Source organism: Schistocerca piceifrons, chromosome 3 (genome assembly GCF_021461385.2).
Source record: "Schistocerca piceifrons isolate TAMUIC-IGC-003096 chromosome 3, iqSchPice1.1, whole genome shotgun sequence".
Lineage (NCBI taxonomy): Eukaryota > Metazoa > Arthropoda > Insecta > Orthoptera > Acrididae > Schistocerca > Schistocerca piceifrons.
The window spans coordinates 648,139,748-648,211,836 of NC_060140.1; the positions used below are offsets into that span (position 1 = coordinate 648,139,748).

General features: G+C 42.2%; 1 protein-coding gene across 1 annotated transcript; it reads left to right on the forward strand.

Annotated features, from left to right (window-relative positions):
* Window positions 1-30,103: 30,103 nt before the first annotated feature.
* LOC124789519 (trypsin delta-like) lies at window positions 30,104-40,226 on the forward strand. The gene is made up of 2 exons (XM_047256908.1): window positions 30,104-30,456; window positions 39,784-40,226. The coding sequence occupies exons 1-2, from the start codon at window positions 30,127-30,129 to the stop codon at window positions 40,144-40,146; spliced, it is 693 nt and encodes a 230-aa protein (XP_047112864.1). The 5' UTR covers window positions 30,104-30,126; the 3' UTR covers window positions 40,147-40,226.
* The last annotated feature ends 31,863 nt before the right edge of the window (window positions 40,227-72,089 follow it).

The following is a 72,089-nucleotide window of genomic DNA, read 5'->3' on the forward strand; positions in this document are numbered from 1 at the left end:
AGGATAGATCCCTAGTTGGTCTTGGCTAAATGACTATATTTCAGAGTCCTTAGGTGAAACCTTACGCTTCGCCCTTTTCTCTGAGAGCACTGTAGTTCATTCATGATCACTTTAGTCTCAAACGACTTCAGTATTCCTCCGTGAATGAGTGATTAGCACGCCTGAATTCCAAGTGCAGCCCCAGTTTCGATTCCCAGTACTGCCGGGTACTGTTCGCTAGAGGATGGACTGGACTAGTTGGCACTCAGAATTCGTGTGGCCAACTGAGGAGCAGCTAGAGAGGAGGAATAGCGGATTCGTAGTTAGAAGAAATCGTCGACATCTTTGCTGACCACTTACTGTGCCATACCACAGCCACGTGATACCATTGGCAGAAGATCAGTGTGATTGTTAGACCACTATATATGTATCAGGAGATCTAGAGTAATGCTTACGAGTCGTGAAACTAAACATTGTCCCGAACACTGTCGAGTCGAAGGGGAGAAAAACATACAATTTACTGCCGAGAATGGCAATGGCAACTCATTTTACTACAATATTGTAAGTAACGTAAGACTCTTGCAGAGCATTGTTCAAAAAAGTTTTTTTTTGCACATGGATCACAATGTGATCTTGATATACCGCGGTAATTCTCATTAACGTCAGTAGTACTACAAACTTTATCAGAAAAGCTACCACGAACTTAATGTTGTTTACTATCGGTAATATTGTTTATTGTGTTACATTTAGGTGCCGGCCGCGGTAGTCGAGCGGTTCTAGGCGCTTCAGTCTGGAACGGCGCGACTGCTACGGTCGCAGGTTCGAATCCTGCCTCGGGCATGGATGTGTGTGATATCTTTAGGTTAGTTAGGTTTAAGTACTTCTGATGACCTCAGATGTTAAGTTCCATAGTGCTCAGAGCCATTTGAACCATTTGAATACACTTTTGTTGGTAGGTTTTATAATAGTACAAAAATCCACTAAAATTCAGCTCACATTACAAAATCGCCGAGTTACAAATTTACGCGTAACTGATATTTCTAAATTTGAAGTGAGCAATTTGCTGTCGGTGATCATACAGCTTTTGAGCTAGCCTAACGTAAATCGTGACTTGATCGATTTGGTTTACACTTCTGTGCAATCGTTTAGCTTCAAATAGTCAGTGTTATTTACTATACTAATGTACTTATGGGTATATAATATCATTAATTCAATCAGCATTTGCATTTATACACTCCCGGAAATGGAAAAAAGAACACATTGACACCGGTGTGTCAGACCCACCATACTTGCTCCGGACACTGCGAGAGGGCTGTACAAGCAATGATCACACACACGGCACAGCGGACACACCAGGAACCGCGGTGTTGGCCGTCGAATGGCGCTAGCTGCGCAGCATTTGTGCACCGCCGCCGTCAGTGTCTGCCAGTTTGCCGTGGCATACGCAGCTCCATCGCAGTCTTTAACACTGGTAGCATGCCGCGACAGCGTGGACATGAACCGTATGTGCAGTTGACGGACTTTGAGCGAGGGCGTATAGTGGGCATGCGGGAGGCCGGGTGGACGTACCGCCGAATTGCTCAACACGTGGGGCTTGAGGTCTCCACAGTACATCGATGTTGTCGCCAGTGGTCGGCGGAAGGTGCACGTGCCCGTCGACCTGGGACCGGACCGCAGCGACGCACGGATGCACGCCAAGACCGTAGGATCCTACGCAGTGCCGTAGGGGACCGCACCGCCACTTCCCAGCAAATTAGGGACACTGTTACTCCTGGGGTATCGGCGAGGACCATTCGCAACCGTCTCCATGAAGCTGGGCTACGGTCCCGCACACCGTTAGGCCGTCTTCCGCTCACGCCCCAACATCGTGCAGCCCGCCTCCAGTGGTGTCGCGACAGGCGTGAATGGAGGGACGAATGGAGACGTGTCGTCTTCAGCGATGAGAGTCGCTTCTGCCTTGGTGCCAATGATGGTCGTATGCGTGTTTGGCGCCGTGCAGGTGAGCGCCACAATCAGGACTGCATACGACCGAGGCACACAGGGCCAACACCCGGCATCATGGTGTGGGGAGCGATCTCCTACACTGGCCGTACACCACTGGTGATCGTCGAGGGGACACTGAATAGTGCACGGTACATCCAAACCGTCATCGAACCCATTGTTCTACCATTCCTAGACCGGCAAGGGAACTTGCTGTTCCAACAGGACAATGCACGTCCGCATGTATCCCGTGCCACCCAACGTGCTCTAGAAGGTGTAAGTCAACTACCCTGGCCAGCATGATCTCCAGATCTGTCCCCCATTGAGCATGTTTGGGACTGGATGAAGCGTCGTCTCACGCGGTCTGCACGTCCAGCACGAACGCTGGTCCAACTGAGGCGCCAGGTGGAAATGGCATGGCAAGCTGTTCCACAGGACTACATCCAGCATCTCTACGATCGTCTCCATGGGAGAATAGCAGCCTGCATTGCTGCGAAAGGTGGATATACACTGTACTAGTGCCGACGTTGTGCATGCTCTGTTGCCTGTGTCTATGTGCCTGTGGTTCTGTCAGTGTGATCATGTGACGTATCTGACCCCAGGAATGTGTCAATAAAGTTTCCCCTTCCTGGGACAATGAATTCACGGTGTTCTTATTTCAATTTCCAGGAGTGTATTATGTAAGGAAAGGCAGCTATAACATAGGGTGTACATCAGCACCTGGGAGGCACGTTGTGAGCTAACACCACCAGAGAATGCTGTCTCGTAATGCACTGAGGTCTGCAGGGAGCCTGTACTCTGGGAACCGTGGGGCACAGGTAGTTCAAAGATAAGATCTGTAAGATGGAGTGAAACGATACAATTTGTGTCTTTTGTGCTTGAGAGTATGGCACCCACGCCAATCAGGCTGATGGCAAGCTGACTGATCTGTTGTTGACTGTGCTAAGAAACAGCAAGAGCAGCTAACTTTGCGTAATACACACATCAAAAAAAGGTATGCATCACCCCGGTTCCCAGAACTCCTGATGACAGACGTTGACTGAGGATACTGTATCACTGACATAGTCCCTTTGACTGTTCAGAGATGTCACTAAACCCGCCCAAAGATGTAAACAACCATGCATGAGTAGCGCCTATTAGACGGAGGGGATCCGACAGCAGATCAGTTCCAGTCATTCCACCAGGAAGAATGTACACGGCTCGTGTTGTCTGTAGGTCAACGATGACTAGAAGGTCGATACCGCTGTTCGATCGCATCCACATTGTTACTTTGTGCCAGGAAGGGCCTTCAACAACGGAAATGTCCAGGCGTCTCGGAGTGAACCAAAGTGACGTTGTTCTGACGTGGAGGAGATACACAGAGGCAGGAATTGTCGATGACATGCTTCGCTCAGGCCACCCAAGAGCTACTATTACAGTGTATGACCGCTACCTACAGATTTTGGCTCGGAGGAACCCTGATAGCAACGCCACCATGTCGAATAATGATTTTCGTGCAGCCACAGGACGTTGTGTTACGACTCAAACTGTGTGCAATAGGCTGCATGATGCGCAACTTCACTCCCGACGTCCATGGCGAGGTCCACCTCTGGAACAACGACAACATGCAGTGCGATACACATGGGCTCAACAACATGCCGAATGGACCGCTCAGGATTGGCATCACTTTCTCTTCACCGATGAGTGTCGGATATGCCTTCAACCAGGCAATCGTCGGAGTCGTGTTTGGAGGCAACCTGGTCAGGCTGAACGCCTTAGACACACTGTCCAGCGAGTGCAGCAAAGTGGAGGTTCTCTGCTGTTTTGGGGTGGCATTATGTGAGGCCGACGTAGCCGCTGGTGGTCATGGAACGCACCGTAATGGCTGTACGATACGTGAATGCCATCTTCCGACCGATAGTGCAACCTTATCGGCAGCGTATTCGCGAAGCATTCGTCTTCATAGAGGACAGTTCGCACCCCCATCATGCACATCTTGTGAATGACTTCCTTCATTCGACTAGAGTGGCAGGATGTTCTCCAGACATGAACCCTATTTCTAAAGGTCTCGCTGTGTGGTGGAACAAAATGCAATGTGTGGTTTTCATGAGCAATAAAAAGGACAGAAATTATGTTTATGTTGATATCTATTCCAATTTTCTGTACAGGAACTCTCGGAACCGAGGTAACGCTAAAATTTTTTATGTGTTTATAAATTAATTCCGACTGGGATAATATGAATAAATTACAATATGAATAAATTCTTTTACAGAACAGAACGTAATTGTACGTATGTCAGGGAAACATTATTGGGTGATATGGGAAATAGGGCAGGTAGTGGGAGCCAGAAGATGTCTGTTTCTGAGCTTCAGCACTCGGAACACCCATTATAGGCTAATTATATAAAAAAAAGAGTATGGAAGGGAAACTGCTGCCTTATTAAAACAGATCTAACTGGCCAGCACTCGAGAAAAACAACTGTCTTTGGATCTTGTTAGTCAAGAGAAAGCAGGATTCGGTTACGATTGTGGACGGGGCCACAATCAGTTACTATTGGTTGCCCTTTACAGTTACACACAATTTATTATAAACCAGTAATTCCAGACTGAACAAGAAATAAGATACCACACGTTATTAATGAAGGAACAAACAACTGTGTAAATAATAGCGTTTTCAGTGAGTTAAAATTTATCAAATCACCATTAAGTACAGATACAGCAGATAATGTTTTAAAAGTAACCCACTGTGATCTGGGCAGAAGGCCTTACGAGCCAGGAATGGCAATAAATTAAGAATTGTTTAAAACTCGCTGCAGCTTACAAATTAGAGGTATTGAAATATTAAAGGCAAGTCACCACAAACAGAGCAGAAGGCTTTAGACCCCAGGAATGGCAGTAAATAAGGTTGTAAAGGCTTACTGCGTAAATACAAATACAAATACAAATACCAATACAAATACACATACCAAGAATTTTAAGGCAAGTGGCCACAATCGCGGCTGAAGGCCTTAAACGCCCAGAATGGCAATAAATTAAGAATTGTTTAAGAACTTGGTGCAATTTACAACTTATAGTTACTGAAATACTAACGGTAAGTCGTCACAAACACAGCAGAAGGCATCAGACGCCAGGAATGGCAGTAAATAAGGTTTTAAGGCTTACTGCTAAGATATAAGTACCAAATTACAATTTTAAGGCAAATGACCACAATCACAGCTAAAGGCCTTACACGCCAGGAACGGCAATAATATAAAAAAATTGGAAACCTGCTGTAAAACAGCAAATACAATAGCAAAGGTTAATTAAAAAAATAAGCAACTGATCACCAAACAGGTGAAATAAGATGATGGCAAGCTTTGTAACACAACATTTAACAGCCACTGAACACTACAGTGCTAGGTTTATTCCAGAACGCGACCAGAACTATTAACTAGACGTATATAAACTTTAATCTAGGCATTACAAGGTACTGTAATAAATAATACAACAATAAAACACAAGGACCAGTACATAAGTCCCTTAAAGGGTACTGAGGCAGATTATAACCGCAGAAGGCGTGGACTGAAGGAGCGTTACACTGAACTACTGGCCATCGGACCTCCTTTTAGAACACAAATGTCTTACAAGAACCAAGGGGCCACAGACAGTGCTCCAGGAATCGACCTCTGAGAAGGTCTGGCAACAAACACTTTCACGAGTGATGAGGTAGGCAGCCAAAAGTTGCATTCAATTCACAAGACAGTAACTCAGAATAGGGTCAGTCTAGCGAATGACTAACGATAATCTTGCTGAAGCTACCTGACGTTCGATACACCACATGCAACGATGGAACAATACGCCAAAGCCGGAACCGGCGGTCTGAACTACGTCCCCAGAATACTGTGTTTTAGAGTGCCCGGAACGAGAAAGGAATCACCACCACCAGAGTAGAAGAATCACCAACCGCCCTACAATCAAGAAAGCTGTCAAAAGTACACGCCTTACCGGACAGCAGCGGCAATGCGAAGAAACATTCACTGCCGATACATACACTAACCCCAAGGGAAGGTAACTGGGGCGTTAGCGTCCACCAGGCAAGTAAAATTACCGCTGGTTGAACTTAACAAGTTGAACGCAGTAAATAGTAATAAGAAGTCGAGGAAAGCTATTCAGATCCGCCTTCCCCAAGCTCTCCACTCGCTGCTCTTCGCCTCGGCGACACTACGAGCAGCAACACGAACCAAAATCACTGGAGTATCGCGAGATATCACAATGGTGGAGGTTTCTTTACTTGGATTGAAATGCACTCATCTTAATGCTTGCTGGATCCGGTTTACGACGAGGTCGTGCTCTCTCGTGACCACAGCCCTTCCATCCGGCAGTCCATGCGTGCCGCCAGCAGTCCCGGCGTGTTCTCCCACTGCTCGGACCTGGCTCCTCAGTCCCCGACCGAACTGGCCCACTCAAACGAGCCGGAAAAACGACGACATCGCCCCAAAGATAGGGCAACAGTTACTACGTATTGATCACCGCCGCTGCTGTCACTAGCGGACATGCAACACTTGCGAAACCGAGTGGCGCCAGTCAACACGGGAAAAAGAGAAACACCCGCAACCATGCCAACGAAACGATACGGTCTGGCCTCCAACAGAGGGCGGAAACCTATGAACAGTGTAAGATGTCAGGCAAATCCAACACCTTTCATGAAAATGATAAGCAAATCCGGTAGTATGTCACATAGCTCCGAATAAATCGTGACATTAAATTAACCAAAGTAATACGAGTAACGAGTGAGCAAATAGAATACCACAGACTAACACAAGAATGCCTAAATGCATGTCATACCTTCCCACCGTGAGACAGACGCAGTTCCGAGGGGAGAAACGAGAACAGAAGCCGAGAGCAGAACCGTGTTAAGCTGGAAGGCCCTACGATAGGGGACGGACACCCACGTCGCCAGCTAACCGCTAGGACCACACCCCAGCCGCAAGTTTTAGCGTGAGACTTTTTCGCGTCTCTGTTACGTCAGGACCACCCCCTAGCCCATGTTAAAAGATAGAGCCCTCCAGAAGAACAGTATAGATCTTACGATAGCACTAAAAGGACCACACCAGCTGCAAGTTTTAGCGTGAGACTTTTTCGCGACTCTGTTACGCTGCAAACTTTAAAAACATTGCCCCCACCACGAAAAGTATAACGTTTCTCATTGGATAGACAGAATTTTTGTAGGCGGAGCTTAAGGTTAACATTGAGACCCTGATTGGTCAGATGAAAACACAGCCAAATAGTTTTTTAAACCAACTTCGGTAAATTGTAGTAAGGAGAAGTTAGGAGAGAGTTGCTTCCGAGACGGCGAGGTAAGCGGAGCAGTGCTGCCCGCTGCCACCTGACGAACACCGACAAGGTAATGAACGCATGCGATGCCGCATAACAGCGAATAAAGCTTCACTCAGAACTGCAGAAGTCTCATCTGTCACACCCCCTTTTTGCGTAATATTAGTGTCGATCGTCAATTAAAGCTCATGGTGTTCACATTTGCCACGAGAAGTAAAAATCTGAAACGCGATGATTTTTCTGTTATATAGTTATTGAGAAGCCACATCAGCCACTGTAATTTACGACAAGTTAGATAAGTAATTAAAGATAATTGAGGGTCACTGTAGACCATTTTGATAGTTTTGTCTTTTGTGAAACTTAATTTAAACCTAGATTATAGATGTGATATGGCATAGGTCATCCTTCGATCCATTGTAGAACTTGGAAACCCATTCAGGGAATTTTCGTTCACATTTTTGTTGAACGCAGTTGGTTTTTAACATCCTGTATTAAAACATTTCCTTTTATCAATATTGCAATTTATAAACAATGTTTTGTGAGTAGAATAAAATTTCCAATGGTAAACTTAACTGCTTTTTCGACGTTATTTTACCAGCTAACTAAAAATAGGAAAGCCTTGAACCCATTCCACTAAATTTAATTAGTATTAAGATTCTTTTACAGTGAGTACAGTGGAGCTGACGCTGAAATCATTAAGTATTTGGTTATATCATCGCTAGTCTCACTGAACTCTTCTGAATTCTACATGTCATGTGTGGTCTTTCGTCTCCTTACCAGCAACAGGTCCCAGATTCAAACTAGTCAATTCCCCAAAAAACACGCTCAGAGCGTCGTAGCGCGAAAGTGGTAGGGAGACACGATATAGAACAAACAGACACCATGCAGAATGTTAGAAAATGGCGACCCTGCCAGGATGGTAAAATACCATGATTGAAGGTCGACCACATGCCTAACTAGGTCAAAAAAATATCCTGTTGAAAAATTTTCGTAAAAAAAAAAACTTTTTTTGAACGTTATAAATAGTCGAAAACAGTAGCTGCAGCGATAGATAGTAAGAAAGTATTCAATAAAAGTGAGACATTCTGGCAGAGACAATAGCATAAATAAGTTATGAATTTTAATATTGTTAGAATTAAGTTTTCTCTACAATGCAAGTGCACAGGTGGCGGATACATCGTTGTCAAGTTGGTTCTGACCCAACAAGTAAGTGAATTGATTGTCAAGTCGTGTGTGCAAAAAGTTTATGAAACGCGTGAGATCGTATGAGCGCATGTTGACTCGAAGTAGGGCCACCAATCTGGCAGAGTTATTACAATTAATGACGGAAACCATGACAAGGCAAAATAAAGAAATTGCGAACCAAATTAAAATTCAGAATGCAGAAACGACGAACCAAATCGCAGAAATCACGAGACAAATGCGTGAGATTAAAGAATAAAACAAAAAAATTCAGTTACACTTAAGTCTTATTGAAGACGAGGCAAAAGAATCTCGAGAAGTGATAGGAAGCTTAATAACAGGTCACAATCAATTGAGAACAGACATTGACAAGGATCAAGCGGACGTACAAACATTGCGTAATGATACTCAGGACGAGATCAAAACATTGCGTAACAACACCCAGGGAGAAACCAAGAAACTAGAAAAACAGATAAACGAAATTACTAGACAAGCAGCAGGTACAGCGCGTGAAGTTGTTGAAAACAGTGTGTTACACAAACGTATCACAAAAGCAGCGCTGAAAAGATATGATAACCGCATAGTCAAAATAGAAGCGCAAACGAAGCGACAATTTCAGAAATTGCGAACAGGGTTGTTGCAAACCATTGAAGAGCGTATTGAACAGGATCGAACAAGCACTGAGTCTCCAACCACATCCGTATCTGTAACAGCACCGGAAAAACAAGCAATTAAAGAAGATATTACGCATTTGCGATTCCAATCACAGGCAGAAAGTAACATACGTGAAATCAGACAGCCTGCACAGCAACAAACACGTTTCGAAATTTTTGATGAACAAACGGCACCACAAACACATGCAGAACCACAAATGTATGTTTCAAGACAGTCTGTATCGTGCAATGAAGCGGCAAGTTTAGCCAGACAAGATTCCGAAACAATACGTGACAATGGAAAGCCAGGTCGCGAGGAGTACAGTGCAATGCATTCAGCTACACGTTCACAACCGATGGAAGAAAATTATTACGTACCACTCCTACGATACTAAGCAAGGGTAGGCGAAAGTTACAGTGGACAATATCCAACGGATCTACCACAACCGGAAAGAACGACGGGAGAAATGATCAGAAACAAAAGTGGCGAAGAATCGCGAATTTCATATGGAACTATGACGAAGTACGACAACGATCATTTCCTCACAGTCGGGAAATTTCAACACTTTCGAGAAGGAAACTCATTACATCCACGAACTTTTATTGATCAATTCCGAGTAGGATTACCAGAACACTGGACTCTAGCACACAAATTAGACTTTATATGTGCACACATGTCAGGAACAGTCGCAGAAACCACGCAGAATGTTGCGGCGACATGCCGATCGTACGAAGATTTCAGAGAGAAGTTTCTCTCACCATATTGGTCCAGCGAAGCACAGAACAGAGTGAAGTACGAATTATTACAGAACCCATATTCTGAAAATTCAGGAGAGAAGAGTCCCGTGAAATTTTTCGAAGTAATGATAAAGAAAAATCAATGCTTAGATGTACCATACAGTAACGGATAGTTGATTAAATTACGCTCGATGAAGCTACCATTGAAATACCAGCAATCATTAGTAGGTCGCGGACGCAATGACGTCGAAGCATTTAAAGGTATTCTAAGGGAACTAGAGTTCACATTTTTGGAAAATGACGCAAGAAAAAGACGAGGCGCACGTGAAAACGAAAGCAAAAAGCAGTGGAATCCACAAGACACAGCATGAAGAAACAATAATTACGAACCATGTGATAACTTCGCACCAAGAAACGACAATAGATTTCAACAAAGAACCGGTTAGGATTTAGAAGAGAATAGGGAAATAACTATAATTCACCCAGGAACGGCAACAACTATTACAGAGGGAATAACGACAACCGAAACGGGCACTGGAGAACCAATAGACCGACAAATTAGCAAAGAAACCACTATCAACAAGCAGAACATGAAAAGAGAATACAGATAGAAGAGATGGAGGTAAGACCGCCAAACCCCGATAAACGTTCGAATTGACAGCTAAGCGCCCATGCCAAAGAGAATGACGCACCGACCCAGGACAATTGCAGCACCTTGAACAGAGAAGTAAAAATCTTATCACGAGAAGAGAAGAAGGGAGAAACAAATCCACAAGGACCAGATGAAAACGAAGACATGAAAATAACAATATCTTGTTGGGACGAAATTAATTGGGAGAATACTGACGAGGAAGATGAATTACCAGAGGCATGCACAACGAATGTAGGAGGAAAGGACGAAATAATGAGTATTGCAGAGCTATTTGAGATGGAAACGAGGGAAAGTGAATTCAATGAGGATAATGCGCAGTTGACAGAAGTTGAAAATAAGTTACTAGTGGGCACACAACCCAACGTATATAATGAAGGAAGTTATGAAGCGATAACTAGAGCATTTAGATGCGATTATGTGGAAGTAGCGACGAAGAACGAGAAGATAGACGAGGATGAGGAAAAAGTAGACGATGTTGAAGAAAGCATAAATGAAGGAAAAAATAGAGAAGAGGAAATGAGAGAGAAGTAGCAGTCGAAGCTTATCCTACAGAAAGTTCGAATTCACAAGGGAAATTCCTAAAAAGACTCAAGTATGATTCAGTGGAGGATTCGTTGATGCAAGAAAAAGAAGAACAGAACCAACCCTTTCAAATTCAACCAATTGTGAAGGCCATGGTAAAGCATATCCCAGTCAATATTGTAATTGATAGCGGAAGTGAACTGACTGCGATCTCAGAAAATTTATTCATGCAGTGTAATGCCAATGAGGAATTACCAGTTCTGAAAACACGTGAGATTAAAGTAAGAGGTCCTATTAGAAACAATGCTGCGGAAGTTACTAGACAAACAAGCTTAACTCTTTCGTGTCAAGGTCAAAAGATCGAAGCCAACTTCGTGATTATACCTAAACTAACTGTAGATTTGATTATAGGTGCAGATTTTTTAAATGAGAGACGAGCAATAATAGATATGGGGAAAGGTAGCATAACATTCGAGAATGTCACACTTCTCTTTAAGCAAAAGCTAAAATTAGAAGAAATACCAGTTATAAACAAATGATTAAGAATGATGCGAGATAAAGAGGATGAAGCATTAGAATGGTATGCACAAAAAAGGGAATCGCCTCAACTCATGTTAGAAGTCCATAAAGAAATCGACGAAAAATTGCAAGAAGTTCAAAGTATTTCGGAACACAGTAAAAGAGATTTAGAGGGTATTTTACGGGATAAAGCAGAGGTATTTTCACCTAAGACTGGCAGTATTAAACACTTTCAGTAGAAGTTTGAAGATTAATTTTATTACTGGTAAATAAGCAGCACAATATTTCAAGATTATGTTGCAGATACGATCGTCAGGAGAAAGAAGAATGAAGAGAGAGGAAGGTGGGAAAAATAATGTAGTTTCAATAAAAACAAAAATAAAAATAACACCAATAGTGCCATAGATTAAGGTGAAGGGATAAAGTGTAGATAGTCTAACAGCATGAATACTAAAATGCTATACACCATGACACTACCCAAAAACCTAATTTGAGGATGTTTGTAGAAGTTGAGATTCAAAATATCTTAGAATTGTAACATGGAAAGGGTGTCGAAATTTGTAAAGCTTTTTAAGAAGGCGTAAAACAATGTAGGTACTAGACATATGTTAGATGATTATAAGTAAAACTTTTTGTAAGAACTATTGTAAAAACTCCAACAAATACCAGATGCAACGACCCACAAGTTGCAACGAGAGAAGTATCAACAAAGAAAAGGATGTAATTAGCAAGACACGATTCCTACAAGGCAGAAGCGTCGAGAGAAAGGAAAGGCCAGTGAGACCAACAGAGGGCCCTCCTATCGAAAGTGGGCAATAAATCTGCCCGCTAGGCGGAACCCTGCTGGGACAAAACACGGAACTCTGCAGAGACATGACAGGACACCGAATGCCAGAAGGGACCGGTGCAGGGACTGACAAGCAAACACTGGACTTTCACCGCTCGTAAACTCCGGGATGCCCCCGACTCAGCGGAGCGAGCAAAAAACGGCCCGACGAGGGCCCTTCTATCGAAAGTGGGCAATAAATCTGCCCGCTAGGCGGAACCCTGCTGGGACAAAACACGGAACTCTGCAGAGACATGACAGGACACCGAATGCCAGAAGGGACTGGTGCAGGGACTGACAAACAAACACCGGACTTTCACTGCTCGTAAACTCTGGGATGCCCCCGACTCAGCGGAGCGAGCAAAAAACGGCCCGACGAGAAGATGGCTTGGGCAAGCCACCACTGGCAAAAATATGTGTAAAAGTCACATTACCGCTATTAAACAGCACTCTGATGCACGAAACTGAAGAAAACATCCACAAAGTAGAAATGACATGCCCAAACCATTTATCAAACTGTTACTAAGGGGAGAACTTCAAAGCAACTAGTTATCAATAAATATTTCCATATCCTGCCCAGAGAAGAACCAAGAAGCAAGTAAGAAGCAGAGAAAAAGCAGGAAGAACAGAAGTTGAAGATTCGCAAGATTGAGACCAAGAAAGAAGATGGGTGAAGAATAGACGAAATACCTTCCCAAATCCCTATCATATTGTAAACTAGTCGTCCACGAAGTATTACAACGAAAAACGACCGCTTTCAGCGACACATAATGATGACTTTCACGCATACAAAGCCAGTAAACCATGAGACTCTGCACTCACAGCTCCATTCCATAATGGGACATCCACAACAGCAACACACACTTGCAAAGCCAACAAGGAACAACAAACGAAGTTGTACATCAAATACTTGCCCACATCCATCTCGCTCAAGTCCATCACCTTCGTGCAAAAAACATTCGCCAACCTCATGCTTAAACATTCATAGGATTGTGTGAATGTGTGAAATCAAATTATATGATGTAGGAATTGTGCAAAAGAAACATGTGAAAAACTAAATAAGTTAAGCACACCAGACAGCTAAGAAACTACAAAATAACAGTTATTGACTATGGACTTAAGTAAAAAAATAGACTATCGATAAAAATAACTTATTAGTTCTGAAATGGACAGTATATAAAGAACAAAAGTAAGGCATAATATACACTACAACTATATACCACTTATTTTCGCCTCATAAAAATAAAAGAATAACTATATTTTACTTATTTTCTCCTTACAAAAACAAAGCATAAAAAATTATCTTGTTGGATGTTTTCCCTTTTTTTTTAACATTTGTACCATTTGTTAGGATAATATCTCAATACTTGTGTATATATATTTCTTTGTCAAAGCAATTCTTGAAAATAATTCTTATTTGTTAGTGTAACAATGTTGAAGTGAGTGTCTAGAAACAAAAACATTTTACTTGTACATGATATTTAGAAAATGTGTTAGGTATAGATTTTACTTAATTACTACATTTATAAAAACAATATTTCTAAGAAAATCGATGTGAAAGACTCCTCACATTCGATAACAAACTTCTTAAAAAAACAAAGTTCACAATTAAATAAAGAAAGAAAATAATTAAAAAATAATAATTATAATAAAATAAAAATATTCTTCCCTTGTCAATATAAACACATTTTTGATAATAATGTGGAAGAATATAAAAATATAAATTAGTAATACAAACTAGCATAGAACAGAACAATGCGGTTGAACAGTAGGCAACAAAATTTAGATAATGGAATAATTTTTGACTGGCTTGGACAGCAATTCAGTCATTGCCTAACTTCAGTACAAAAATTAAATTCGAAGGGTGGTGATATGTAAGGTGTCAGGCAAATTCAACACCTTCCATGAAAACCTGACACGATGAGCAAATCCAGTAGTATGTCACATAGCTCCGAATAAATCGTGACATTAAATTAACCAAAGTAATACGAGTAACGAGTGAGCAAATGGAATACCACAGACTAAAACAAGAATGCCTAAATGCATGTCATACCTTCCCACCGTGAGACAGACGCAGTTCCGAGGGGGGAAACGAGAACAGAAGCTGAGAGCAGAACCGTGTTAAGCTGGAAGGCCCTACAATAAGGGACGGACACCCACGTCGCCAGCTAACCGCTAGGACCACACCCCAGCCGCAAGTTTTAGCGTGAGACTTTTTCGCTTCTCTGTTACGTCAGGACCACCCCCTAGCCCATGTTAAAAGATAGAGCCCTCCAGAAGAACAGTATAGATCTTACGATAGCACTAAAAGGACCACACCAGCTGCAAGTTTTAGCGTGAGACTTTCTCGCGTCTCTGTTACGCTGCAGGCTTTAAAAACATTGCCCCACCACGAAAAGTATAACGTTTCTCATTGGATAGACAGATTTTTGTAGGCGGAGCTTAAGGTTAACATTGAGACCCTGATTGGTCAGATGAAAACACAGCCAGATAGTTTTTTTAAACCAACTTCGGTAAATTGTAGTAAGGAGAAGTTAGGAGAGAGTTGCTTCCGAGACGGCGAGGTGAGCGGAGCTGTGCTGCCCGCTGCCCCCTGACGAACACCGACAAGGTAATGAACGCACGCGATGCCGCATAACAACGCATAAAGCTTCACTCAGAACTGCAGAAGTCTCATCTGTCACACCCCCTTTTTGCGTAATACTAGTGTCGATCGTCAATTAAAGCTCATTGTGTTCACATTTGCCACTTGAAGTAAAAATCTGAAACGCTTGTGGTACCCCAGACCATAAGGCCAGGAGTGGGACTAGCGTATTTTGGACTAATGTATTCTACGAGACTACGCTCACCAAGTCTATGTCGTACCAGCACTTGCGTGCAGGCAGAACCCACTTTCATCGCTGGAGATTGCTGCGCGCCATTCCGCCTTCCGAGTGACCCTGTGATGGCACCAGTTCAGCAGTGCGCGTCGATACTATGGCATTAGTGGAATACTGGCCCGAGTTGTGCGTTCCTGTTGTACCACTGCTAATAACCCGTTCGCGAAAGTCCGTGTTGGCACTTCTTGGCTCGCAAATCCTCTTATCTGTGCTGTGGCAGCTGTGCGATCTGCCACTGCTGCCCCTTCAATATGACAGTCCTGGCGGCCGTCTGTGCTGCGTGGACATCCAGAATCTCATCTACGTGTGTGATAATGCTCACGTGGCCACTGATACCCGCATCGCTGCTCAGCTGACGCAGCACGTCGAACTTGTATAGCAATACTCAGAAAGGGCCATCGCTCCACTTGGAAGGCCACAATAAGGCCTCTTTCAAACTCGCTCAGTTGGCTGTAGGAAACACAAGTGCGTCTCCGTGGTATGGTTTCCTGCTTGCATCACACGTCTGCACCACACTGAACCTTCTGGCAGTGAGCATTTTGCGTAAAAGGTACACACAAATGGAACTCTTATATTTATGACACTATACGACGTTGAAACCATTATCAGTACATCGACTATCCTCCAGGTCATCGGATCAAAATCCATGTAATCTTTCCAAGTGTACTAATTTTTTGCCGGCTGTGTATATTCCCAGAATGAATTTTTCACTATGTAGCGGAGTGTGCGCTGATATAAAACTTCCTCGAGGATTCAAACTGTTGGTCAGAAGGAGACTCCAAATCGTGACCATTGCCTTTCACGTTACAGTGCTTTACCGACTCAGACACCCAAGCATGACTCATGTTCCATCCTTACACCTTTACTTCCACCAATCGCTCATCTTCCAAATTTCAAAATTCACAGAAACCTCACCGACAAAAGTTGCATGAGCAGGTCTCCTGGAAGGAAAGATATTGCGGTTACATGGCTTGGGGGATGCTTCAAGAATGAAATTGTTACTCTGCAGCGGAGAGTGCGCTGGTATGAAACCTTCTGGCAGATTAAAACTGTTTGCCGGTCCAGTGGAGCACTTGCCAGTGAAAGGAATAGCTCCCAAGTTGGAGTTTCGGTTTCGTTTGTTACATTATTTGTCTTAATTAGTGCAAGTTCTCACATGTCTGTTGCTACAAGCCTCGTGCATGTCTGTCACCCTTTCACTTGGAATTTACTTCCATAAATTTCTATCTCTTTTGGTTTAAGTTTTTGTACCCATTTATCACTCTATATATTCTTCGGTGATCTCAGTTTTAATTATGGGCTAGTTTTAGTAACTACTCTTGCACCCTGTCGTTGATTGTTGAAATTTACTAGTATTCTGTCCCTAGAACTCAAAAACCTGTTCCTTATGAAGACAGATAAAGTTATTTATGTATTATTAATTCTTGCCTTGTAGCACTCAGTTCTTTTCTGGGTATATCTTTCTCATGCCCTAGTGAGGATTATGTGGTCTACAACACGTATTCATATGTAAATTTTTACTTTAATGTTTTTGTTTTTTAATAGCGTTTTAATATTAGGTATTGTTCAGCACTTCAACATATTGGAGTGGTAGGTTTTTGCCGATTAAAGTTTATAAATCATTTAAAGCAATGGGAAGTTTTGTACTATTACATTTAGAAGTACGCATGGATCTTGCACTGTTTTTTTCTTCTTGTTGCTGCATTATTTACTTAGAAAAGGTAATAAGTGCACACATTTTTGTGATTCCTGTAATATAAGTTGTTCTTGTCACTTTCATGCAAACTGTCCAAGTCGTGTATATGTTAGTCACTAATCAGTTTTGTAATATTCTTTTTATTATTTACCGTATACTTTCCTTCACTTGTAGATTGCAAGAATGTGGATTAAATTTCTAATTTTATACTTGTCACATTAGTACATTAGGGTTATGTATATTTCCTTTCCTAGTTTGAACTGTAATATATTTTTATCTGTTTATGTTAAAAACATGGTTCAAATGGCTCTGAGCACTATGGGACTTAACATCTGTGGTCATCAGTCCCCTAGAACTTAGAACTACTTAAACCTAACTAACCTAAGGACATGACACACATCCATGCCCGAGGCTGGATTCGAAACTGCGACCGTAGCGGTCATGCGGTTCCGGACTGAAGCGCCTAGAACCGCACGGCCACACCGGCCGGCATCTGTTTATGTCGTATCATGTTACAGTATTCCATCATATTTTTTGTATCCTTGCGATTACTTCAGTTCATGTCATGTATTTAATACGGTATCACTGTGTGTACCGACACTGTTATGCATGGAGCAGTATACTGCACTTCGTGTGTTGTTATATTGCCAATGTTTCTGACACTAGTCAGTGCTCCTGGGAAAAGAAAAAAGAAAAAAAGTTCTATGACTTTAATGTTCCTTTACCATTCTTATCGCGATTGTCGTCACATTACGTTCATCTTTAGTGTAATCTGTTATAATGGCTCTGTAATATGACACTATTTATCTAGATGAGTAAACTGGTATGTTTGTAACTTTGGTACAAAATTTCTTTGGTGCTGCACCTCTTACTCCTGTTGTTGTCGCGATTGAAGTCTTAGCATCGGGTTACTTCTCTGCTATTGGATGGACCACAGTATTTCGCTTTAGAAAATTTCGTTGTTTTTACTCAAACACTGTACGTCTGACTGCACTCATACACTGTAAGTCTGACTGTACTCAAGAAAGTTCCTCTTATGTGAAACTACATATGACATATGAAGTCTTTATTGCCTTGTTTCCTGAATAACATAAAATGATTAGGTAGTTACATGTAGTCTTAATATTTGTTGTTTCTACATGGTCTTTCCTTTGCTTTACGTTGATATGATTACCTGGATGATAGATGAGGACCAAAACTGGTTGTTAGAAAAAAAAAAGTGTGTGAATACCTAAGGGACCAAACTGCTGAGGTCATCGGTCCCTAGACTTACACACTACTTGAACTAACTTATGTTAGAACAACACACACCCATGCCCGAGGGAGGACTCGAACCTCCGGCGGGAGGAGCCGCGCAATCCGTGACATGGCGCCTCTAACCGCGCCTGGTTGTTTTAAATAAGAAATACAAACAGCACTGCGTTATGCATTTCTCAAAATATATTTATGCTTACATATGCAAACTTAAACGGTGAAAAAACTTTGTACCACCGCCAGGATTCGAACCCGGGTTTTTTTTTTTCGCTGTATTTGATCGTAGCGGACGTCCCATGACAATCCTTCAAAGTTCGTGGTTGATCCCTCCACTCAGTTTTTTTTTATTACGCGGTGAATTACCGTGCCGGCGACCAATCTCTCTACAGGATTACGACGATCAACGTCAGCATCACTATCTGTGACAATGGTGCTTACAGTGATTGGTAATTTAAGCTGTAAATTCTAGTGACTTTTGTAAACAAAAGTTTTCCTCTAACGTACTCTTCTCTATCAGTGCAGATTGTGTGATGTAGACTAGATTATAGACCTGTGTCCTTATTTCCTGTGATAGGTTCTTCATTCCAAGATTCTTAGTAGCATAATTCATTGTCACAGATATGTAACAGATGTTAATAGATTTATATAACAATTTGTTTCCTTTGAAAAATTCATAAGCAACTCTAAGGTCACTAAAAGCCAATTTTCGTCGTAACAGGACTTCAGTCTAGTATTTTTTTATTTATAAGAATTACTTTACTTCGTTTGAATGCTGGCACTAAGGAAGTTAAACACTGAAAGAAATTTGACAAAGCTTCTACGTTATTGTGTGTAGATCGCTTGGTGTGCCGTATTTCAGCGATGTTTCAACAACTGCCATCTCAGATGTCTGACAGTTCTATTTTTGTGGTATTTTCAATTCATGTAAAAATAAATTTGTTGAGGTAAAAGTTTTGAGGTAAAAGTTAGTGTGCTGCGACATCTATGTAATGTCGTGTTCAGCGTCATTTTAGTGTTACAGTATTCAAGAAAGTTACCTTTTATCTTATTACGACTGCTCTGTCTCAATTATTGAGCAGTTGAACTACACGCCGCTGTAGACATTCCGCACGGACATGGCCCGTTGAGTTACATCTAGCACAGATCCTAGGTTGGCCATCATACATTACGATAGCCCGGTGTCCACAAACACTGATATATGACGGAATAATTGCCTAACGCCTTTCAATACGGGATACTTATGAGCCGGAGACCAAGGTTCTGCAAAGTTACTCAAAACTTTGTCATATGGCGATATAGCAACATTTATCTGTTCAGCTGGAACCTCAAAAGCTAGTTCGAAAATCCGAATCGTTGTAATTCCAAGTCCAGCGTGGGAAACAGTGACTACACCCACATTTCCATCGCTAAGCTTAAACTTCAAACACCCACTAAAATATTCAACTACTTTGTCACAAAACTCGGCACCTCTCAGTACTACCGAGCGAGGTAGCGCAGTGGTTAGCACACGGGACTCGCTTTCGGGAGGACGAAGTTCAATCTTAGGTTTTCCGTGATTTCCCTAAATCGCTCCTGGCGAATGCCATGATGGTTCTTTTGAAAGGGCACAGCTGACTTTCTTCCACGTCCTTCCGTAATCCGATGAGACCTATACCTGGCTATTTGGTCTCTTCCCCCAAACAACCCAACCCAACTCATATATCTTCTTGACATAAACGACGCTGGACAGAATCCCAATAATGTCATCGAGTCCAATTTTCATCACTTCTTCGAGGAAATCTTCGATTTCGAAAGAGGTCGTTCGAGCAAATGTATTATCGAAAGTTAACATCAAGGTATCTTTTCTCATAGTTTGCGTCATCACTAAATTCTCGAAATCATTCCGCACAAGCAAGCGAATGACTTACCCCGCAGAAGTAAACAAGCCAGCCATAGCGCGAAGCACAGACAACAGCTCGCCACGACCGCTGCACGCAGACTGCGCACCATCTGAGCTACCCACGCACGAGAAAATGGTTCAAATGGCTCTGAGCACTATGGAACTTAACTGCTGTGGTCATCAGTCCCCTAGAACTTAGAACTACTTAAACCTAACTAACCTAAGGACATCACACACATCCATGCCCGAGGCAGGATTCGAACCTGCGTCTGTAGCGGTCGCGCGGTTCCAGACTTTAGCGCGTAGAACCACTCGGCCACTCCGGCCGGCTACCCACGCACGACTCACGACCAGTTCTCACACATTTACTTCCGCCAGTACCTTGTCTCCTACCTTCCAAAGTTCACAGAAGCTCTCTTGCGAAAATTGCAGAACTAGCACTTCTTAAAGAAAGGATATTGCGGAAACATGGCCTAGCCACAGCCTGGGGGATGTTTCTAGAATGAGATTGTCTCTCTGCAGCTGAGTGTGCGCTGATATGAAACTTCCTGGCAGATTAAAACTGTGTGCCGGACCGAGACTCGAACACGGGACCTTTGCCTTTCACGGGCAAGTGCTCTACCATCTGAGCTACCCAAGCACGACTCATGACCCGTCCTCACAGCTTTACCTCCGCCCATACCTCGTCTCGAACCTTCCAAACTGCACAGAAGCTCTCCTGCGAACCTTTCAGATCATATAAGAGCGACTGACAGTGATTCTATAATAGAGAGGAATCTCTGTGCTAGACCCACCATAAGGAGCTGCCACCAGATGATTGTGGCACCTTTCCAGCCTCAGCACAGACGCAGGGTATGGTGGTCCTGTAAGAATATGTAGACATCTTAAAATCTTCATGACCGATAGTGTCAATGATTTTGAGGTAAAGAGGTCTTACTGATTCATACATTATGCACCTGTAATCTACCTGGAACTCACGAAAAGTTTATGAAACTGCTGCGTGTGTGCCTTGTCTACGCCACAAGTTCTATGGCAGTGGCACTTTAAGACGTTCAGTGCTTCCAGGAAACTGGTCCCCTTATCGAATATTATGAGAGGCCGAGAAACAATATAACTTAAAGTGGTGTTCCTCATCTGCAACTCACATAAATCAAAAATATATTGCAAATGGCTAAAATCCACAGACGCATACTTAATACAGGAAATAAAACTATCTCTGAAGCTCAGTGCTCCAACGTTATAACTGTGAGCTGAAACTGATTGAGCTACTGTTGCAGAGTTATGGGAGGAACCAAAAAATTGAAAAGTCTACAAATAAGGAGCACAGGATTGGACTGCTTGCAGGGAATTTCAAGCAGAGAGTTCCACTTAAGACCAGCGTAATGCTTCCTAAGATGACTTAAGGACTTTGGCTGAGAAACCTCAGACAGTACGTTCAGCTGGCTAGTCGGAATAGGCTTTTTTTCTCCATGCATAATGGCCCTTTTCCTTCACGATTTGAGAGAGTCAAGCCTTAAACGTACCTGCTGAGTGTAAATGACTGTAATGGGAGTGGGTATGGTGTGGTGTCCTGTTTGTGCTGCGTAATGATCTGTAAAGGAGGAGGGTGAAGCTCGGTCTCAGCATATAGCCTACTCCTCTCGGGTAGCACCAAGAGACCCACCAGGGTTAACGACCCCATCCGACGAACAGAATTATCTCAATCAGTTGTGTCACATTCCCTCCTTCCACGAGACACTGTGGAGAGGTGTGGAATCTGATGCAAGGCATCACTACAAAGTCTGGTATCATGAGCTTTACGCCGCCACATCTCCTTCTCTTGCCAACCGAATACTGGCGGTGAAAATATCTGCCGGCCGCTGTGGCCGAGCGGTTCTAGGTGGCTCAGTCCGGAACCGAGCTTCTGATACGGTCGCAGGTTCGAATCCTTCCTCGGGCATGGATGTGTGTGATGTCCTTACGTTAGTTAGGTTTAGGTAGTTCTAAGTGTAGGGGACTGATGACCTCAGATGTTAAGTCCCATAGTGCTTAGAGCCATTTGAACCATTTTTGAAGCTATCTTCCGCCAGATATCTCCTAATCGAGCATCACTACTACTATGGGTACGGAGGCGTGTGTATCCCGCGAACGAAAGCAAATGCGCCTTCTCTTTGCTAGGAGTTTCAGTTTCTCCATATGCGTCCTGATAATGGTCCAGTATGGAAGCCATCTTAGAGTTATAGTTTGCCTTTGTGCCTTCCCTTATCTGTTCACCTAAAGCTCATGGGTGGACAGTGCTCCCATACAGCAGACTTAATTGTCCGTGGCGTCTGTAGAAATTTCATTAGACCCGTGGAATGAAACTAGTCTTGAGCGGTCAGATGGCTTTGGACTAAGTCTTTCATGTTTTCTGCTTTTTGTTTCCCGCTTATATTCTGATGATGAAGAAGGAGTATTATACACCCGACAGTAGATTTGTCTCTGTTTTAGATGTGGATACAGTTTACTGTGTCCTATTTGTAAGTGTAGCGTTTATTGGCTGTTTGGAAAAGCTAACCAATTTGTTGTTATTGTAATTCTGAAAGTGATTTGCAGTACGCTGTTTCTGTTTTTCGTTATTAGTCTCAGTCTGTGTCGAAATGCTAGCCTTTTGTGCCAGGTTTTCTCATTAGGCGAGTGTTGTTCTGGAATTTGAAGTTCTGCATGTAGAGTTGGACTTGTAAAAGGATAAATCCTACTTTGATTTATTCTGGAAAGAAAGGCATAATAAAAGGCAAAAGAACTGCAGCTCTCTCTTGCAGTTACTTGTTGATTTTATTCATATGTCACATATATAAGTCACGTCAAAGGCTGCCATTCTTCCTTTAATTTTCTTCTGTGTAGGTCTAATATGTTCCTGCTAGCCACACTACTATCACTAAGATTTGGGTTGTTGTCTCCTTTGTCTGTTCACCAAGACTGCCGGAAAGGAAGAGTAAAGCTGAGATTGCTGAGATTACTGAATTGATCAAACAGGAATTTATGTACAGCCTGAGTGTGTTTTTGGAAGTTCACTTAAACAAATTAACGTTTTGTATTTTACTCCGCGGGGAGGTTAAGGTTTCGTAGTGCACATATAATTTTGCATCTTTTTTCATTTCTTCATTTTGAATACCAATTTGAAGAGCAGATATCATGGTGACCGTATTTTATTTTGTCACTGCTAACTTGTAATAGATCTTCCGTTTCATGAAACAAGTTTGACTTCCAATCCACGGGAAGCTTGTGTATCACGTGGTTACGCGTTACAGGACGTGGTTTTGATCGTGAGGATGCAGAACTCAGTAACATAAGTGTTTTAACTGGCAATCGATCGCCGAAAGAAGAAAACAACAAAAACCTTCGGTTATAGTTGGAATGCACAAATGAAAACTCTATGAAATTGAGGTGATATATTGAAGCAGGAAAAGCATTCGGCAGCTGTAAGGAGCAATATTCGAGGGCAGGGCGATAATTTTTCGGTCGGTCACAAAGGAGACACTAATGTCAGTGACATTTATTTTTCTCATACTAGTACATGTTCTACAATAAAGAGTCATCCTGATGTGTGGACGGGTTTCCTTTACCTGTATTTTAACAGTAGCTGTGCACAGTTAATCCAAATGGAAAAACTGATCTACTATTCCATCAGTTTTTTTTTATTTTACTGGACTTTTTATCAACAGAATCATGTGGTGATGATGAAATGCTATAAGGATTTTGCTCCTACGTTTCAAGTCTTAACAGACGGATGGGTACATGAAAATATGTCTTACTTCTTTTGTAGATGCTCTACGTAACAGACGCCCTAAAACTATGCAAACAGCTGAAAACAAGGAGACGTTATTGCGCGATTTAGCTGTCAGAAAGCTTTGTGTAGCATTGATACCGCTTTTGTTCAATACTGACAAAAAGCAAAAGAAAAAATGAAAGTCTCACAGTTGTTTCCACGGCTTTAAAAAGAATCCAGATGACTTTTTGCGCTGATTTGTTTCTCTGGATGAAGTATGGGTCGTCCAATACACGTTAGAAATCAGTGAGTGGAAGACGGTGATTCTACATCAAATAAAGTGAAGTGGTTTTCATTTGCTGGAGTTTCCTGATATGAAAAATGGTTTCGTCTAATTTATTATTTTTAAAAAAGTAGGAAAATAACAATGAATACAAGTCATGTGGCGCTGATTAACTAAAACCATGAACACGAAAAGTGTAAAAAAGTTATTCATCAAGGGAATTCATCCACCCACATTAAGTGCCCACGAGACAAGAAAATTGAAGAAGAGCGTTTCAGCATTGGAACCTGTAAATTTATTGAAAACTGCCATAAATTCAAGAACATTGACATTAATAAATTCTGTTTAGAGCAGCATCTAGAAGCATGTGCAACAGAAGTAGAGTTCCATAACAGATCCTATATAATAGTAACTATTTACTGAGCACCTGCTGGAAATTATAATCTATACATAAATCATCTAGAAGCTCTTTTGTGTTATTTAACGGGAAGAAACAAAGAAATTTTGAGTTCTGGTGAGTTTAATACTGATTTTCTAATGCAATCTTCCAGTAAACATTTACTGCAGTTAGTAATGTTGTCTTTCAATCCAACTCACACTGTAAACTTTCCAACTAGGATCACTAAATCCTCAAGGACAGCCATTAATAACATTTTTATAGACAAATCAAAGGAACAAAATCATATCATAAAACCTGTTATAAATGGACTATCAGATCATGACATGCAGCTCCTTGTTTTAGGTGTAAATTCTAAGCAGATTATCAAGACTGCTAAATCTGAGTACTGGAGAATAGTCAATCAACCAAAAATTGAGTGTTTTAGAAAACTGCTCAAAGATATGAACTGGAAAGATGTTTATAGGGCTCACGACATGAATGAAAAATATAACACATTCATGAACAATGTCAGTACCATGTTTGAAAACTGTTTTCCTCTAAAAGTTACTCAAATTAAACAGAAGTCCATAATAAAACCATGGATTACACAAGGAATAAAGATTTCCTGTAAGACAAAAAGGAAAATGTATCTGTCGACCAAGAATAGCTCCAATGCTGATGATTTAGCTAAATACTAGGAATACCGTAAAATATTATAAAAAGTAATTCAGACATCTAAGCAAATGCACTATGAGAAGAAGATAGCAATGTCAGGGAACAAAATAAAGACAATATGGGATATAATGAAAGAGGAGACAGGTAGAAGCAGAAAGGAGCAGGAGCAAATAGCACTAAGGGTAGATTACACATTAGTAACCGATGGGCATAGTGTGGCAAATCTATTTAACAAGTACTTTATATCCATTTCTGATAGAATGGGATTGTCAGGATCAGTAAATAATGCCCTTGAATATCTGAAACTAACCTTTACAAATAGCTTCAGGTATATGAATATGTCACTCACTTCACCAAAAGAAATAACTTCCATAACAAAATCTTTAAAAACAAAGAATGCTAGTGGTTATGATGAAATATCAACAAAGTTAATTAAGGCATGTTCTTGTGAGTTTAGTACAATTCTAAGTTACTTGTGTAATCAGTCAATTATAACTGGGACATTTCCTGACTGGCTAAAATATGCAGATGTTAAGCCTCTATTCAAGAAAGGGGATAAAGAGATACCATCAAACTACAGACCGATTTCACTTTTGCCAGCATTCTCAAAAATTTTAGAAAAAGTAATGTACAGGCAGTTTCTCAACCATCTGACCACGTATAACATATTATCAAGAACACAGTTTAGATTTCTGAAGGGTTCTGATATCGAGAAGGCTATTTATACCTACAGTGAAAATGTACTTAATTCATTAAATAACAAGTTACATGCAGCAGGTATTTTCTGTGACTTGTCAAAGGCATTCGATTGTGTGAACCATAACATCCTTTTAAATAAGTTAGAATCCTATGGTGTGACAGGCAGTGCTGCAAAATGTTTCAAGTCATACCTCACTAACAGGAAACAAAGGGTGTCAGTGTAAGGGACTAGTCAATTAAGTCATCAGTCATCATCAGAATGGGAAGAAATTACATGTGGTGTCCCACAAGGATCCATCTTAGGGCCATTGCTTTTTCTTGTGTACAGTAATGATCTCTCATCAGTTACACTGCCAGAAGCTGAGTTCGTTTTGTTTGCAGATGACACAAGTATTGCAATAAATAGCATGTCAAGTGTAGTTTTAGAAAGAGTTGCTAATGACATTTTCATGGATATTAATAAATGGTTTAAAGCCAACTCACTGACATTAAACTTCGAAAAGACTCACTATATGCAATTCGGAACCTGTAAGAGGTTTCCACCCAGCATATGCATAAAGTATGAAGAAGAGCAGATAGAAGAGGTTGACAGTCTTAAATTCCTGGGATTACAACTCGATACTAAATTCAGCTGGGAGGAGCACACCACAGAACTGCAGAAACGCCTTAACAAATCTGTATTTGCAATTCGAGTTGTGGGGCGGCAGGTGGAGTTAATTGTTATGTAAAATGTATTGTGTTTCCCGGCTGATTAGGAACATATGTGGGGCGGCTGGTGGAATTATTTTGTTAATTGTTTAAAATGTAGAATGTAATGTAGAAAAGATGCATTTCCCTGCTGATGCACCATATGTGGGTGGAATTATTGTTATATAAAATGTTTTGTGTTTCCCGGCCAATTAGCAACATATGTGGGGTGGCTGGTGGAATTATTTTGTTAGTTGTTTATTTATTTAATGCTGTTGTTTGCCGTTCTCAACACGGGCTCTCCAACTACAATATTGGCAACCAGAAAGTGATTAGCAAAACGTGAAGCCTGTAATTAGAATTCCTAGTGCCCACTTCATCTGAGAAATACACTTATAGCTACAGCTTATAGCTCTGAGGAATTAGGAGATTGTCTGGGAATCATAATAAAAAACGATTCTGTCTAAAATGTTCACTATATTCTGAAAGTCACAGACCAAAAAAGAATCCACACAATCCAACTACCAGAGCAGTTCAGAGTCTAATGCACTGATGCAACTATAACTGTTCAAATTAAATATTTAAGTGAATGCTCGCCATAATTTTATGATAATGTTCATCAAACGCCACGCTAAATAATGGTAAAATGTCTGTCCCACGGCGGCACGTGAAAATACGACATACGCAAACTGAAGATAGATCATTAAAGTCATCCCAGAATTAACACTTCACTCGAAAACGATTTCATGGTTACGCGTATCCAGAGTAACTTATTACGGCATCCGACGCAACGCGACTCCCGGCACAGATGGTGCGCTAATCAGCGTCTGGAGAGAACTGGGGCCTTTCTCTCCCGTGCAGCGTTCTTATATATAAAGCCGCGGTGCGGACAGCTAAGGGAACGCCTGATCAAATCGGCTCTCCCGACTAGCCGCTGGGCTAGTAATGCACCACTTTGAGTTATCGAATAAATCATTGCTTCCTTTGCTTTTTAAGACAAAAACCAGAAAATCATGAATTTCAACTAAAATTTTAATTTTTGAGATCCAGAATACTGTTTCTACTCAATTATTATGCAAAAGGAATCTAAATATAAATTTTTAAGTTTCTAGCTCTTTTCTGTTGCGCCAATGATTTTTACAGAAAAACATCAAAATTTCGAAAATGGTTAGAGTTATTGAACTGATATTCAACACATATTGATTTAGTACTACTCCTGACATGCTAGAAACGTTTCAGGTTATTTACTTGATTTTTAAAGTATTGCGCAACATTTATGACGTCAGAGCTAGTTACAGCGGACTAGGCTGGCACACAATGGAAAGACTGATGAGAATTTTATAAGGCGTGAGTACGCTGCTTCCCCACTGAGTGTTAGCAGACATAGGCGACATAAAAATGAAAAATCTTGCATAGTTTGCCAACTTTCTTTCCATAATGTCATATGATATAATATTTTGGAGTAACTCTTCAAGTCAAACAAAAGTTTTCAGAGTCCAAAAGCGTGTAATACGTATTATTTGTGGAGTAAATTCACGGACGTCCTGTAGAAACCTCTTCAAAGAACTGGGTATACTAACTACTGCCTCTCAGTATATTTACTCCTTAATGAAATTTGTCCTAAATAATATATCTCTTTTTACAACAAACAGCTCAGTTCATACATACAATACCAGGAACAAAAACGATCTGCACAAAGACTTAAAAGCACTTACTTTAGTTCAAAAAGGGGTCCACTACTCAGGAACACTCATCTTCAATAATTTGCCAGCAAACATAAAAAAATTTAGTTACAAATAAAGGTCAGTTTAAAAGGAGCCTGAAAGACTTACTAGTGGCCAACTCCTTCTACTACATTGACGAATTTTTTAATAGAAACAAATGATGTATTTATATATTCATACTACTAATATTGTTATTTCAGCTTTTAAAAAAATGACATGTTCCACATCCACGAGGATCTCCTCAGCACGGATCTATGGAACGAAAAAATAATCTAATCTAATCTAATCTCATTAGATGAAAGGAGAAAGTGTACTGACCTAGAACGTTATTGTATTGGAAGAGGATAGTACTTTTTCTTATATGACACACTGACCACTTGAGGACTGTTCGCCTTCCTTGGGAAATCCCGCGAGAACAAACAACTCACTAAAATCAACAATTACCAGCGTTATTAACATTGAGGCCGAATGCAACGTAAAATGCGCGACTGATACGTGATCACAGCGAATACAGGTATCCACTATAAGACAATAAATACAAAATTAGAGATGCCTCTCAAAATGAGTAGAAAGGGACGATATGTGATTATTCAGCTAGAATAAGACAACTTCGCAGCCAAGATCGCATATGTAAAACCTTTATATACGAAGACCGGTTTCAGAAATCATAGTTATGGTTCAAATGGCTCTGAACACTATGGGACTTAACTTCTGAGGTCATCAGTCCCCTAGAACTTAGAACTATTTAAACCTAACTAACCTAAGGGCATCACACACAGCCATGCCCGAGGCAGGATTCGAACCTACGACCGTAGCAACAGCGCGGTGCCGGCCGGTGTGGCCGTGCGGTCTAGGCGCTTCAGTCTGGAACCGCGTGACCGCTCCGGTCGCAGGTTCGAATCCTGCCTCGGGCATGGATGTGTGTGACGTCCTTAGGTTAGTTAGGTTTAAGTAGTTCTAAGTTCTAGGGGACTGATGACCGCAGATATTAAGTCCCATAGTGCTCAGAGCCATTTGAACCATTTTTGAGCAGCGCGGTTCCGAACTGAAGTGCCTAGAACCACTCGGCCACAGCGGCCGGCAATCTTGCAGCAACTATACAACTAAAAAGGTATGGAGTAAGTGTGTGGTTCTAATACTATAGGTGCATGTGTTATGTTTGGAACACTGTACGTTATTTTTCATGATTAATAATTTTACACTTGCGTACGCTATTCACAGATCAGATTATGCTAAATTCGCCTAAATCAGTCATCGTAAATACAGATTTCACAAATGCGATGTTGACTGAAAAGTTGTTTTCCTTCAAGAACAATCAGGAGTTTGAGAGACAATGTCCAATTATTTGATGACGGCCTTTCATCAGAAACTCAGCAACGATACATTACTGCAAAGGATTTACATTCTGACTCGATTTTGCAAAGCTATATCTAGGAAAAAAAGTGAAAATTTAATGAAAACACCACACAGTCATAAGATAGACAAACTCTGGAGTACAAGATTGTCAATAAACTCTCGATATTCAAGAAATTATATGGTTCCAACAAATGAAAGCAAGCTCATTTTCCATTTATCCCACAAATCACAAGACAACGTCATCTTCGTTGTCTTCGATAAAGATAAAGGGCAGCACGGTAAACTCATGTAAATAGCTTCTCGTAGAATCACGACGTTTCATAGACATCTAAAAATGGTTAGATCAGCAGAGATAACCGAGCAGCTCCATTTATCTGACTGAGTCAAGGTCATTCATTATTCAGTAGAGAGGAAACGATAAGATAGGCCGCTGAGGCGGAGACTCCGTAGTCGAGCGCTAGAGACGGAAGGATGAAGCCAGCCCCAGTGCTGTTCCTATTGGTCGCAGCCTGCAGCGCCGCACCATACACGGCCTCTCAGCCGCTGATGCGCCGCCTCGACGGTCGCATAGTGGGTGGTGAGCCGGTGGACATCTCGCAGTGCCCGTGGCAGGTCTCAGTACAGAACGGCGGCCTCCACTACTGCGGCGGCTCCGTCATCAGTCCTTCGTGGGTGCTGACTGCGGCGCACTGCCTCATCGGCGTTGCTGAAAGTTACCTGTCGGTGCGAGCTGGTACGTCAACACGCGAGAGCGGCGGCGTTGTTTACAGCGTCGCTAATGCAAGTTACCACGACGTGTTCACCTTTACTACAATGGACTACGACGTGGGTGTCCTCTTGATTGTAGGATCCTTCACCGTAGGTGCGGACGTTCAGGTAATGTTCAGACTGTGCACGTAAAAGAACCACACTCCAGAAGACACTTAATTTTTAAATTTTCTTACAGCTCTGTTTGAACTCAAAATGGTTCAAATGGCTCCATGCACTATGGGACTTAACATCTGAGGTCATCGGTCCCCTAGACTTAGAACTACTTAAACCTAACTAAGCTAAGGACATCACACACATCCATGCCCGAGGCAGCATTCGAACCTGCGACCGTAGCGGTCGCGCGGTTCCAGACTGAAGCGCCTAGAACCGCTTGGCCACATCGGCCGGCTGTGCTTGAACTGTTTAATTATATTAAAAGTGTAGCTTTGCAATCAGTGACACAGTTTTTGCCTTTTAGTATCATAGTTTCCAGTCATAATAACTTAAAAAAGTATTTAAAACTGACTGCAGTTGTAGGATAAAGACAAGAGGGTCTGGTTAGTTAAAATCCGTTGACTCACCCTTTTGGACACTATTTTTTGCGACACATTTTGCAGAACCACGTTCAGTTAACTTTCTTTGAGTAATTATTTTTATGCCGCGCAGAGTGTCCGCGCGGTTAGAGGCGTCATGTCACTGATCGTGCGGCCACTCCTGCCGGAGGTTCGAGTCCTCCCTCGGGCATGGGTGTGTGTGTGTGTGTTTTGTTCTTAGTATAAGTTAGTTTAAGTAGCGTGTAAGTCTAGTTACCGATGACCTCAGCATTTTGCTCCGTTAGGAATTCACACACATTTGAATTACTTTTATATTTTACATTCTCGGTCCATGTAGGTACAGTGGGCTGCTCGAGTTGTCAGTCTTTCTGAGGCCTTTTCAGCCAAACGTCTGGCGAGGTGGTAGTGGGACAGAGGCAGCCATGGTTGGGAATATTTGGGTGCGGATTTACAATTACAGCATTAACATTATAATCAAGGGAAACCTTCACAAAACTTTGCTAGTAACTGGGGGATTGGAACAATTTTATTTCTGGAACGATGTCACTCGTTGTCTCAGACAAAAATTAAAGTTTGTGTATTTGATTTGTGTAACTATTTTTCGTATGGGCGTGTTATTGAGAGTAAGCTACAGTGATTGTGTCTCTGACAGAAAATAGTTCCGTAACTCTAATACACTCCTGGAAATTGAAATAAGAACACCGTGAATTCATTGTCCCAGGAAGGGGAAACTTTATTGACACATTCCTGGGGTCAGATACATCACATGATCACACTGACAGAACCACAGGCACATAGACACAGGCAACAGAGCATGCACAATGTCGGCACTAGTACAGTGTATATCCACCTTTCGTAGCAATGCAGGCTGCTATTCTCCCATGGAGACGATCGTAGAGATGCTGGATGTAGTCCTGTGGAACGGCTTGCCATACCATTTCCACCTGGCGCCTCAGTTGGACCAGCGGTCGTGCTGGACGTGCAGACCGCGTGAGACGACGCTTCATCCAGTCCCAAACATGCTCAATGGGGGACAGATCCGGAGATCTTGCTGGCCAGGGTAGTTGACTTACACCTTCTAGAGCACGTTGGGTGGCACGGGATACATGCGGACGTGCATTGTCCTGTTGGAACAGCAAGATCCCTTGCCGGTCTAGGAATGGTAGAACGATGGGTTCGATGACGGTTTGGATGTACCGTGCACTATTCAGTGTCCCCTCGACGATCACCAGTGGTGTACGGCCAGTGTAGGACATCGCTCCCCACACCATGATGCCGGGTGTTGGCCCTGTGTGCCTCGGTCGTATGCAGTCCTGATTGTGGCGCTCACCTGCACGGCGCCAAACACGCATACGACCATCATTGGCACCAAGGCAGAAGCGACTCTCATCGCTGAAGACGACACGTCTCCATTCGTCCCTCCATTCAGGCCTGTCGCGACACCACTGGAGGCGGGCTGCACGATGTTGGGGCGTGAGCGGAAGACGGCCTAACGGTGTGCGGGACCGTAGCCCAGCTTCATGGAGACGGTTGCGAATGGTCCTCGCCGATACCCCAGGAGCAACAGTGTCCCTAATTTGCTGGGAAGTGGCGGTGCGGTCCCCTACGGCACTGCGTAGGATCCTACGGTCTTGGCGTGCATCCGTGCGTCGCTGCGGTCCGGTCCCAGGTCGACGGGCACGTGCACCTTCCGCCGACCACTGGCGACAACATCGATGTGCTGTGGAGACCTCACGCCCCACGTGTTGAGCAATTCGGCGGTACGTCCACCGGGCCTCCCGCATGCCCACTATACGCCCTCGCTCAAAGTCCGTCAACTGCACATACGGTTCACGTCCACGCTGTCGCGGCATGCTACCAGTGTTAAAAGACTGCGATGGAGCTCCGTATGCCACAGCAAACTGGCTGACACTGACGGCGGCGGTGCACAAATGCTGTGCAGCTAGCGCCATTCGACGGCCAACACCGCGGTTCCTGGTGTGTCCGCTGTGCCGTGCGTGTGATCATTGCTTGTACAGCCCTCTCGCAGTGTCCGGAGCAAGTATGGTGGGTCTGACACACCGGTGTTCTTTTTTCCATTTCCAGGAGTGTATTTTGAGACAATTTAACTCGAAACTATGCAATATATTCTGATCAGTAAGAACCTCACCGAACACCACAATCTCTACTGTTCTTGCTCGTGCCATGGTTGTCATCCACCTGTTGCTGCACTGTATTTGTCTTTCAGCGCCGGCCGGAGTGGCCGTGCGGTTCTAGGCGCTACAGTCTGGAACCGAGCGACAGCTACGGTCGCAGGTTCGAATCCTGCCTCGGGCATGGATGTGTGTGATGTCCTTAAGTTAGTTAGGTTCTAGACGACTGATGACCTCAGAAGTTAAGTCGCATAGTGCTCAGAGCCATTTTGTCTTTCACCTCTCGTCTCTTGCACATCGTAGCTCCACCTCTTTTCTGTTTTGTGTGCGTTTCATCTTAAGCACACTCAAGCGGATCGTGTGCTTACCACATAGCGAAGGATACAATTAGTAACCGCGTGGAGTGGCCGCGCGCTTTCAGGCGCCATGTCACGGATTGCGCGGCCCCTCCCGCGGGAGGTTTGAGTCCTCTCTCGGGCATGGGTGCGTTTGTTATTCTTAGCATACGATAGTTTAAGTTAGTTTAAGTAGTGTGTAAGTCTAGAGACCGATGACCTCAGCAGTTTGCTCCCTTAGGAATTCACACACACTTGAACATTAATTTTCTTACAGTTAGTAAATAAGCACCATCCAAAATATCTGGGAGTCACTCTGCATCGCTTTATGACGTACAAGCTGCATTGTGAGAATACGAAAGTGAAGATGGAACTCAGAAAGGGAAGATCTTCGGTAGCATGTGGGGCTCTTGACCACAAAGCCTGAAAACGGCGCCCCTAGCATAGTGTTACGATGTTGGAGAGTATGCATGTCCAGTCTCATGCAAATCCAGCGACGCAAATGTAGTTGATCAGATGGTAAATCTCTATGTTTTCTACAACATGTAGTTTACAGTTCCGATGGAATACCGCTGGTGTTATTTTTAATCTAGATAATGTACCATAAAAAACTCATCTCCAGTGCTTCTATTCTTCTCCGCTGCGTTAATGTCTAGGCTTCGCCACAACAAAACAGCGTAAGATTGTCTTACGTTTTCTAACTCGAAGGCAGTTTTTGTACGTTTCCCAAAGTGTTTGTTGACGCACCCACCAAGTTAGCTCTATTTGTCGCTATTACCTTCTGAATGTTTTAAGCTTTTTTGAATATTTTTTCTCGAGGAAGCAGTGTTTCTGATTTGTTGGTGAATATTTTCATTTTATAACGCCTAGAAAAATACCCAGCTATTGATTATTCCTTTGCAGATTGTCTTCTACATTCTTTATTAGCACATGATAGTCTGCGAAAAAGATGAACGTAGTAAGTATAATTCCTGTGTTTTCATTCCTGTAGAATTCTACTACGTATAAGTCAGATGTGAAGATGGTATCGTGTGACCCTGATTTACTGCAGGAGATTGATACTGACTGTGAACACTAATTCTTTTGTGGGTACTGGGATTTGAAATAAATGATGAAATTATTTGGTAATTATATTTCTCTAATAAGCTCTGGAATTTTGATTCTCTGACTAAGTCATATGGTTTCTGGTAATCAAAATGTAACATTTGCTCAGGCAAGCTATTTTCTCTGTGCTTTTCTAATATCTGCTTAACTGTGAAAACTGCAGTGTAACGATCGCCCATCTCTTATTTGACGTTCTCCAATTTCATAATGGAGATCTAGAAGTATATTTACTTTTAAGTTGCAGTATGATGTATAAATTTTAATGACAGAATTGAAAGATATGGTTCTCATGTAATTGCTGCAAATAGCTTACTATGCTTTCTTGAGAACGTTGCTTGTGTTTCACACTTCCTACATCTGTGGAATTTTACGATACTCTAAATTTCAACGAAGATATTTGAAACCCAGATATTTCTTTTTTCGGTTTCCGTTTATTTTTACTAACTTCAGCATGGCATCAGAGTCAAAGATATAACGTTTCACCGGTTTGTATGTTTTTAAGAACGATTTCTATTTTATATGGATTCCATTGACGGATCATCAGCTTTCTGTATTGTTCACTGCGTTCTTCATCCAGGATGGTTTCTATCACTGATAAAAGCTTCTGTACACCCTCAAAGTCAATAAGTTCTTCCTGAAACTTCCTGTTCTCTATTGACCTTTTTTAAAAAAAATACTCTCTCCACCAGTGTCTTCCACAGTAACTTCCTATTCTTTTTAAACTAAATTGCAAAAAATTTGGTAATATCTTGAATTTTCACTTACTCGGATATAAGTTTTTCTTCTATGCATCGCCAGTTACTGATTACTATGTTTTATTCTTTTATATATATAATCTTTACTTAATTTTTATGGTACTAAGTGGATTAATCGAACGGCTGCAATATTTTGTGGTATACATAGCTTCTTCATACATTCGAGCTTTAATCCTTCCTTTTTCGTAATATATTTTTATAGTAAATTTCTTTGCTATTAAACTACTTACATACTTTGTTTAGTCTGCTGGTTCTGCCTAGAAAATTTCCAATTCATCTCGCTTGTTCTTAATTTGTCTCTGCTCTGCTGTTTTGTATATTCGTTCTTGATATATGTTCTCTTGCATATCACCCAGTTGTTCGTCGTTACAAGGTTATAATCGAAGTATGCATCTTTAACTGAGTATTAATAATTTCCCAGTAGCTGTTGGCTGAAATTTTGTGGAACCACGATATTGTCTAGTTGATTTCTTCGCCTTCTTTCTGGTATATACCTACTATTAGTTGCCCTTTTGCGTATTTTAATATATAAGTTCACTGTAAGATTAATCCATCCTGCATAGTTATGTGAACATTTTTGCACCTTTTCCTGTGTTTTACGTACCCAAAAGCATTGCCACAGCTGTCAGCGACCAGTATAGTCTTAGAATTTGGTCTTTCAGTTCATCTCTCTTTATAGCACACGGTTGGTTACTCTCCACAACAAATAACGAAATCCCTCTTATGATCCATCGACCAGAGAAAAGAAGCATATCTACAGGCGAATAAGTGTACAAATAAGTAATGTAGAAAAATGTTTTATCTTTGTCAAAAATTCCCAATTAAGAATCAGGACTTTTTAAATACTGGAATTTGTAATTTTTTTTTTTTGGAACACGACATAAAAAGCAATTTTTAAGCAAGCCCATTCTATTGAAACATTTTATTTCTTCCCTAAAGCATTGTTTAACATGCAAAAACCTGAAAGTAAGTGCGGTTATAATCTATTCGGCGTAAAATACAAAAAAACATCTCATACTAAAAATTTTGAGTTTTGAGAGGTCTATTCAAAAAACACTACGCTTTTTAATCAGAGCAATAAAGGCATTAGCTGTTTTTGGTCACTGAAATACATCAACGGGCAAAGTTGAGAATCTGTACCAGACAGGGACTCAAACCCGGATTTTTCCGTTTCTCGCGAACAGTCGCCTTGACCATCTCGGCCATACGGACACGATCCCTGACCGACTCAAATTTCCCACTTATCCTTATGTTACTGACGTAATGCCCTTGCCCATTAACCTCATTAACCGCAGGATTTGGCTGATTCTCTTAACACTTCGAGTGTGTTTGGGCATCTGCACTGAAGGGATCGTTGGGCTGTCTCGTCCTAGTTAGCGATATGTGGTATCTACTTTTTCGGATATGTGTGTAAGAACAGACAATTTTTGATCCCGCAGCAATATATGAACATTGATCAAAGAAATAAGAGCATTAACTGCTACTGGGCACTGAAATACATCAGTAGGAACAACAGACACACACACACACACACACACACACACACACACACACACACACACACACAAATATACATCGGGCGAGTCACGTAAGACGTAACTCTCGTTTTATTACGTGAACGGTTACAGTTATCGATGAGCGGTTTTCGGCTAAAGTTAGAGTGTCGAAGGGAATATTTTTTATTTTTATTTCTCGTTTGAGTACTGTGCTTAGTGGTGGTACCAACGGAGACATTAAAGCAAGTACTTTTTTTAAAAAAGGGAACCGTATACTTTTTATAATTGTATTCGGTAGCTCGTGAGAAGACAACTACAGTGATATAGCGTTTGTTAATGTTGACATTAAAGCTTGACGTAAAAAAATTCGACAAAATATACTAGAACATGGGAGCACGATGGCCGGAAACGGCATCTGAAGTGTAACATTGCGAAGCAGGTGTCTCGGACCAGGCTGCGTAGTTGTATACCGTAAGGTAAGCCTCGCTACGGGAATAAAGCTTTATTTTCCCTTGAACTAACTTACGACTTTCATGCAGGCTCACCTACGAATGTTTTATATGGAAATACGATATAAGCTAGAATCTAGCGTATCAAAAAGGGCTTAGAAAAAGTATTTCATGTTTGTATATCCTCCCGTATTTACACTAACTGGAACAGAGAAATCAGTAGTTTATTCTACAAAAATAAAGAGGTCTTACAAGCTGCAAAAAACAACTACTGTGTTAAATATGTAAATGTTAGAAGGAAGATGTGACCTCTCTTTTCCTGTACGTGGCTGTGTGCTTCTTAGAGGTAAAATGCATCCTGTCGGACAAGTGCCTCCACCTACCCTGTCCTAAATTATGTCATATGAAATACATTCGCTGAACTAAACAATTTATTAAAAATAAGTTAGTGACCACCTGTACACCGCAAAATAAATATTTTTCTCAACGGAACATCGTTTCATACTCAACGTAAGCGCGTAATGACAGTGTTACCAGCTACGTGCAATACACGCTGTCGACTTATTTGATATTGCAGTGCAATTTCATACACACGTAAATGAAATAAACAATTTACTAACAATGATTTGGTACCCACCCAAATCACGTAATATAACATAACTTACCCAAACGAGCGCGGGAAATCGTCTGAAAACCACACTCATGATGGCCAGGCCACCGTCTTTAATCCGGATTCGATCTGAGTTTGGCTCACCTCTATGTCTCACAATCTAGTGCGCTGTGCCTTACGCTATACAAGCAAGTCTTGAGATACCTAAATAGTGCTAAGAAATTACCCGGTACTGCATAACCAACTCGTGGAGATAACATCTTGGACCCACTGATAACAAACAGACCCGAACTATTCGACTCTGTAAGCGCAGAACAGGGAATCAGTGATCATAAGGCCGTTGCAGCATCCCTGAATATGGAAGTAAATAGGATTATAAAAAAAAGGGAGGAAGGTTTATCTGTTTAGCAAGAGTAACAGGAGGCAGATTTCAGAATACCTAACAGATCAAAACGAAAATTTCTGTTCCGACACAGACAATGTTGAGTGTTTATGGAAAAAGTTGAAGGCAATCGTAAAATGCGTTTTAGACAGGTACGTGCCGAGTAAAACTGTGAGGGACGGGAAAAACCCACCGCGGTTCAGCAACAAAGTTAGGAAACTACTGCGAAAGCAAAGAGAGCTTCACTCCAAGTTTAAACGCAGCCAAAACCTCTCAGACAAACATAAGCTACAGACTTCAAAGTTAACGTAAGGAGGGCTATGCGTGAAGCGTTCAGCGAATTCGAAAGTAAAATTCTATGTACCGGCTTGACAGAAAATCCTAGGAAGTTCTGGTCTTACGTTAAATCAGTAAGAGGATCGAAACAGCATATCCAGACACTGGAGGATGATGATGGCATTGAAACAGAGGATGACACGCGTAAAGCTGAAATACTAAATACCTTTTTGCAAAGCTGTTTCACAGAGGAAGACCGCACTGCAGTTCCTTCTCTAAATCACCGCACGAAAGAAAAAATGGCTGACGTCGAAGTAAGTATCCAAGGAATAGAAAAGCAACTGAAATCACTCAACAGAGGAAAGTCCACTGGACCTGACGGGATACCAATTCGATTCTACAGAGTACGCGAAAGAACTTGCCCCCTTTCTAACAGCCGTGTACCGCAAGTCACTAGAGGAACGGAAGGTTCCAAATGATTGGAAAAGAGCACAGGCAGACCCAGTTTTCAAGAAGGGTTGCAGTGAAATCCAGGAAGATCTGCAGCGGATAGGCACTTGGTGCAGGGAGTGGCAACTGACCCTTAACATAGACAAATGTAATGTATTACGAATATATAGAAAGAAGTATCCTCTATTGTATGATTATATGATGGTGGAACAAACACTGGTAGCAGTTACTTCTGTGTGCGTGCGGAACGATTTGAAGTGGAATAATCGTATAAAATTAATTGTTGGTAAGGCGGGTGCCAGGTTGAGATTCATTGGGAGAGTCCTTAGAAAATGCAGTCCATCAACAAAGGAGGTGGCTTACAAAACGCTCCTTCGACCTATAGTTCAGTATTTCTCATCAGTGTGGGATTCGTACCAGATCGGTTTGACAGAGGAGACAGAGAAGGTCCAAAGAAGAGCGGCGCGTTTCGTCACAGGGTTATTTGGTAAGCGTGATAGCGTTACGGAGATGTTTAGCAAACTCAAGTGGCAGACTCTGAAAGATAGGCGCTCTGCATCGCGGTGTAGCTTGCTGTCCAGTTTTCAAGAGGGTGCGTTTCTGGATGAGGTATCGAATATATTGCTTCCCCCTACTTATACTTCCCGAGGAGATCACGAATGTAAAATTAGAGAGATTCGAGCGCGCACGGAGTCTTTCCGGCAGTCGTTCTTCCCGTGAAACATACCCGACTGGAACAGAAAAGGGAGGTAATGACAGTGGCACGTAAAGTGCCCTCCGCCACACACTGTTGGGTGGCTTGCGGAGTATAAATGTAGATGAAGATGTAGTGTGTTTTCAAATTTGGGATATGGTGGAACACGTACACAGGTCGTTGGTTGTTGTCGGTAAATGCCGGCTTACTCTACAGGTGGTAGACCTCAGTAGCACCGAACCCGAAGCCGGCGCCGTGGTGACCGTCACAGGCTGGGGCAGCCTACAGCCTGAAGGGGAATATTCAGAGCAGCTGCAGGCGGTCACGACGTCCATCATCGCGCGGTCTGCCTGCAACGCCAGCTACGGCGGACTCATCACGGAGCGCATGGTCTGCGCCGGTGAGCCGGAGGGCGGCAAGGACGCCTGCCAGGGGGACAGCGGAGGGCCCCTGGTGGCCGGCAACACGCAGCACGGCATCGTCTCCTGGGGCTTCGGCTGTGCCAACGCCACCTACCCGGGCGTCTACTCCAGCGTCGCCTCCCTGCGGTCGTGGATTAGAGCCGCATCTGGCGTCTAGTCAAGTCACAGTGGTGTGATATTCCAGAGTGATCGTGAATGTATCTTAACTGCAGTCAATAAAAATGTTGTATGCATGAATAAGCCCGTTAAATTACTTTCATCGCATCTAGTGTTCTGCCCTAAGGACATATATATGTTTCACAATAAAGATAGTATTCGTCTTTCTTTTCTCTTCGCCACCATTCTTTTAGTTTTAAATTATGGCTGAACGTAATGCACATGTGAGCGAAGCCTGCAAATTGCGCTGTTGTATTTGACTACGAACGGAACCTCTGCAAAATACGTCGCAAGCGTCACTCGTAGTGAGAACTGTGTAGCTGTGAGTGCGTTATGTCGGAGCTAAGAGAATCCAAAAGTGAGACGATTGCTGGTGCTCGTATCGTGGCTGCGTCCATTATCAAGGTTGCTGAGCTGTTTCTGGAGACACCGTACCGAAGATTTAGACCGCGCAGAGCAGCGGTGCCCACCTTTCTGAAACCGTTTCCCTTCCCCACCATAATAAACATTAGCACGGAAGTAAACTTTAGGATTAAAAAGATTTTTTTTGAAAACTAACATCTTTAAAACAACGAAAGATTAATTATTTAGTTTTTCTTGTTGTTTTATTAGATCACAAACTAATGAGTCAGCTGGACAATTGATACTGCTTATTTCTAGAAATCATTTTCTATAGAATACTGACATAATTTTCTGTGCACCATGAGCACTAGCTAAAACTACATCTGAGAAGATAAAGCAATGACCTACATTGAGGATAAAAACTTGTTACAAAATTTACTCCCTAGCCACACTCGCTCCAGCCACACCCTGCATCCCATTTAATATCAACTACGTTAAAATCTGTGCAATATACTTAGGCTAACTGTTCGTAAGAATTGATTGCTGGACCCCATACATCTGAACTGCCACTAATTTGAAGACTTCAGGCTGTCAGTGCTTTCTGTCTTACCATTTCTACTAGTAATATTAACAATAACAACAAAATAACTTCAACCAGAAATTGGAAATTATCATGCAAAATTCCGACCCGGCCGTTCGAGTCCAGAGAAAAGTTTGAAGCTAAACCTAATCCTAATAAGATATCAGAGAATTTGTAGCAAAAATTTCGTGTATACGTTTGTTGATTTCAAAGAAGCCTATGGCTTAGTTAATTGAGAGTCACTCTTCCAAATTTTAAAAGAACAAGGTTGGGTGAGAATGGAATCATAAAACAGACGCTGACAGATGCAAAGTCCAAGGTTAAATTTGTGGGGAAATGACAGATTCTTTGGAAATGAAAATGGGAGAACAAGCAGATCGGCTGTCTCTATTATTTTCCACTTGTATCGTTGGCGGCCGAAGACTTCCGCCACAAGAAGTCAGCCTCATTCTGCCAATGGCCTTGTCAAAGAGGGCGGAGGAGCGGATAGAGGTTCAGGGCACTCTCTTGTCCTAGGGGTGGGAAATTGCCCCTAAAGGCGGAAGAATCAGCAATGATCAACGACATGAGGATGCAGAAGGCAATGGAAACCACTGCATTAAAGACACGTAACGTGTATCCACAGGACATGTGGCCTGTAATTGAAGAAGTGTCATGATGATCTCTCCATTGGCAAAATATTCCGGAATAGTCCCCCATTCGGATCTCCGGGAGGGGACTGCCAAGGGGGAGGTTACCATGAGAAAAAGATTGAATAATCAACGAAAGGATAAAGTTCTACGAGTCGGGGCGTGGAATGTCAGAAGCTTGAACGTGGTAGGGAAACTAGAAAATCTGAAAAGGGAAATGCAAAGGCTCAATCTAGATATAGTAGGGGTCAGTGAAGTGGAAGTGGAAGGAAGAAAAGGATTTCTGGTCAGATGAGTATCGGGTAATATCAACAGCAGCAGAAAATGGTATAACAGGTGTAGGATTCGTTATGAATAGGAAGGTAGGGCAGAGGGTGTGTTACTGTGAACAGTTCAGTGACCGGGTTGTTCTAATCAGAATCGACAGCAGACCAACACCGACAACGATAGTTCAGGTATATATGCCGACGTCGCAAGCTGAAGATGAACATATAGAGAAAGTGTATGAGGATATTGAAAGGGTAATGCAGTATGTAAAGGGGGACGAAAATCTAATAGTCATGGGCGACTGGAATGCAGTTGTAGGGGAAGGAGTAGAAGAAAAGGTTACAGGAGAATATGGGCTTGGGACAAGGAATGAAAGAGGAGAAAGACTAATGAGTTCTGTAACAAGTTTCAGCTAGTAATAGCGAATACCCTGTTCAAGAATCACAAGAGAAGGGGGTATACTTGGAAAAGGCCGGGAGATACGGGAATATTTCAATTAATTACATCATGGGCAGACAGAGATTCCGAAATCAGATACTGGATTGTAAGGCGTACCCAGGAGCAGATATAGACTCAGATCACAATATAGTAGTGATGAAGAGTAGGCTGAAGTTCAAGACATTAGTCAGGAAGAGTCAATACGCAAAGAAGTGGGATACAGAAGTACTAAGGAATGACGAGATACGTTTGAAGTTCTCTAACGCTATAGATACAGCAATAAGGAATAGCGCAGTAGGCAGTACAGTTGAAGAGGAATGGACAACTCTAAAAAGGGCCATCACAGAAGTTGGGAAGGAAAACATAGGTACAAAGAAGGTAGCTGCGAAGAAACCATGGGTAACAGAAGGAGGAAGTACAAACACGTTCCAGAATACAGAAATACAAGTCGCTGAGGAATGAACTAAATAGGAAGTGCAGGGAAGCTAAGACGAAATGGCTGCAGGAAAAATGTGAAGACATGGAAAAAGATATGATTGTCGGAAGGACAGACTCAGCATACAGGAAAGTCAAAACAACCTTTGGTGACATTAAAAGCAACGGTGGTAACATTAAGAGTGCAACGGGAATTCCACTGTTAAATGCAGAGGAGAGAGCAGATAGGTGGAAAGAATACATTGAAAGCCTCTATGAGGGTGAAGATTTGTCTGATGTGATAGAAGAAGAAACAGGAGTCGATTTAGAAGAGATAGGGGATCCAGTATTAGAATCGGAATTTAAAAGAGCTTTGGAGGACTTACGGTCAAATAAGGCAGAAGGAATAGATAACATTCCATCAGAATTTCTAAAATCATTGGGGGAAGTGGCAACAAAACGACTATTCACGTTGGTGTGTGGAATATATGATTCTGGCGATATACCATCTGACTTTCGGAACAGCATCACCCACACAATTCCGAATACGGCATGAGCTGACAAGTGCAAGAATTATCGCACAATCAGCTTAACAGATCATGCATCGAAGCTGCTTACAAGAATAATATACAGAAGAATGGAAAAGAAAATTGAGAATGCGCTAGGTGACGATCAGTTTGGCTTTAGGAAAAGTAAAGGGACGAGAGAGGCAATTCTGACGTTACGGCTAATAATGGAAGCAAGGCTAAAGAAAAATTAAGACACTTTCATAGGATTTGTCGACCTGGAAAAAGCGTTCGACAATATAAAATGGTGCAAGCTGTTCGAGATTCTGAAAAAAGTAGGGGTAAGCTATAGGGAGAAACGGGTCATATACAATATGTACAACAACCAAGAGGGAATAATAAGAGTGGACGATCAAGAACGAAGTGCTCGTATTAAGAAGGGTGTACGACAAGGCTGTAGTCTTTCGCCCCTACTCTTCAATCTGTACATCGAGGAAGCAATGATGGAAATAAAAGAAAGTTTCAGGAGTGGAATTAAAATACAAGGTCAAAGGATATCAATGATACGATTCGCTGATGACATTGCTATCCTGAGTGAAAGTGAAGAAGAATTAAATGATCTGCTGAACGGAATGAACAGTCTAATGAGTACACAGTATGGTTTGAGAGTAAATCGGAGAAAGACGACGGTAATGAGAAGTAGTAGAAATAAGAACAGCGAGAAACTTAACATCAGGATTGATGGTCACGAAGTCAATGAAGTTAAGGAATTCTGCTACCTAGGCAGTAAAATAACCAATGACGGACGGAGCAAGGAGGACATCAAAAGCAGACTCGCTATGGCAAAAAAGGCATTTCTGGCCAAGGGAAGTCTACTAATATCAAATACCGGCCTTAATTTGAGGAAGAAATTTTTGAGGATGTGCGTCTGGAGTACAGCATTGTATGCTAGTGAAACATGGACTGTGGGAAAACCGGAACAGAAGAGAATCGAAGCATTTGAGATTTGGTGCTATAGACGAATGTTGAAAATTAGGTGGACTGATAAGGTAAGGAATGAGGAGGTTCTACGCAGAATCGCAGAGGAAAGGAATATGTGGAAAACACTGATAAGGAGAAGGGACAGGATGATAGGACATCTGCTAAGACATGAGGGAATGACTTCCATGGTACTAGAGGGAGCTGTAGAGGGCAAAAACTGTAGAGGAAGACAGAGATTGGAATACGTCAAGCAAATAACAGAGGACGTAGGTTGCAAGTGCTACTCTGAGATGAAGAGGTTAGCACAGGAAAGGAATCCGTGGCGGGCCGCATCAAACCAGTCAGTAGACTGACGACAAAAAAAAATTGTTGAAAAAGTGATACAAGGATGGCGCAAATAAAAATCGGCACTCAAAACTGTCCAACCAATCACTTTAGGCAGAGGGAAGTTATCTATAGCTTGCATAGTATTTTCAGACAGTTTAGCAATGTTAACTCCCGACATTTCATCAGTCAAAAATCAGACTGACCTCTTGAAAGAAATTGCAGAAAAAGTCGATCGATTTTGGTAAGACAGAGCACATGACCTGCAACAAACAAGAACCAAAATTCATGTAGACGAAATACAGCAAAATTAAAGCAATTCCACAATTTAAACATCTTGGTGAAATCATTCAGGAAAAGCTAATCGAAAAAAAGAATTTGGATGTCAAAAGATGGAAACTATATACCGAATTACTCAAAATATCTGTAACGATAAATTTACTTCCAGGCACACAGAACTAATAAATTGTGAAATAATATTGAAACCAGAATTTCTCTTTTAACCAGAAACAGCAATTCTGAACAGACACTGAAAACAATAACGAAAAGGTCCTATGAGACTTTTAACCTAATAATACTGACACAGAAGCAATCAGGAAAGCAAGCAATACACAAATATATAGAGAGACATTAGAAAACGCAGTTTAAGATTCTATGGACACATTAAAAGAATGAAACCAGACATACTTACAAAACAAGCAGTAGTTTTTCTTCGACTACAGGAGTATAGCCACAACAGAGAAATGCTTCCATCTGTGAGGTAGGCGACCATTCAGAGTTGGCCGCAGATCAATTTATTGAGACGTTTCGATATATCATCATCAAACATAGCTGTGGAGAACACAGTAATACAAAAAGATGCCTCAGGAAAAAGCGTATCCATGTGGACGTAAGTTTCATCAATAGTCGCCCTGAAAAGCAACAACAAACTACACGGGTGGGCACATACAGTGAAATACTGAAAATAAAGCTCTCATATATGTGGACCCAGGTGCCAAACTGGCCATCCAACTAGAAACGTAGTGATAAAGAAAAGAATTTTTTGCCAGCAGATGGTGTCATAAACCGTACAAACAGTACTGGCTAACAAAGATCGTAACCAGTAGGAAAGCGTACAATGAATATATCGATTACATACTATATAAAATTGGAAACTGTGGAGGGACGATGCAGGCATACCACTTCACAAGTGGAAATAAATAAACGTAACGATGCCGTTAGAGGGAATGGTAGGACAGAGTTGGGCTGTGAGAAGTCTTTGCCCCTAGCCAAATAGATTTTATTTCATTTAAACAAGCTTTAAACATTTGCTTGCCACACATACAGTAAATTTAAGTAAATTTTAAGGGAGTTACACTTTCCAGAAAGAGAATTGTTTCACCATTAAATTACAAGTCAGTTCCGTAGCAGATCAATACAACAATCTAGCAAAACCACCAAATACCAGAGAAATAGTTCGAAACCTTTGCAACAGGTGATTCATGTAGTACCAATGGTATTTTGCCATTAACATCAATTAATATTAATTTCACAGTAAACAATTACCCAGTAATTTATTTCGAGCTCGACAAAATAATTTCCGAAAGACGATAAAAGAGCCTAAATTGAATCTCTCTGCCCAAAGAATTTACAAAAGCATAGCAATACAACAGCACAAGCTTAACAAACAGCTGAACGTTTAAATAGTCTGAAACAACTTGCTCACAAATGTGTCAGTAATTTTCAGCAGACATGAAAACAACTGTAGAAGCAACAAATTCTGCTTAGAATTCTAAAATGAAATACACAATAATCTTAAAAGGAAGTTCACAATAATCTAGGTAAACAACAACTGCACAGATAGGAACTCGTTAAATGGAACCACGGGAGAAATGCGCAAGCGGTGACCATAATACATCCTCTGCGCTAGAGAACCTTCCAAAAAAATTCAGATGAAGCCTGGCAGTTAAAGAGCTGGTTGGTTACAGAAAAAATGAGTGAAATCTCAAATAACAGCAGACTAAAGGGGATCAAACGAACTGGCAACTAACAGACTTGGATAATGCATCATGACAGTTAAGACGCAGACACACATCGATCAGCGAATGCTGGTAATACGTGATGACCAGGCTGAGTTACGCTCAGTACATACAGCAGCCGACAACTGATTATAACATCATTAGACACCTAACCATTGGAGAACAGGCCTATCTTACATCACACTCAAAGAGGAAAATTCGCTGTCTCCAGGTTCTGCTTGCTGGAAAGACCGGCCATCTAGCCCTGAAGCAAACTGCACCCAGTCCCGCCGTAGAGTCAGTATTCGCCCAACTCGTTCTTCCATGTTGCCGCTGTCCTACCTTGGCAGCAACGGCGTGGAGTCAAATCCAACGGCTGTCTACTTGTTGTCCGCTCTCATTCCACCACCAGACTCCTCGCTCCCTTCTTCTTCTCTCCAGCCGTCCTCGCAGTGGCGCTTATATCGCGGCGCCGAGCTGCTCCGTCATCACTGCCGTGCCAGTGGCGCGGATATGAAACAGCTGAGGCTGCGTGACGTCTTACGACGGCGCACTAACAATATAATCGGACTTCGAGCAGGATGTTAACTGTAAAAAGTATGAAGCAAAGAGGAATTATTAAATAAAACTTAAATTAAAACGAAGTGCAGGTTGTAACTGCAGAAATGATAGCAATATACACTATGTGATCAAAAGTATCCGGACACCGACAAAAACATAAGTTATTCATATTAGGTGCACTGTGCTGCCACCTGCTTCCAGCTACTCCATATCAGCGACCTCAGTAACATTGTGAGAGAGCAGAATGGGGCGCTCCGCGGAACTCACGGACTTCGAACGTGGTCAGGTGATTGGGTGTCACTTGTGTCATCCGTCTGTAAGCGAGATTTCCACACTCCAAAACATCCCTAGGTCCACTGTTTCCGATGTGACAGTGAAGTGGAAACATGAAGGGACATGTACAGCACAAAAGCGTACAGGCCTACCTCGTCTGTTTACTGACACAGACCGAAGACTGTTGAAGAGGGTCGTAATGAGTAATAGGCAGACGTCTATCAAGACCATCACACGGGAATTCCGAACTGCATCACGATCCACTGCAAGTACTATGACAATTAGGAGGGGTGTGAGAAAGCATGGATTTCATGGTCGAGCCGCTGCTCATAAGGCACACATTACGCCAGTAAATGCCAAACGACGCAGCGCATGGTGTAAGGAGCGTAAACACTGGACGATTGAACAGTGGAAAAACGTTGTGTGGAGCAACCAGTCACGGTACACATCGTGGTGACGCGATGGCAGGGTGTAGGGTGTGGTGAATGCCCCGTGATCGTCATCTGCCAGCGTGTGTAGTGCCAACAGCACTATTCTGAGGCGGTGGTGTTATGGTGTGGTCATGTTTTTCATAGAAGGAGCTTGCACCCCTTGTTGTTTTGCGTGGCACTATCACAGCACATGCTTACATTGATATTTTAAGCACCTTCTTACTTCCGATTGCTGGAGAGCAATTCGGGGAAGGCGATTGCATCTTTCAACACGATCGAGCAGTTGTTCGTAATGCACGATCTGTGGTTACACGACAATTACATCCCTGTAATGGACTGCCCTGCACAGAGTCCTGACTTAAATCCTATAGAACACATTTGGGATGTTTTGAAACCCCGACTTCATGCCAGGCCTCACCGACCGACATCGATACCTCTCCTCAGTGCAGCATTGGGCTTCCATTCCCCAAGAAACCTTCCAGCACCTGACAACGTATGCCTGCGAGAGTAGAAGCTCTCATTAAGGCTAAGGGTGTGCCAACACCATGCTGAATTCTATCATTACCGATGGAGGACGTCACGAACGTGTAAATCATTTTCAGCCAGGTGTCCGGATACTTTTGATCACATAGTGTATATTATACATCATAAAAGCAGGTAATGTTTCATCAGTTAAAACGAAAAATGACAGGCAATAAAAGTGGAAGTTAACTTTTTAAAAACTTACGAACAAGCTATGTTACACTTACGAGGCAAAACATTACGACCGCTGCCCACCGCGAGGTTGTGTGCTTCCTGGTGGCGCCGACCGGGGTAGCCGCGTGGTCAAAGGCGCCTTGTCACGGTCCACGCGGCTACTCCCGTCGGAGGTTCGAGTCCTCCCTCCGGCATGGGCGTGTGTGTTGTCCTTCTGATTAGTTAGTTTAAGTTAGATTAAGTAGTGCGTAAGCTTAGAGACCGATGACATCAGCAGTTTGGTCCCGTAACACATTACCACAAATTCCCAATTCTTTTCCTGGTGGCGCTGAGGGCACAAGACGCGGTAAGGAAAGATATGAGAGGAGCGGAGACGAATGGGAATCATTCTAGCGGCAATAAGTGGCACAATACAAAAATCCTCCGACTTAAGTGACTTTGATAAAAGCCAGATTGTTGTGGTCCAGTGCCTGGGAGAGAGCACCACGGAAACGGCGGAGCTGGTCGGCTGTTCGCTTGCTACTGCCGTGAGCACCTATGGAAAATGATTGAACTCTACAACCACGAGTAGGCGACAAGAAGTTGGATGTCCATACCTCATCACAGAAGATAGTAATCGGAGGCTTGCCCGCTCTCTAAAGCAGGATAGGCGACGGTCTGTGGCAGATCTGACGACAGAGCACAGTGCTGACGCAAGCACAAGTGTTTTGGAGCACACCCTTCAGCGCACGGTGTTGACCGTGGTGTTCCGCAGCAGAGGACATCTACGCGTTCCCATGCTGACAACAAAATCGTCAATTATGATTACACTGGGCACGGGATTATAGTGGTTGGACAACTGATCAATGGAATCGTGTTGCCTGGTCGGATCAATCCCGTTTATTGTTAAGCCAGCTTGATTGTCACATTCATCCAGGCAAACGGCTGCTCGAAACATGCGGCCTGCCACGGACGCAGGCTGGCGGGAGCAATTTTATGTTATGGGGTACAGTCACATGGCTTCTATGGGACATGCGGTAGTAATCGAACTGTGACTACGTGTACTGTAACCCATTATGCTTGATGTCTTGCTCAACAACGATGGCATCTTCCAGCGGGATAACTGTCGGTGTTACAAGGCCAGAATGGTGCTGCGATGGTTTTAGTAGAATGATAGTGAACTCACATTGGCGTTTTGACCATCAGATTCGGCTTATCTGAATTTGTTGAAACCCAACTGGGACGCTATTGGGCGCCAGCTCCGCGCCCACGAACCAGCAGCTCGTAAATTACGTGAAGCGTGTGACCTGTGCGCAGGCATCTGTTGCCACAAACGTGTGGAAAACTAACAAGTACTTGTAGAATCCATGGCACGCAGAATAACTGCTGAATTGTATTCCGGAAGTGGATCAACACGGTTTTAAGTAAGTGGTCAGAATTTTTTGGCTAATCAGTGTAAAGAGGTAAATATGGAGGGATGCTAAACCCTGTGTACAGAACAGGAAGTATTGTGTATCATGGCTGATAATAATGTAACACGTCAATAAATTAATGTACTACTAAAATCTTCCACAAACACATCACATAAGCTTAAATATATCGCGAAAATGCCTCCTCTGCGTTGTAGACTGCTCCCGAAATAGACTAAGAATTGGTTAAATTTTTTTGTTTTTAAAATTCAGTCTTAATCACACCACCTATGTTACAAAAACATAGGTGACCGGTTTCGGTCATATCACATGTCCATCATCAGACCTGTAATTTAATTTAGAAAGTAATAGAAACCTTACTAGATTTACAATAAAATAAGACAAAATGCTTGTAAGGATAAAATACAATAAGACGTGTTATACCCATGGCATCCTTCGAAGATGGCAGGAGGAGCACTCTTCTCAGCTGCTGTGATGTCAACTGGTGCCAGCAAGTGACGAGCATACGCTTAGGTACGAAGATGCTCCGACTACCTCTTCCCCCTCCACCTCACATCGACCAATCAGTATAAAAATGGGTTCATATAATCGTCAAAACGTAAAAAAACGAAGTACAATAATAACATAAAAATAGTTACGTATAATATCTCTTTACAACCATGGAATTACTTAAATGTTGTATAAAATATCAATTAAAACTTTAAAATAATTGTACAGACGATGTATAGTCAGTGTCCCCTCTATTGTAAATCTAGTAAGGTTTCTATTACTTTCTAAATTAAATTAAAGGTCTGATGATGGTCATGTGATATGACCGAAACCGGTCACCTATGTTCTTGTAACATACGTGGTGTGATTAAGAGGGGAGTTTAAAAACAAAAAATTTTAAAAAAATTAATCACTGTTCCAAAAATGTTAAGAATTGGTTCATTACTCACTTCGCAACAAGAACGGACTCTATGATAGTACAATATTACCCTACCTATGTAATGGCACACTATAAATAAGTCATTGTTCCCAATTCATAGTTGCTGTAGTTTCGTCAGATAGTTCGTTCTTGTTTTGTAGTAAACGAAGAGGCAATTTCTATTCTATTTGGGGACAGCCTATAACTCCGAGGAGGCATTTTCGTAACGTATTTAAGCATATTTGATGTATTTGTCTCATTTTGCCGTCATGGATGCATGGTATTGCGACAGTACCTAACGGTTACTGCTAGTGTAGCTTTTCTTCCAAACAGCATACCGTACGAGGAAACTACTTGCATCTTTACCTGAGATTATTCGTACTTTAGGTACCTGAGCTTTTTACGGCTCTGTTTAATATGATTAGTTCGATGTAGACATATGGTCGAGCCGCACACGTCTGCTTTTATGCCCCACAACCTAATTCGCTGCAAATAATAATCTGTAGCTGTGATTCTACAGTCAAATAGTCTACGCAGTGGCACGAATCGCAAGTTCATAAAATACAAATCAGTACAGAATAAAAGTTAAATGAATAATTTGATAACAAGTGTTTTATTCTAACGTTTGTAGTTGATGTAGGCAACAGAGAATTATATTGAATAGTGCTTGTTGAAGAAAGAACGTCTCAAATAAACGGGGAGCGCTCCTATGATATTCAGCTAAAATACAGACAGAAAATAACCTTATCAAATGCAGTGAAGTTACGTTGAGAGCGTTACGAGAATTGTAGCAAAATCCCCAAACTAAACTGTGATCGAAGATACGCGAAAACTAAGTCCATTTCGTAATCAAAGCACACGAAAAATTCACCAGCAAAAAACAGTTCAGAGTTCGGCATAGTGATTTAAAAATTATCACACGTGATACAAAAAATAGTAACTCATACTCTGTTTATCCTCAGTTCCATGAAACAAGCGGAAAAAATTCTTACTCTGGAGCACATGCAGACCTCTCGAAACATAGCCCCTTCAGAAGTTAAACTATGGTAGCGGCCGTTCACCGCCCAGGATCTATCATCCACTCCATCAAAAACCACACGATACCACGGTGTAATATCTCTATATATTCGATGAATTATTCAGATACAATTCTACCCTTGAATGACGTTTACTAATTTTCTATCTTCATACTCGCAGAATCCATGCGAAAAGTAGTTCATACAATAGCTATGCCATGAGCGCATAAGTAATCTATGTAGTACTTTCTCTGGTGGTTGTTAGAAAAAAAAGAAAGGGAGTTTCCGAGATTGTCTTCGTGCCGATTAGCCTGAGCTTGGTTTGGAAGAACTGTAATCTGATTATTGAGATTTATGACAGAAGATAACTGAGACGAAACTGTACGATTAAAAAGGAAATATATATAGATTGCTCCTTCAAATAAAAGGTGTGTATTGGAAATTTGAGAATTAATGATATTTATCGATATATTGCGTAGTTGTTAATCAGAAGGGAACTTCCGAAAGACTGGATACGAACCTGCATTTAATAATCCAAGAGCTCCATTACTTCTTCGGAAGGGTTCTAGGCGCGCAGTCCGGAACCGCGCGACTGCTACGGTCGCAGGTTCGAATCCTGCCTCGGGCATGGATGTGTGTGATGTCCTTAGGTTAGTTAGGTTTAAGTAGTTCTAAGTTCTGGGGGACTGATGACCACAGTAGTTAAGTCCCATAGTGCTCAGAGCCATTTGAACCATTTTTGAACTTCTTCGGAAGGTTAAACTTCATCAAAGCCAAATATCCGCTTGATATGAGGTTTCTCGACTGATTATACAACGCTCCCAAAATTACGAGGCATTTTATTTGTACAGATTAGCAGACTGCCGCAAAGCACGAGCCTGCAGAAAAGAAGAATCATCGCCTGATTTCAGAGTCATTTTGAGTGACTGAGCTATGACTGTGTTTCCTATCATGAATGATTGATTGCTCGAACGAATTGAGAGCTACAGAATTACGTAGATAGGAGAGGAAAAATTACAGTGGCGCCAGTGTGACAGGACTCTCTTGGATTGTTATATAATATATGTATTTATTGTTTCATGAAAACCAACGAGAACGAGAGGTGACTAATCTGAAGAGAGATTCAGTGCCCATAGTAAAAGATTGCTGATACCAAGAAACGATTTCAACTATTGGAGAACACCGAGACTACAGAACAAGGCCAGAGAAATCTAATTTTTTTATCCTGTAGTTAAAATAGTTTGAAATCAATTTAGAAAGAACTTTTTTCCAGATAGTAGTTAGATTGTAGAACTGTATATTGTGTGATTTTCGTATCTGGACATTGAACTTTATACCATCTGTGAAGTAATTTTAAAGTTAAGTGGGTCTACGACAGTAAATTTGAAACTGTAAAAAGTGACTAGAACCTGATATTGACAGTTATTTAATGGTATTGACCAGAGCGGCATTTAAAATTTCATTGAATCAGCAACGAGACGTGCAACAGCCTTCAGCTGTTTGCACGGAAGCAGAGGCCACGGATAGCAATTCTGAGACTGTTGTGGCTAGCGGTAGCAATATAAATAATCCCGCTGGTTCAGAAAACATTCATACAACAGCTGATCAGACTGTTGTTGACACATTAGTTGTTATTATGCAACAGTTGTCTCTATTAGCCGAAGGCCAAGCGGAGGTAAAACGAGACTTATCCGTTATACAAAATGAACTCCAAAATCAATTAGCCGAAAATCAAACAGAATTACAAAATCAGTTAAGAGCAACCTTTACCGAATTAGATCAGAGATTAAATACTCAGACACAGGAAATAAAGGAACAGGCAGAAAGGACCGAACAGAATCTTATTGCTCGAATTGAGCAGGTCCGCCAACAATGCCAAGAAAACAATAGTAAATTAAAAGCGGAACTAACCGAATATGTATCCGTCAAAATTGACACGATACAAAAACAAGTAGAACTGGTTCCTCAAGTAATACAAGCTCAAAAGGACATACAGTGTTCCGTAGCTATGATACCAGAAATAACAGAATCCCAAGATAATCTAAAGAAGCAATTTGACGAAGTGAAGGAAAAACAGGAGACAGTGGAACATAGAATGAATGTACTTGCGGGAAAGTTTTCAGAAATGACATTAGAGCGGCAAAATTCTCCTTCGGAAACGATAGAAGAAACTGTGAAAGTAGCTTTACAGTCAATTTCAGAGAGTTCCGAGGATAATTTTTTTAACAAAGGGTTAAAGGAAGTTCGAGAACAACTTGGCGAAGATTTCTCGCGTTGGAAAGAAAATATCGAAAGATCACTAAATCTCTCGCAGGAGGATTTAGAAACAGCGAGAAGTAGGAAACAACATTCTCAATCTGCGCGTGAAATTCCGTCCACGTCAAGATCCGATGTAGACAGAACTGGTACGTCACAAGTTAGATTCGATATAACGGATAGCCACAGGGAAGAGTACGAACAGGATGATTTTTGGAATCGTAGTACCGTTGAGGAAAAGATGATTAAACAGAGACAATTTCAAATCTTTAACCCTGACAAAAAAAAATGTTCATCCTGTAGTCTTTATTCGAAGTTTCAGAGGTCTATTTCCACGATCTTGGACAGAATGGCAAAAGATTAGTTTTGTATCTGGATATATACAAGGAACAGGAGCATTGTGGGCATCCGAACAAACATCTTCTTGTAAATGTTACGAAGAATTTGAGCAGACTTTTCTAGCAAAATATTGGTCTGCTGGAATACAAGAAAGACTTAGGCAGGAAGTATTATATCCTGAGCCTTTCTCATTTTCTAGAGGATCTCTAAAGAGATATTTTGAGAAATACATTAATAAATCTTTGTATTGGGATGTACCGATTCCTTTGTCGGATATACTTAGAATACTCAAGTCCAGACTACCCACCAGTATAAGGAATCAGCTGTTATATGTAAATGATAAGGATATAGACTGATTTATGACTACGCTTGATCGTATTGATATAATTGAGGAGGACAATAAAAGAGCAAGAGAAATTTCATATCAAAGAAGAGCAATAGAAGCGAATCCGAGCTGCAACTCGAGTGGGAATGGCAGTAATGGTAGCAGTAACAATAATCATAACCAACTACACTCACCGAGGAGACTTAGCAATGGACAAAAAGCAAACAATAATTATTACCATAATGGAAACTTTAGTAATGGTGCAGCGAGGGGCTATTTTAGGAACAGTAGGAATTTTAATCGATATAATCCAATGTATGGCAACACAGGACAGTTCTACCAACACCAGCAGAACAACAACAATAATTACACGAATCAAGCAAGACAACATAGACAGAATTCACCACAACAACCGATAATCACTGAAGTAGCTGAAGAGACAAATACCAGTCGGACAAATAATCAGTCAAACTAAACATGACCGCATCGTGCCCAGGAGGAGCGGTCAGGGGATCTGTTGGGGGCGAAACAGTAAAATTACAATTGTTAAGATATAATGATGGTGAGCTGTTGACTGAAGAGTTAACAAAGGATTTAATAACGTGTCATAATGACAGATCGAGTGTTCCGGTATCGGAAGTATTTGTTGAAATAGAGGAAGTTCCAACGAATGTGGTATTAGACACCGCCGCTTCCGCCAATGTCATCTCAGGCGCTCTTTTTCGGAGAATTATTAGGAAGAAGAAGGTACCAATTTTGCAAGTACAGAACTGCAAAACCATCGGAGCTGTTAGAGCACGCTCTCCCAATGTCAAAATACAAACACAATTAGAGATGAAAATGGGAAATGTAGCAATAAAATGCACGTTCCTTGTAGTGGAGAAGTTATTAGTGGACTGTATTCTTGGTATTGGGAGTATGCAGGAGTACGATTGTCAGATTGATTTCTTGGAAGGAATAATTAAATTTAGATTAAATGGAGAAGAGATAGCACTGGATTTAAATAGAAAGGAAACTGTGCATGAGATATATTGTCGCGATGCCATAATTCAATTAATTGTCACTACAAACGGCCGTTGGAAGGAGCTTTCAAAGGATTTGATACAACAGGAAGACTTTAACCAAACAACAATGATAAAAGCTAGTGAATCAAATCAGCTTACCGGAGAACAAAGGCAGCAGCTTCATTATTTGTTAGAGGCATATGAAGAGATTTTTGATGAGAAATCAGGAATTATTAAAGGGTATATTTGTCACCTACAATTGAAGCCACATCAGACTTACTGTTACACGCACTATCCGATCCCCTGGCGTTTAAAACAATCCGTTCAAAGGGAGATAAATAGAATGTTAGAATGGAACTTGATTGAGCCATCAACTAGTCCATATTGTTCTCCGCTCTAAGTCGTTCCAAAACCTGGAGGCAACGTAAGAAAAGTATGAAGACCAGAATTTAAAATGGGAGGAAAAGATTCGACTCGCACTTGTCAATTTAACTAAAAAGGCAATACAACGGAAATTGACATATGATAAACGGATTCACCGGATTCAGACGTTTCATCTTGGAGAAAAGGTTTTATTGAGGCGACACATCCATTCCTCGAAACTGATGAAGAACATAAAGAAATGGAATCTTATTTATACCGGACCATATGTTATTGTAAATATACCAAATCCTGGATCATACTTGTTGGCATATCCCGAATCGAAAAGAATAAAGGGATTATTCCCGCATAATGATATTAAGAAATTTTTTGAAGGATCGTATATCTGTGATACCAAATATGGAGAAGAATTTAGAGTGGAATTTGACTATGAGTCGAATGTGTATATAAATATCAAGAAGTTTATGTTGTCTAGAGGTTAAGAGACAGTGAGATTGCTCCTGTGATACGTTAAGAGACAGTGAGATTACTCCTGTGAGAGGTTAAGAGACAGTGAGATTGCTCCTGTGATAGGTTAAGAGACAGTGAGATTACTCCTGTGATAGGTTAAGAGACAGTGAGATTACTCCTGTGATAGGTTAAGAGACAGTGAGATTACTCCTGTGATAGTTTAGCACAAAAATTTTAAGATAGGTAGAAGAATTTGTTAATTACTAGTGTTTGTAAGTGTGGACTATGAGCAGAAGCCACAGTGATATACAATGAAAGTGCATCTACATTTCCTCAAGACACGGCACTTATGTGAGAATTGCGTGTGAAACTTGAACAGTGTGGGATATGTAGGTAAATACGCTGTGTGTATGATGTGCGCTGTTCGCGCAAGAAAACAAATGAACTGTGAAATGAAGCAACAGTCGATAATGTCACTGTTGCAAACAATTGAAGAAACTCTCTGGTTGCGCGAGAGAAAATTATTATAATTTTTAGATTTTTCATTATGCCTTCTTTACCAGGAGAATTAATTTAAGAATTTTAACTAACATTTTAAGAATAGCAGTTTGTGTGTTTCATATTATGGACATAATTGTTGAAATATGTTTCCATAAATGTTCATAAGAGGATGAAGAAGATTCTGCGATTGGATGATTTGTTAAATGAACATACGTCATCATTAATGATATTTATTTGCAAGTGGATCTATAAATCAATTAATTATAAGAATAATGAAAATTTTTCAAATTATTCCTTTTGTGGAGTCAGTGTCATATGCCTATGTTTCAAATTTTTCATCAGGTGTAAACTTAAATTTTATCCTTAATTTCGCAATTGAAAGCAAACCTCGGACAGATTCAATGCTCTACTTCCACCTGCACTATAACAAAACGAAGATTAGATTAAAATTTTTTTTTGAGAGGAATACATTCGATATGAGCTACAACAAAATTTAAATGCCCACAGTCTATTTGGCAATGTTTTGGACAATCAGCAGTTGTAAGGCAAAACAACTTTGGTATTGAGGACTACAAAAAAAAAAAAAAAAAAAAAAAAAAAAAAAAGAAAAAAAAAATTCGCGATTGTCAGGACTGATGGATGTTCCAGTCTAGTACAGATGGAAGAATATAAGAATCCACTCCGATTTTGAGTTCAACGATGAAATATGGACTTCATTGCCTTAATCCACTCTCTTCCAGGGATTTATGCAGTCAGAACCTTTTCTTATTCCACTTTAAACCTGTTTCATGTTCACGTCCCTGACCATCTGTTCCTGAGATGATCTTCCTGTTTCTACGGCACGTTAACAGCTTCTATCCTGTACCATAAGCCATCGCCTGTCCTCCGTGCCGCCTCCACCAAACGCTGTACGTCGCCTACCCGGCGTCCGTATCCAGTGTTCCTGTTCTATCGACTTCACAACGAGATCGCCGGCTACATCGTCGAAAGAAGAATTTTGAAAAATTTTTTTGAGCAATATTGTAAAATTTTTTTTGGCTATGAGGCACTTTTCCTTCGATCTAATCTATAGAGCTTCTATATATTTCAAAATTACTGGATTTAGGCTTTCCTATCTTGTTTAATACCTGAGCTGGGGTCTATTCTTCCGGGTTTTCCAGGGTTTCCCTGTGAAGGCCAGTTCCCAAATGGGTAGACCTTTTTCGTAATTACACCAATCTACATCTTCCCTGGTTATGTACTCGGGATGCGGGTATACCCCGGTACATGTAAAAGCTACAGCTCAGGTATTCTCGTAACTTATTGTCTTAACATGTTACCCATATTCTCTATAATAAAATTCTACTAATTCAAAATATTCCTCTTTTGAATAAACAACCCAACAATTTTTTTCTGTTAGCTCGCAAAGTGTATTATCATTAACTTTGCTCGCTGCGAGGGGCAATTGTAATATCTCTATATATTCGATGAATTATTCAGATACAATTCTACCCTTGAATGACGTTTACTAATTTTCTATCTCCATACTCGCAGAATCCATGCGAAAAGTAGTTCATACAATAGCTATGCCATGAGCGCATAAGTATTCTATGTAGTACTCTCTCTGGGAGTTTCCGAGATTGTCTTCGTGCCGATTAGCCTGAGCTTGGTTTGGAAGAAATGTAATCTGATTATTGAGATTTGTGACAGAAGATAACTGAGACGAAACTGTACGATTAAAAAGGAAATATATATAGATTGCTCCTTCAAATAAAAGGTGTGTATTGGAAATTTGAGAATTAATGATATTTATCGATATATTGCGTAGTTGTTAATCAGAAGGGAACTTCCGAGAGACTGGATACGAACCTACATTTAATAATCCAAGAGCTCCATTACTTCTTCGGAAGGTTAAACTTCATCAAAGCCAAATATCCGCTTGATATGAGGTTTCCCGACTGATTATACAACGCTCCCAAAATTACGAGGCATTTTATTTGTACAGATTAGCAGACTGCCGCAAAGCACGAGCCTGCAGAGAAGAAGAATCATCGCCTGATTTCAGAGTCATTTTGAGTGACTGAGCTATGACTGTGTTTCATATCATGAATGATTGATTGCTCGAACGAATTGAGAGCTACAGAATTACGTAGATAGGAGAGGAAAAATTACAACCGGCAGGTCTGCCTCTTCCAGAATAAACATCCAAGTGTGTAGAATCTTTCCCCTGAGCTCTTCACCACTCGTTAAATCCCAGTCTCCACTTCACTCCCAGAGTGTTCCGCTACTGTATGGTTTTACATTGGCTGAAGACCATTCCCACTAAAAGTACATCGTTATTAAGCTCAACAGACATGATTTGAATCAACATGGCGACTTACTGGGCTTAACTAACATGTCGCAACAATATTTAAATAAAATGTCATAAGCTTTTTGTTACACTAAGATCATTTACATTAAATATAAGTAATAGTTGGTTCACAAATAAATAAGCCAGCATTATTGCTCACGTGTTCCCATAGTAAATGACAGCATAACTGTCGTTGGTTGGTTGGTTGGTTGGTTTGGGGAGGAGAGGAGCAGACAGCGAGGTCATCAGTCCCATCGGATTAAGGAAGGGTGGGGGAGGAAGTCGGCCGCGGCCTTTCAAAGGTTCCATCCCGGTACTTACCTGAAGCCATTTAGGTAAATCATGGAAAACCTCAATCAGGATGGCCGGACGCTGGTTTCCTCCCGAATTTTGCTTAAACAACTATTTGTGCCTGCTTGACAGAGCGTCTTTTGGTTTTCTTTTCAATTGTGGTGTCCGCTAACCCATGCGATTGACCATTTCTTAAGTAACACACTTTTTTAATAGCACTTACAATCAACATTTGAGTAATGTTACTGACAAAATAGTAAACCGTTCATTAAATAAATACACAAGCATAACAAAATATGAGGTATTCCTGCCACGTTCGTTTGCTGTTTAACTGTTGAGGATACGCTGTTCTGACAAACATTTGCGTAGTAAAAAAGTTATAAAGGAAGTCGTAAGTCAATATACAGATGAGTAGCTCAAAGGGATGATAACCATCAAGCAATGCTATCGGCTGAGATATCGTTTGTTGAAACCACATGAAGCGTTTAAAGGTTGTTAATTCAGAGGTTCTTCGTGAAAATATTTAGTCGCGTAAAATATTAATTTCTGTAGTCTAAGAGATATTGAAATATTGTTTTGTCATTGTATGCACCTCATTTTTCTAAAATCGCCGATGTATTCAGATTTGCTTCAATGCTTGACAGTGAATTATTATAGATTCATGTAGAGCTGTAAGATGCCATCTTTAGCCTGTCTGAGGCTCCGCCATTTCTTGGAGCATTGTCTGTCCTGTACAAAGGCCCTGCGGGCAACAGCCATTCAGATACCCAGCTTCAGGATTAACACATTTACGGCGACGCACTCCTTGTCTCTGCATCTGAGCTCGCCAGGGATGGCTGCGTGACGTCCTTGACCTGCCCATTCGCGCCCACCCAAGCGAGCAAAAGCCAGCTCTCCTCAGCTACAGCCGTTGGTGTACGAATCACTTGCCCACATACTCAAAACGCTACAGCACGAAGTGCTTAGTATTTCTGTACTGGGTGGACAGTATGAGAAAGATGTTGTTTATTCATTCTTTTTAACAAGCTGTAATTTCCTCCTTATGTCACAAGCTAATTGTAGTACTTTAAAGGAAATGTTTGAACATTTGTAACTTATGCAATCAGTATTACAGTCATACAAAATACTGATAATAGTAATGATGCCTTACAAATTATAACTGGTGTCCTTTCGGACATTGCCGAAAGGACAAACACCACAAATATTTTCATCGACGGTAAGGTTTCAAGACCAAATATCTATTCCTGCACTGCGGACGCACGCCAAGCCGGATCTCTACTGGTAATCCGAAACGGTAAGTGACGGGTTCATGGTTAGCTGTGTGTAACAGACTGTGAATTTCGGTCTGCTGGGAAGTATGGTTTGGTGGCTGAGTCGGTTAAGACAACCGCTCGCATAAAGTTGAAAATTCGGTTTGGAGAACTGATCAGGCACAAACTTTGACCTGTTGCCATCGACTTATTTCGATGCCCAAATGCGGCCAATGTCATTGATAACTTTTGAATAGTATCTGTTTGGCCACTCGATCACATTATTCTTCCAGCCCGATGAACTTTGCTGCCTGTGCAATCTTGCGAGGTGACCGATTCAAATGTTCACTGCATGCAGTTCCCTTCGCAATGTTCCTTCACTGCCTGTAGAAATCCCTGTCGGGTTTGGAAGCGATTTTGGTTCACAAACCGTGGAACGCGACTACATTCCCTCCCAGTCAGGATCATTTTCGCGACGACAATTCTGACTTCGTGTTCCAAACACGTTTGCCCCTCTTAGCTACCCCGTAACGTCTTTAAATTTACCCACGTTTACGTACAATGTTCGCAAGAAACATAAATATCTCACTAATCGCCACTCCCTCGCGCTCAAGTAGTGGCAGTGCACTTTCAGCTGAGCACGTGACTCAGTAGCTGTGCCACTTATAAAGGCTTATCGATTAATCTGTAACTGCGCCCAGGGGTGATTAATTTTTGGTCTGGTGAGCTTAAGAACCTTGGTAAAATGAAATGGATAATTCCAGGGATAACAAATTGTGGATATTTGCTAAGTACTAGAAGAGACTAACATATATGATTAAAATACACGTGAATGTTTCTGAAGGTACCCTGGTCAGCAACCTACTGGTTTTCAGTAACTGGCATCAGCGAATGAAATGAATTGGATCGAGGATCAATTCAAAATTTCTTAACTGTTTTCTGTCTTTTTAGTTTTATTCGCTAAATGATATGGCATTTACAATAAGTGTAGTTGCCGTACAGAGACCTGCAGTGCGGAATTTGTAACCCCAGATGTCAATGACAAAATCGACCTCTAAAATTTAATAGTGTTTATAATTTTTACTCTTCTAGTTTAATTTTACGTTCTGTACAGTACCAAATTCTGTGTTTCATTGTAGCCACGCATGTATTACTGATTGAATGGACCAAAGTCCAAGGAAACCACAGAGTCTCGAACAACGATGCAGCGTAGTCCAGTATCCTCTCAAGAACCAATTAGCAAGGGCTTTACAGACTCATGTGACTGCTTCCTTCATTTGTCTGCGCCGACACCCTCGTGAATCTCGCTTTTTCTTACTTTAATATACCGCAGGGAAGATGGCTTAGGCATTCTTCTGGCATTGTAGCTTGTGTTTCATTTCAGCTGGAAGGCATACATCCTTGGGTCATGCACTTTGTTTTTGTTATCCCACATTAGCCCTGTAATAACACTGTGTTACTTTAACGTTTGACACCCACATCTGATGCCCACGCTTGATACTCAGCACAACTCCGTGTTTACCGGAGGGTCTCAGTATAAACTGCTTTCTGTAATAAACTCAGACTTTTCCAGAATGAGAGTTTCACTCTGCAGCGGAGTGTGCGCTGATATGAAACTTCCTGGCAGATTAAAACTGTGTGCCGGGCCGAGACTCGAACACGGGACTTTTGCCTTTCGCGGGCAAGTGCTCTACCAACTGAGCTACCCAAGCACGACTCACGCCCCGTCCTCACAGCTTTACTTCTGGCAGTACCTCGTCTCCTACCTTCCAAACTTTACAGAAGCTCTCCTGCGAACCTTGCAGCCATGTCTCCGCAATATCCTTTCTTTCAGGAGTGCTAGTTCTTTTATTTGTAGTATGGTGGTGTCGCACTCACCCTTCTAAGACCACCTACTTCTTTCTGACCATAATCTACCCTGCGTCCTGTACAAAGTGGAGTTCAGAAGCGGGAGGTCAGGCTCTCATTTTCTTCGTTCCGAAAGCTAGTCGTGTAGCACACTTCAGTTTACCTTTTGTATTAAGTAGAAGGAATTTCGGACCCGTACCATTTCTACCTCTAAACTGCTAGTTGTCGAAGGAACAGTGGTCATACCGAAGCTTTGTTATCCGCAGTTCTCGCCCCCTGGTTAGCCCTTGCTGCACAGATCAGACTATAGATGAATGCAATGCAGGCAGCTTCTCACCGATTTTCCTTTCCCGATGTCACGTCATCAACTGCGTTAAGAGACAGGCAACATCTGAAGCTTTCAGCAGTTCGTGAGCTTCAAGATGCTACGAAACAAATTATTTCCAATTGTATGGCGAAAGGTGATAAGGTCACAGTGTTTGGACTTGGTATTTGGGCTCTATGGTTAGAGTGTTCGATAAGATATCATCTGAAAATCCCAAATTGTCTGGGAAATGCTGGCAGCAACGTGTGGATGTACATTTTCGTAAATCGAATCAATTCCAAATCACGGATTTCCACATCCTCACTTTTAATGATACATGTCATCTCCAAATTCGGTTGTCGCTACTCCTTGAATATAGCAAAGTGTGTGAATAATACTGGAACCTCTGGTACTATGATACCCTGAAATACACCGTGTGTTCAACTTGGCCTCATAATTCATCTGGAATCATAGCACATGTAGACTATGTTTGCTTTAACTTTGAGGAATTTGCTTGATATCGTTTAATGGAATGCAGTTTAGTTTCACACTTTAGGCAACAAAGTACTTGTTTCGTCCCGAGTAGCGACGGGAAGACCAAACTTCCTTTCACTTCCTCAGGAACCCGTGGAACCGTACGTACGATGGTGTCCTTCTACTCGTACTTGGGTCGTGAGCGTCTTCCATCGTTTTTGTCCCCCATCCAGCACACATTTGCGAAAGCCGGTGCTGCTGTCAAGGACCTGCTGAAGTGATAGGCAACAATGTTCAGGTTATCTTACATGGCTTTAGAAAATACTGTAACACATTTCAAAGCGAACAATGATTTACATCTCCTGCGTAAAAGCTTCTGCAGATAAGTGACGACACAACTGGTTGTAAAAGTCGCGAATGGGAAGGGATATGCATAACGAGACATGTGGGTATCGTAGCCAAATCGGTGCCAAAAGCAGCATACTGCGTCGTAAACGGCACCGTGAAACATTTTTGGCTCGAGCTCGTACCTTCACACATGTCACAGGAACACTGTATTTATAGCCTCTGATTTGATCCGTCAAAGTAATTGTGATTGGGATTTGGTTGATTACGGCAACGGCCTCCTTGAAGTTTTTGCATGATTTCTGTGTTCGAAAAAGTTACGGTAAGAAATTTAAATTTGTCGTAGCATCACTTGCGTAACGCATACCAGTCAGATAAATATGATCCGTTCATTCACTACTGACTTTTGTCAGACTCTTTACCTTGCAGGTCGTTTCAGCGCATACCACGAAGGTCACTCTGATTTTCAGACTGCAAATTTGAATGCCTGTCGGAAGAAGTGGACTCAGAGGCCATTAGGCGGTGGCAGTAACCATGAAGCGCTGCTATCGCCAAGATAGTGCCACCAATAAATAATCCCTCATGTGAATGCTCGAGACAATATCTCCCTTGCACTGCAGGCCATCTGTCGATCTGTTATTCGCTTCTGTGTTTCATTTGTGTAGATTTACCGTCACTATTAACACTTCACATCATCCAGCTGGAATGTCACAGGTTTACGCTTCATTTAACTGACTGATTAATTTCTACATGTTTAATAATTCATTTTACGCCGAGAGCGTCCTTTCAATGTTTCGTCTAGCTAATTAGCCTCTGGATTCAAGAATGCTTCCGTGTATATTTTTTCTTCTGTTGGTGTCGCACCTCCCCTCTCATCCTTTGATCCCATGATGTATGTGGATGGATAAACGTAATTATGTATGGAATATTTAATAATCTGGGTTAGTCAAAGATGGTAGCGGTAGGGTAGTTTAGCACCAACATAACAACGTGAGCAGATTCGGCAGAGAGTTCGTGATTCCAAAGATAGTGGGGATGAGCAGGGCAGAGTTTGTGAGGTTGGCTCTCACTGAGGTCCTACCCCCACCACCAGTTTTTTTTGAACGGTTGGCGGTTGGTCCTGGAACGCTCCGTGTTAGGACAGTCTGGGGCCGCCGATTGAACGAGACAGACGCAGGGGTGCGGCGCTCGTCATTGATGGTGAGAAAAGTTACTCATAATGTAGGTTTTTTGGGGCAACATTGATTATGAAGCATGTTTTGGTGTGACTCAATACCAGGAAACGTTCAGCGATATTTTATTTGTAGAAATTTTTCAGATTAATGTGTTTCAACTAGCGGACTTAGGCGCGAGGTGATTGAGAGCATGAACCAACGGTTCTTGTTCTTAGGTCAATAGCGGATAGGTTCATTAATGTTTCACTTGTTGCATAGTCTCGTTCTGGATATAAGCACTATAAATTTTTCATGATTCAACGGTTTATTTTACTAGTTTCTTTGTTGTCGGACTGGGCCACGTGTTGCCAGCATTCACAACGGTAGTCACTGGATTTGCCATTCGATAATCATAGTATGCATAATGTGGAGTCATGAAGCCTGGGCTGGTTTGCTCACGTTGCATTGCGGTTGCATAATACGCGGTTTCAACATGAACGTATCCGCATGGTACTGCATGTGTAGTAACACAAGTAATGGTTGAGAGAATGAAAGGTAATATCCTTCCCTACTCCGCGCGTTAAATAGTTGTGACAATAACTAAATGGTGTTAAGAGGCCACCATTCAGTAACATTCATTTTTACCCATTTTAATCATTAGTAGATGGAACTGGCGACGGAGCGTTGTCTATGTTTCCGGCATGACGAGATGCAAGAGATAGTGAGTGCTTCATGTAGGTTTTGTCACTGAGAGTGGTAGTTTTCTTAAATATAATAGATTTCATGTACGTTTTGTCACAAGGAGTAATAGTTTCCTTAAATGTTTTGTCACAGAGAGTAATAGTTTTCTTAAATATTATCGAAATAAATCAGAATGATAATTGAAATTATCTCTTAGCGTTATTTAGTGTCCTTCATCCATACCACTGAGATAATGACTATATTCTATGAATTTTCAATCCAGGCATATCCATTGAATGCATTATGCACTTCATGCGACTAACTAAATTCATAGTATCAGAAAAGCAAAGTTTTACCGTCCCTAATGTGCACGTATTGTTCCATGGCCATTCACCGATGTTGCGTTATCCGTTGCTTCATTTTTAAATTAGAATACTATCTTTTCTAGCGGGTTTGATTACCCATATCTCAATTTATCGGGCCTAATTGAAAGAATTAGATACATAGCAGTAAAAATGGGAACCATGGAGCACTGCGTCCACTTATATTAAAGGGCGATACTTCTTACATGAAAATTAATCAGCTTAACAAACAAGGGTAGACTTTTACAGCCAGCGCCACTGTATCACCAAACCCTAGTTCTCGGAAATTATCGATTTTTTTATATGCTACATATTGTGATAGTGCTTCGCTTTTCTCTAACACAATAGCAACAGATGTTGATTGTACAAGGAATACGCAGACCACACTACCCAATATTTGAATCTTTCCACCACAAGGTGGGACCCAGGCACTCATGGGAAGCACTGCTTCATGTGGTTCATTAGAGCGTTGTCAAGAATGACGCCTGCTTGTTATAGCCAAGTTTATTTTACTTCGAAAATGTACATTGGTTACCAACAACTTTTCTTCCCATCTGAACTCCTCCTCTATGCCTCTACACCTCCTCTATGGCTTGCTCACTGTGAAAGATGGCAAGTCCTGTCGAGTTGCCTTCCTTTAATTTTTACTATTGTTACGATGTTTAGTGAGATGGGATGACAGTGACTGCGTACTGTGTGCCTTGGCATCTAGTTGGAGTGGGCAATAAGAGGTGACAGGTCTTGTCTTCTGTTGACTAAGATTTTGTGGTCTGTCTGTCCTGCCGTGCCGTTACGTGGAGAGAAAAGATGTTTGGAGTTCTATCAGAAGGCCGCATTAATGAGTCGAATTAACGGAAGGTGGAGAGGCTAGCTTTAGGGAGAATGACAAAGATTACACGGGGGATAATGGCTGCTCTCGCGTTTTCGGAGTTTGGGGGAGACACCACGGGGAGTCGCCAAGGAACTAGCAGAGGCCTGCTGCTAACACAGCTTGGCGTATTGTTCCCGATGGTAGCCTGAGTGCTGTTACGACCTTCGACCCGTCTGGGGCGACGGGCAGGCGCCCTCGAAATTCTCCCGGTCGAAGGAGTAATTTTTTTCGGAACCTCCAGGTACGTGACGGCCAGATGGGCAGCAACCCTTTTCTTAGAGAAGTGTATCCACTGAAATAATGAAACGTTCTTCTATGAATCAGAGATATTCCCATGTTCCTGGACGTCCGGCAATCTGTCTCCGATGCAGACAGTGTATTTTTTGGAAAATTGGGTTTCCATGCCAAGAGATTTCCCACATGTGCAAAAAAATAAGTGCTATGATTGCAGATCAATTGGCGACGCCCGAAATGAACTGCTGGCGTCAGTAACTTTTGGCGGCAAGCTCTTCTATCGGGAGAGTGTCTTTTGCACATCTTCTGGTAGGGAATGGTGCAAATTCGAGGGCTGGATCTTAAATAGTGGCAACTATTTATTCAAAACCGATACAAAAGAGTTACATGTTTGCACCTTTTACCGTCCTTGAAAGTAGTCACCAGCGTTGTGTAGAACCTGTTGCCGGCGATGTGGAAGGCGTAGTATACTTTAGCAGAGCCTGTTCTGTTGATGTTGCGATTGGAGCGGTCTACTGCCTGTCGAATCTCTGGAACAGTTCTGAAGCGAATGCCACGAAATGGTTACTTCATCTTCGGAATCAAATCAAAGTCACACGGACTTAAGTCCGGGGAGTATTGTGGATGGTACAGCACTTCCCAGTCCCATCGACCGAACAGAGGAGTCACAGCATGTTGTTACAACACTGAATCCTATTTTTCAAGTACTCGCTCCTTTCAAGTGAAGAACTGACTAGCTGGTAATTACAAATGAGCTTCTGTAAGGTAAAGGGTGTGAAACAAACATAAAATCACATTTTCTCAGAGCATTGTAAGCAGAGACTGAATGCACATATGAACAACATGCTAATATCATGGTTTTGTTACCATGTTGCCTATTGTTTTTTGACATCTGTGACAGTTCAAAGTCGCGCAGGATTAGCCGAGCACACATAACACACGCATACACACACACACACACACACACACATCACACATCACACACACACACTGGAAAAAAGAACACATTGACACCGGTGTGTCAGACCAACCATACTTGCTCCGGACACTGCGAGAGGGCTGTACAAGCAATGATCACACGCACGGCACAGCGGACACACCAGCAACCGCGGTGTTGGCCGTCGAATGGCGCAGGCTGCGCAGCATTTGTGCACCGCCACCGTCAGTGTCAGCCAGTTTGCCGTGGCATACGGAGTTCCATCGCAGTCTTTAACACTGGTAGCATGCCGCGACAGCGTGGACGTGAACCGTATGTGCAGTTGACGGACTTTGAGCGAGGGCGTATAGTGGGCATGCGGGAGGCCGGGTGGACGTACCGCCGAATTGCTCAACACGTGGGGCGTGAGGTCTCCACAGTACATCGATGTTGTCGCCAGTGGTCGGCGGAAGGTGCACGTGCCCGTCGACCTGGGACCGGACCGCAGCGACGCACGGATGCACGCCAAGACCGTAGGATCCTACGCAGTGCCGTAGGGGACCCCACCGCCACTTCCCAGCAAATTAGGGACACTGTTGCTCCTGAGGTATCGGCGAGGACCATTCGCAACCGTCTCCATGAAGCTGGGCTACGGTCCCGCACACCGTTAGGCCGTCTTCCGCTCACGCCCCAACATCGTGCAGCCCGCCTCCAGTGGTGTCGCGACAGGCGTGAATGGAGGGACGAATGGAGACGTGTCGTCTTCAGCGATGAGAGTCGCTTCTGCCTTGGTGCCAATGATGGTCGTATGCGTGTTTGGCGCCGTGCAGGTGAGCGCCACAATCAGGACTGCATACGACCGAGGCACACAGAGCCAACACCCGGCATCATGGTGTGGGGAGCGATCTCCTACACTGGCCGTACACCACTGGTGATCGTCGAGGGGACACTGTATAGTGCACGGTACATCCAAACCGTCATCGAACCCATCGTTCTACCATTCCTAGACCGGCAAGGGAACTTGCTGTTCCAACAGGACAATGCACGTCCGCATGTATCCCGTGCCACCCAACGTGCTCTAGAAGGTGTAAGTCAACTACCCTGGCCAGCAAGATCTCCGGATCTGTCCCCCATTGAGCATGTTTGGGACTGGATGAAGCGTCGTCTCACGCGGTCTGCACGTCCAGCACGAACGCTGGTCCAACTGAGGCGCCAGGTGGAAATGGTATGGCAAGCCGTTCCACAGGACTACATCCAGCATCTCTACGATCGTCTCCATGGGAGAATAGCAGCCTGCATTGCTGCGAAAGGTGGATATACACTGTACTAGTGCCGACATTGTGCATGCTCTGTTGCCTGTGTCTATGTGCCTGTGGTTCTGTCAGTGTGATCATGTGATGTATCTGACCCCAGGAATGTGTCAGTAAAGTTTCCCCTTCCTGGGACAATGAATTCACGGTGTTCTTATTTCAATTTCCAGGAGTGTATATATAATTTGTGTTCTGCAATTGTGACGGGTCTGCGTAGCTTATTCGGCAGTTTGGCCAGGAAGATTCTAATAAACTGACCCTCGTCTGAATATTGATTAGCCTCCATCATTTCCTTGAAATTTTCAACAGGATGACGCTGAGTACTATCAATATTATTTTCTTTCAACATAAAAGTTTTTTGGGTATGGTACCGCGTCATACTGTATAAAACTACTGCTGGAGAAAAAACAACGTTTCGGCCACAGTTGCAGCGGCCTTCTTCTGGATCTACTGGTGCGTTCTAGCTATGCAGTGCCCCTTATATTTTGTTATTACTGTTCACCGCGCATGCCACTGCGTCATGATTTTAAAAAGATAGTTCGTTTCATTGGTCACTTGAGACCATGAAGAACTCGACGCACTTTATAGAATGCCTAAAGGGACAAACAATTTTACCTATGGACATCATGTAAAGTCACTATTTACGGACATGCCAGTGGATTAAACTATCCGGATCCTTCAGGAGCATGTCCCGTCAGACATATGCGACCCGGTTGAGTTGTGCCTGACTTCAGTGTACTTCAAATGGCAAGGAAAATACTACGGGCAGACAAACGGCGAAGGAATGGGGTCACCCCTATCTCCGGGGCAGCTGAGATATTCATGGAAGCCTTTAAAGCAGCGGCCCTTGGTTCAGCTCCTTTACGCCCACGTTGCCGGTTCAGATACGTGGGCGACACGTTCGCTATATGGCCTCATGCTGAAACGGAGTTATACAAGTTTCACGAATATTTGAACAACATGCACGGGAAGGTGCAGTTCACTCTCGAAGTAGAGAAGAATGGTGCAATTCCATTTCTAGAGTCGAAGTGTACAGGACAACGGAGGGCACGCTGGGGCACAGAGTACATCGCAAGCCTACACATACAGACAGGTATCTGCAGGCCCAATCCTACCACCACCCAGCGCAGAAGAACTCGGTCATGCGTTGTTTGGCAATCCGTGCGTAGCGCCTGAGTGATACTCAAAACATAACACCTGAGCTGAAAAGGCTATGCGCAACGTTTCTAGCAAATGGCTACAGCCCTAAGTCGATCCACACAGCCTTGTCGACAAATACAAGTAAGCAAGATAAGTAAGAAATAGACAAATGGTTCAAATGGTTCTAAGCACTATGGGACTTAACATCTGAGGTCATCAGTCCCCTAAACTTAGAACTACTTAAACGTAACTAACCTAAGGACATCACACATCCATGCCCGATGCAGGATTCGAACCTGCGACCGTAGCAAGAAATAGACAAATTGCAGCCAACAGTGAGCTTACTTTATGTGAAAAATGTTACTGACCGAATAGGCAAACACCATCGACGGGGTGGGTTGCAGTCTGTCTTCTATAGTGGTCGCAGGATCCAGGACGTGCTAGGCGCAACTAAGGACAAGGTGGATGCATTACACACTGCAGGCGTGTACAAGGTGGAATGCGAATGTGGAGAGGCACACATCGGCGGGACTGGTAAGCCAATAGCAACGCGTATTCTGGAACACGGGCGCTGCATTCGTCTAGGGCAGCACAACAGATCTGCAGCGGCAGAACATCAACAAGATTGCGGAAAAGAAATGAAATTCAGCAAATTGGTCAAGCAGCCGGTTACGACGAAACGCAAAATCGGAGAGGCCATCGAAATACTTAAACACTCTAAGAACATGAACAGAGAGGATGGACTCAGGCTTGCCCCATCTTGGCTGCCAGCAATCAGAACCCAACAGACCGCACTGTCAACACGAGGCACGAGCACTATCGGAGAGTAACTGCCGCCTCGCGGCCGACGTCCAGCAGTTGGTCAACAGAAGCCAACTTCTCGTTTGCCGGTGACCACCAGTCATGGTACACAACACAAAAGCCAAGAGACAACAGAGGTTACGCTCTCCCTCCACCGCAATAACCTATTAAAATAAAGTTCCGTCTCCTTCTACCGTAAGTGACGAATGAAACGAACTACCTTCATGGTCTTAAGTGACCAATGAAACGAAATATTTTTTTAAAATTACAACGTAATTTCCTTCGCCGTTTGTCTGCCCGTAGTATTTTCCTTGCCATTTGAAGTACACTGAAGTCAGGCACAACTCAACCGGGTCGCATATGTCTGACGGGACATGCTCCTGAAGGATCCGGATAGTTTAATCCACTGGCATGTCCGTAAATAGTGACTTTACATGATGTCCATAGGTAAAATTGTTTGTCCCTTTAGGCATTCTATAAAGTGCGTCGAGTTCTTCATGGTCTCAAGTGACCAATGAAACGAACTATCTTTTTAAAATCATGACGCAGTGGCATGCGCAGTGAACAGTAATAACAAAATATAAGGGGCATTGCGTAGCTAGAACGC

Coding starts and splice junctions, on each gene's coding strand:
- LOC124789519 (XM_047256908.1), top strand. CDS start 30,127: ATGCGCCGCCTCGACGGTCGCATAGTGGGTGGTGAGCCGGTGGACATC. Junction 30,457..39,783: donor CCGTAGGTGCGGACGTTCAG/GTAATGTTCAGA, acceptor CTTACTCTACAG/GTGGTAGACCTCAGTAGCAC.